This window comes from Heterodontus francisci, chromosome 46 (assembly GCF_036365525.1).
Source record: "Heterodontus francisci isolate sHetFra1 chromosome 46, sHetFra1.hap1, whole genome shotgun sequence".
In the NCBI taxonomy this organism is placed as follows: domain Eukaryota; kingdom Metazoa; phylum Chordata; class Chondrichthyes; order Heterodontiformes; family Heterodontidae; genus Heterodontus; species Heterodontus francisci.
Genome location: NC_090416.1, coordinates 9,786,994 through 9,846,236, shown reverse-complemented (window position 1 = coordinate 9,846,236; position 59,243 = coordinate 9,786,994). Strand labels below are relative to the sequence as shown.

Genomic DNA, 59,243 nt, shown 5'->3' with positions numbered 1-59,243 from the left:
TGGCCTCGCCCTCCCTCGTTGACTCGTGTCAGGGTGTGGTGCACTGGGTAGCCCTTTCGCCATTGAGTCAGAAGGCCGGGATTCCAGTCCCCAATCCAGAGACTCGAGCCCATAATCCAGGCCGTCACTCCCCAGTCCCAGCACTGAGGGAGTGCTGCACTGTCGGAGGTGCCGTCTTTCAGAATGAGACCTACCTGCTGAGTCGAACTGCATTTTCCACAACTGTATTTCTGTCCAGTTGGGCAGAGAGAGAGAGAGAGGGGGTGTGGTGACTCAGCGGGGACCTCCCTCCATTCCCCGTCAGTACCAGGAGCATTGCTAACTCACTTCTGATGAGCTGTTTTGGAAGAATGGGAACCCCCCTTGTGCCGCATGATGGGTAGCTTACTAGAGGTGAATTTGAGGCTGAATGCTGGGAAAATTCATCTGTAGGATGAGGGCTACCTGATAAATCCCATGCAGCTCTGTCGCCTCAAAAAGAAACGACCCTTAACCCCCTCCAACCTCCCTTTTCTCTCCAAAGTCCTTGAACATGTTGTCACCTCCCAAATCCGTTCCCATCTTTCCCGGAACTCCGTGCTTGAATCTCTCCAATCGGGATTCTGCCCCTGTCCCAGTACTGAAACAGCTCTTATCAAAGTCACATGACATCCTGTGTGACCGTGACCCTGGTAAACTTTCCCTCCGCGTCCTCCTCGACCTGTCTGCACCCTTTGACACGGTTGACCACACCATCCTCCTCCGACACCTCTCCACTGTCGTCCAGCTGGGTGGGACTGCTCTCCCTCACTTCCATTCTGATCCATCTAATCATAGACAGAGAATCACTTGCAATGGCTTCACTTCCTGCTCCTGCTCCGTTCCCTCTGGTGTCCCCCCAAGCATCTATCCTTGGCCCCCTCCCTCCTCCGATTTCCCATCTACACGCTGCCCCTCGGCGACATCGTCCGAAAACACAGTGTTAGTTTTCACATGTACACTGACGACACCCAGCTCTACCTCACCACCACCTCTCTCCACTCCTCCGCTGTCTCTAAATTATCAGACTGTTTATCCCACGTCCAGGACTGGATGAGCAGAAATTCCCTCCCATGAAATCAGCTCATCTGTTGCTGAAACACTCATTCATGCTTTTGTTACCTCTGTTCCAACACACTCTAGACGGCCGGCCATCTTGGGCTCATACAAAACTCTGCAGCCTGTGTCCTAACTCACACCAAGGCCCATTCACCCATCACTCCTGCACTCACTGACCTACATAGGCTCCCGGTCAATTAATGTTTCATATTCTCATTCTATGTTCAAATCCCTCTGTGGCCTCAACCCCTCCCTATCTCTGTCGCCTCCTCCGGCCCCTACGACCCTCTGAGATCTCTGCGCCCCTCCAATTCCGGCCTCTTGCCCATTCCCCCGATTCCCATCGCTCCACCATTGGCGGCCGTGTCTTCAGCTGCCCGGGAGCTCTGGGATTCCCTCCCTAAACCTCTCCGCCTCTCTCCCTCTCTCCTCCTTTAAGACGCTCCTTAAAACCGACCTCTTTGACCGAGCTTTTGGTCGCCCGTCCCCTAATATCTCCTTACGGGGTCGAGTTTTGCTTGATAACATTCCAGTGAAGCGCCTCAGGGTGTATTACTATGTTAAATGTGTAGTTGCTTTTCAAGGATGGATAAACTAGCATGAAAGAACTTGCTTTCTTTGTGCTTTCTCGGTTGATTGGCCTGCATTAGTTACCTGCGTGTGGGGTGTTTTAAGCATGACTGGTGTGTTTTTTCTACGTGCAGGCAATTGCAGATTGCAAGATGTGCTCCCTGAAATCACACGTAGAGGCTATAAATTCCGTCTTCGTGAAATATGCCTCACAGAAAGGCAATAAAGATACACTGGATGAGGACGAGCTAAAAGACTTGTTTCAAAAAGAACTGACCGACTTTTCTGTGAGTAGAACTTGAGTGGGCTAACTTTGCACGGAAGCAAGAGGGGCTTGTGGAGGGGGGCGGGGGTCGATGGTCAGGACTGCCGGGGTAGAAGGCAGAACGGAGCATTGAGGTCCCGCAGTTCCGATAGAAAGGACTGCGAGACCGCGGCAGCTCCCAGGTGGGCGGGGCCCCCCAGCAACAAAGTCTGATTCCCATTGTCTGCAAAATAATCTTGTTTGTCGGCCCGATAATGCTGCGGGGTGAGGCGGGCGGCTGAAAGGAATAAGGGAAATCGTTTGAGGTGGGAGTGATGCCAGGGAGTTGAACTGGTCGATCGGGAGAGGGTGGCTGAAGACTGCAGCTCATTCTGTCTTTGTCTTTTCCAATTTCTTTCAAAGATTGATGAATATGCAAAACTTGCCAAGGATATCATCCAGATAGATTCCAATGATGAAATAGACCGATTGGAATTCTTCACCATTCTCGAGTGTCTTGTTCTGCACCGATACCCAAAGCAACAGTGCGCTCGGCGCTAACCTGAGCCCAGATGGGAAATGCGTTTGGCCTGCCCTCCGAACTGCCCAAGCGTGGGCACAAGAGGAGTGGCATCAGCCCGACTCAGACCCCCCCCACCTTTCCTCTTTGTGCTTGTCATGAATAAATAAAGCTTTTAAATACGTCGAGCCGGACCTGTGTTGTCTTTTGTTGTTGTTCCCATTGGGCTGGGGAGGGGAGAGAAATTTGAAGCAACACAAGTAACTCCTGGGCTCCAACGGGCCCCGAACCGTTCATTTTCAGGGCCTCTCGGTCATGGCGCCATGAAACTATGTTGTTAAAACCACCCCCCCCCCCCTCCCCCTCCCAACCATCTGGTTCCTTTAGGGAAGGGGAATCTGCCGTCCTTACCTGCTCTGGCAAAAGGGTCAATTTTTCCAAGCCTCCACTCTCTCTGGGGAAGACAACTCCACAGACAAACACCTCCCACAGAGAAAACATTTCTCCTCAGTCTTAAAAAGGGAGACCCCTAATTTTTAAACTGTGTCCCCGCGTTCTCGTCTCCCCCACACGAGGAAACATCCTCCCGGTATCCACTCTATCAAGTCCCCTCAGGATCTTATAAGTTTCAATCCAATCACCTCTCATTCTTCGAAACTCCCATCTGCTCCGTGCTGGTGTTTCTGCTCCACACGAGCCTCCTCCAACCCCCCCTCTCCATCTCACCCTATCCCCATATCCTTCCATTCCTTTCTCCCTCATGTCTTTATCCAGCTTCCCCCTTAAATGTATCTCTGCTATCCCCCTCAACCGCTCCCTGTGGTAGCGAGTTCCACATTCTCACCACGCTCTGCATTAATTCCTCACTGGTAGGCAATCTATCGATCTTTAGTCTTGATTATACTCAATGACTGAGCCTCCACTGCTCTCTGGGATAGAGAATTCCCAAAGATTCACCACCTTCGGAAGAAATTTCTCCTCGTCGCAGTCCAAGATGGCCGACCCCCTTAATCCTGAGGCCTGTCCCATCCAGGGCTCGAGCTGCGACGAGGGATGGGGTGGCAAGGCTGTCTGGCCTTTCTGCTCCCTACCTTGGGTGAGCCGGAACGGGAGGCCGCACCCGTGATCCGAGCAGATTCTCCAGAGGGGCCTCCCCGCTGCCCGCCTCGAGGGGTCTGACGGCTCCGCCCTACGCAATCGCTGAATTGAGTTCCGCGTCTCTGAAGAGTCTCCACGCGGGCCCCAAACACCCCCACCCACCCCGCCCTGCCTCGGCACGCGCGGTCTCAGGTCCCCAGTTTGGGCCCCACATCGCGATTGGTCAGCGGTGGGGGCGCTGCTGTTGCCCCAGTTGACATTGAGATGGCTTACTCCGTCCCAGAATCCAACTTGAGGCGTTCCGAGTGCATCCGGCCGAATCTCAAACGGAGGGGGCTGGGGGACTGAGAGGTGGAGGGGAGGTGAAAAGACCTGCAGAGACACAAGCTCTCTCTTCAAGTAGGAAGGGAAGACTGGATGATTAAGGAATGTTGGCCAATTACCATCATGGTGGTCAGCCATTTGGGCGTGAAACTCATGTTGCCCGCATGTTTGGCATAGCGTTCATAAGGTGCCTGTGCCCTTTCAGATCGAGGTGGGTCAGAGGCCAAACTTGTCCACCCAGCTCAGCAGAGGTTCCCCGGGGAGTGTGTCAGTATTAACAGGGGGGTCGGCGGGAGTGTGTCAGTATTTACATGGGGTCCCCAGAGCGTGTCAGTGTTTACAAGGATTCTCCAGGGATTGTGTCAGTATTAAGAGGCGGTCCCCGGGAAGTGTGTCAGTATTTATAGGGCACGGCCAGGGAGAGTGTCAGTATTTACAGGGGGGGCCAGGGAGTGTGTCGTTATTTACAGGGGGTCCCCGGGAGTGTGTCAGTATTTACAGGGGTTTCTGGGGAGTGTGTCAGTATTTACATGGGGTCCCCAGAGCGTGTCAGTGTTTACAAGGATTCTCCAGGGATTGTGTCAGTATTAAGAGGCGGTCCCCGGGAAGTGTGTCAGTATTTATAGGGCACGGCCAGGGAGAGTGTCAGTATTTACAGGGGGTCCCCGGGAGTGTGTCAGTATTTACAGGGGTTTCCGGGGAGTGTGTCAGTATTTACAAGGGCTCCCCGGGAAGTGTGTCAGTATTTATAGGGGTCCCCAGGAGTGGGTCAGTATTTACAGGGGGTCCCAGGAGAGTGTGTCAGTATTTACAGGGGGTCCCCGGAAGTGTGTCAGTATTTACAGGGGTTTCCGGGGAGTGTGTCAGTATTTCTAGGTGGTCCCCGGGAGTGTGTCAGTATTAACAGGGGGGTCCCCGGGGAGTGTGTTGGTATTTACAGGGGGTCCCCGGGAGTGTGTCAGTATTTACAGGGGTTTCCCGGGGAGTGTGTCAGTATTTACAAGGGCTCCCCAGGAAGTGTGTCAGTATTTATAGGGGGTCCCCAGGAGTGGGTCAGTATTTACAGGGGGTCCCAGGAGAGTTTCAGTATTTACAGGGAGTTCCCGGGGATTGTATCAGTATTTGCAGAGGGGTCCCCGGGGAGTGAGTCAATATTTACAGGGGAATCCCGGGGAGAGTGTCAGTAGTTACAGGGGGTCCCCGGGGAGTGTGTCAGTATTTATTGGTGGTTCCCGGGAGTGTGTCAGTATTTACAGGAGGTCCCCAGGAGTGGGTCAGTATTTACAGGGGGTCCCAGGAGAGTTTCAGTATTTACAGGGAGTTCCCGGGGATTGTATCAGTATTTGCAGAGGGGTCCCCGGGGAGTGAGTCAATATTTACAGGGGAATCCCGGGGAGAGTGTCAGTAGTTACAGGGGGTCCCCGGGGAGTGTGTCAGTATTTATTGGTGGTTCCCGGGAGTGTGTCAGTATTTACAGGGGGTCCCCAGGAATGAGTCAGTATTTACAGGGGGACCCCTGGAGTGTGTCAATATTTACAATGGGTCCCCTGGGAGTGTGTCAGTATTTACAGGGGGTCCCCAGGAGTGTGTCAGTAATAACAGGGGGTCCCAGGAGTGGGTCAGTATTGATAGGGGGTCCCCGGGAGTGTGTCAGTATTTACAGGAGGTCCCCAGGAGTAAGTCAGTATTTACAGGGGGTCCCCAGGAGTGGGTCAGTAATAACAGGGGGTCCCAGGAGTGGGTCAGTATTGATAGGGGGTCCCCGGGAGTGTGTCAGTATTTACAGGAGGTCCCCAGGAGTGAGTCAGTATTTACAGGGGGTCCCAGGAGTGTGTCAGTATTTACAGGGGGTCCCAGGAGTGTGTCAGTATTTACAATGGGTCCCCGGAGAGTGTGTCAGTATTTACAGGGGGTCCCCGGAGAGTGTGTCAGTATTTACAGGAGGTCCCCAGGAGTGAGTCAGTATTTACAGGGGGTCCACGGGGAGTGTGTCAGTATTTACAGGGGGTCCCCGGAGAGTGTGTCAGTATTTACAATGGGTCCCCTGGGAGTGTGTCAGTATTTACAGGGGGTCCACGGGGAGTGTGTCAGTATTTACAGGGGGTCCACGGGGTGTGTGTCAGTATTTACAATGGGTCCCCGGAGAGTGTGTCAGTATTTACAATGGGTCCCCTGGGAGTGTGTCAGTATTTACAGGAGGTCCCCAGGAGTGAGTCAGTATTTACAATGGGTCCCCGGGGAGGGTGTCAGTATTTACAGGGGGTCCCTGGGGAGTGTGTCAGTATTTACAGGAGGGTCCTCGGGAGTGTGTCAGTATTTACAGGGGGTCCACGGGGAGTGTGTCAGTATTTACAGGGGGTCCCCGGAGAGTGTGTCAGTATTTACAATGGGTCCCCGGAGAGTGTGTCAGTATTTACAGGGGGTCCCGGGGAATGTGTCAGTATTTACAGGGGGTCCCGGGGAATGTGTCAGTATTTACAGGGGGTCCCCTGGGAGTGTGTCAGTATTTACAATGGGTCCCCTGGGAGTGTGTCAGTATTTACAGGGGGTCCCTGGGAGTGTGTCAGTATTTACAATGGGTCCCCTGGGAGTGTGTCAGTATTTACAGGGGGTCCCTGGGAGTGTGTCAGTATTTACAATGGGTCCCCTGGGAGTGTGTCAGTATTTACAGGGGGTCCCCGGAGAGTGTGTCAGTATTTACAGGGGGTCTCCGGGGAGTGTGTCAGTATTTACAAGGGGGTCCCCGGGGAGTGTGTCAGTATTTACAATGGGTCCCCTGGGAGTGTGTCAGTATTTACAGGGGGGGTCCCTGGGGAGTGGGTCAGTATTTACAGGGGGGTCCCCTGGGAGTGTGTCAGTATTTACAGGGGGTCCCCTGGGAGTGTGTCAGTATTTACAGGGGGTCCCCGGGGAGTGTGTCAGTATTTACAGGGGGTGTCTCCGGGGAGTGTGTCAGTATTTACAGGGGGGGTCCCTGGGGAGTGTGTCAGTATTTACAGGGGGTCCCCTGGGAGTGTGTCAGTATTTACAGGGGGTCCCCGGAGAGTGTGTCAGTATTTACAGGGGGTCCCCGGGGAGTGTGTCAGTATTTACAGGGGGTCCCCTGGGAGTGTGTCAGTATTTACAGGGGGTCCCCGGGAGTGTGTCAGTATTTACAGGGGGTCCCCGGGAGTGTGTCAGTATTTACAATGGGTCCCCTGGGGTGTGTGTCAGTATTTACAGGGAGGTCCCCGAGGAGTGTGTCAGTATTTACAGGGGGTCCCCGGGAGTGTGTCAGTATTTACAGGGGTTTCCGGGGAGTGTGTCAGTATTTACAGGGGGTCCCCGGGAGTGTGTCAGTATTTACAATGGGTCCCCTGGGGTGTGTGTCAGTATTTACAGGGAGGTCCCCGAGGAGTGTGTCAGTATTTACAGGGAGGTCCCCGGGGTGTGTGTCAGTATTTACAGGGAGGTCCCCGAGGAGTGTGTCAGTATTTACAGGGGGTTCCCGGGAGTGTGTCAGTATTTACAATGGGTCCCCTGGGGTGTGTGTCAGTATTTACAGGGAGGTCCCCGAGGAGTGTGTCAGTATTTACAGGGAGGTCCCCGGGGAGTGTGTCAGTATTTACAGGGGGGGTCCCTGGGAGTGTGTCAGTATTTACAATGGGTCCCCTGGGAGTGTGTCAGTATTTACAGGGGGTTTCCCGGGGAGTGTGTCAGTATTTACAGTGGGTCCCCTGGGAGTGTGTCAGTATTTACAGGGGGTCCACGGGGAGTGTGTCAGTATTTACAGGGGGTCCCTGGGAGTGTGTCAGTATTTACAGGGGGTCCCCGGAGAGTGTGTCAGTATTTACAGGGGGTCCCCGGAGAGTGTGTCAGTATTTACAGGGGGGGTCCCTGGGAATGTGTCAGTATTTACAGGGGGTCCCCGGAGAGTGTGTCAGTATTTACAGGGGGGGTCCCTGGGAATGTGTCAGTATTTACAGGGGGTCCCTGGGAATGTGTCAGTATTTACAGGGGGTCCCCGGAGAGTGTGTCAGTATTTACAGGGGGGGTCCCTGGGAATGTGTCAGTATTTACAGGGGGTCCCTGGGAATGTGTCAGTATTTACAATGGGTCCCCTGGGAGTGTGTCAGTATTTACAGGGGGTCTCCGGGGAGTGTGTCAGTATTTACAGGGGGTCCCCTGGGAGTGTGTCAGTATTTACAGGGGGTCCCCTGGGAGTGTGTCAGTATTTACAGGGGGTCCCGGGGAGTGTGTCAGTATTTACAGGGGGTCCCGGGGAGTGTGTCAGTATTTACAATGGGTCCCCGGGGAGTGTGTCAGTATTTACAGGGGGTCCCCTGGGAGTGTGTCAGTATTTACAGGGGGTCCCCGGGGAGTGTGTCAGTATTTACAGGGGGTCCCCGGGGAGTGTTTCAGTATTTACAGGGGGTCCCCGGGGAGTGTGTCAGTATTTACAGGGGGTCCCCGGGGAGTGTTTCAGTATTTACAGGGGTCCCCGGGGAGTGTGTCAGTATTTACAGGGGGTCCCCGGGGAGTGTGTCAGTATTTACAGGGGTCCCTGGGGAGTGTGTCAGTATTTACAGGGGGTCCCCTGGGAGTGTGTCAGTATTTACAGGGGTCCCCGGGGAGTGTGTCAGTATTTACAGGGGGTCCCCGGGGAGTGTTTCAGTATTTACAGGGGGTCCCCGGGGAGTGTGTCAGTATTTACAGGGGGTCCCCTGGGAGTGTGACAGTATTTACAGGGCTCCCCGGGGAGTGTGTCAGTATTTACAATGGGTCCCCGGGTAGTGTGTCAGTATTTACAGGGGGTCCCGGAGAGTGTGTCAGTATTTACAGGGGGTCCCCTGGGAGTGTGTCAGTATTTACAGGGTGTCCCCGGGGAGTGTGTCAGTATTTACAATGGGTCCCCGGGTAGTGTGTCAGTATTTACAGGGGGTCCCGGAGAGTGTGTCAGTATTTACAATGGGTCCCCGGGTAGTGTGTCAGTATTTACAGGGGGTCCCCGGGGAGTGTGTCAGTATTTACAATGGGTCCCCTGGGAGTGTGTCAGTATTTACAATGGGTCCCCGGGGAGTGTGTCAGTATTTACAGGGGGTCCCGGAGAGTGTGTCAGTATTTACAGGGGGTCCCCGGGGAGTGTGTCAGTATTTACAGGGGCTCCCCGGGGAGTGTGTCAGTATTTACAGGGGGTCCCCGGAGAGTGTGTCAGTATTTACAGGGGCTCCCCGGGGAGTGTGTCAGTATTTACAGGGGGTCCCCGGAGAGTGTGTCAGTATTTACAATGGGTCCCCTGGGAGTGTGTCAGTATTTACAGGGGGTCCCCGGAGAGTGTGTCAGTATTTACAGGGGCTCCCCGGGGAGTGTGTCAGTATTTACAGGGGGTCCCCGGAGAGTGTGTCAGTATTTACAATGGGTCCCCTGGGAGTGTGTCAGTATTTACAGGGGGTCCCCGGGGAGTGTGTCAGTATTTACAATGGGTCCCCTGGGAGTGTGTCAGTATTTACAATGGGTCCCCGGGGAGTGTGTCAGTATTTACAGGGGGTCCCGGAGAGTGTGTCAGTATTTACAGGGGGTCCCCTGGGAGTGTGTCAGTATTTACAGGGGCTCCCCGGGGAGTGTGTCAGTATTTACAGGGGGTCCCCGGAGAGTGTGTCAGTATTTACAGGGGCTCCCCGGGGAGTGTGTCAGTATTTACAGGGGGTCCCCGGAGAGTGTGTCAGTATTTACAGGGGGTCCCCGGAGAGTGTGTCAGTATTTACAGGGGTCCCCGGGGAGTGTGTCAGTATTTACAGGGGGTCCCCTGGGATTGTGTCAGTATTTACAGGGGCTCCCCGGGGAGTGTGTCAGTATTTACAGGGGGTCCCCGGAGAGTGTGTCAGTATTTACAATGGGTCCCCTGGGAGTGTGTCAGTATTTACAGGGGCTCCCCGGGGAGTGTGTCAGTATTTACAGGGGGTCCCCGGAGAGTGTGTCAGTATTTACAATGGGTCCCCTGGGAGTGTGTCAGTATTTACAGGGGGTCCCCGGAGAGTGTGTCAGTATTGATAGGGGGTCCCCGGGAGTGTGTCAGTATTTACAGGAGGTCCCCAGGAGTGAGTCAGTATTTACAGGAGGTCCCCAGGAGTAAGTCAGTATTTACAGAGGGTCCCCAGGAGTGGGTCAGTATTTACAGGGGTTCCCAGGAGTGGGTCAGTATTTACAGGGGTTCCCAGGAGTGTGTCGGTATTTACAGGAGGTCCCCAGGAGTGAGTCAGTATTTACAGAGGGTCCCCAGGAGTGGGTCAGTATTTACAGGGGTTCCCAGGAGTGTGTCGGTATTTACAGGGGGTCCCAGGAGTGGGTCAGTATTTACAGGGGTTCCCAGGAGTGTGTCGGTATTTACAGGAGGTCCCCAGGAGTGAGTCAGTATTTACAGAGGGTCCCCAGGAGTGGGTCAGTATTTACAGGAGGTCCCCAGGAGTAAGTCAGTATTTACAGAGGGTCCCCAGGAGTGGGTCAGTATTTACAGGGGTTCCCAGGAGTGGGTCAGTATTTACAGGGGTTCCCAGGAGTGTGTCGGTATTTACAGGAGGTCCCCAGGAGTGAGTCAGTATTTACAGAGGGTCCCCAGGAGTGGGTCAGTATTTACAGGGGTTCCCAGGAGTGTGTCGGTATTTACAGGGGTCCCCAGGAGTGGGTCAGTATTTACAGGAGTTCCCAGGAGTGTGTCGGTATTTACAGGGGGTCCCAGGAGTGGGTCAGTATTTACAGGGGGTCCCCAGGAGTGGGTCAGTATTTACAGGAGTTCCCAGGAGTGTGTCAGTATTTACAGGGGGTCCCCTGTAGTGTGTCAGTATTTACAGGGGCTCCCCGGGGAATGCGTCAGTATTTACAGGGGGTCTCAGGGGAGTGTGTCAGTATTTACAATGGGTCCCCTGGGAGTGTGTCAGTATTTACAGGGGGGGTCCCCGGGGAGTGTGTCAGTATTTACAGGGGGTCCCCGGAGAGTGTGTCAGTATTTACAATGGGTCCCCGGGGAGTGTGTCAGTATTTACAGGGGGTCCCCGGAGAGTGTGTCAGTATTTACAGGGGGTCCCTGGGAATGTGTCAGTATTTACAATGGGTCCCCTGGGAGTGTGTCAGTATTTACAGGGGGTCCCCGGGGAGTGTGTCAGTATTTACAATGGGTCCCCTGGGAGTGTGTCAGTATTTACAGGGGGTCCCCGGAGAGTGTGTCAGTATTTACAGGGGGTCCACGGGGTGTGTGTCAGTATTTACAATGAGTCCCCTGGGAGTGTGTCAGTATTTACAGGGGGTCCACAGGAGTGTGTCAGTATTTACAGGGGGTCCCGTGGAGTGTGTCAGTATTTACAGGGGGTCCACGGGGTGTGTGTCAGTATTTACAATGAGTCCCCTGGGAGTGTGTCAGTATTTACAGGGGGTCCACAGGAGTGTGTCAGTATTTGCAGGGGGTCCCAGGAGAGTTTCAGTATTTACAGGGAGTTCCCGGGGATTGTATCAGTATTTGCAGAGGGGTCCCCGGGGAGTGAGTCAATATTTACAGGGGAATCCCGGGGAGAGTGTCAGTAGTTACAGGGGGTCCCCGGGGAGTGTGTCAGTATTTATTGGTGGTCCCCAGGAGTGGGTCAGTATTTACAGGAGGTCCCCAGGAGTAAGTCAGTATTTACAGGGGGTCCCCAGGAGTGGGTCAGTAATAACAGGGGGTCCCAGGAGTGTGTCAGTATTGATAGGGGGTCCCCGGGAGAGTGTCAGTATTTACAGGAGGTCCCCAGGAGTGAGTCAGTATTTACAGGGGGTCCCCAGGAGTGGGTCAGTATTTACAGGGGTTCCCAGGAGTGTGTCGGTATTTACAGGGGGTCCCAGGAGTGGGTCAGTATTTACAGGGGTTCCCAGGAGTGTGTCGGTATTTACAGGGGGTCCCAGGAGTGGGTCAGTATTTACAGGGGTTCCCAGGAGTGTGTCGGTATTTACAGGGGTCCCCAGGAGTGGGTCAGTATTTACAGGAGTTCCCAGGAGTGTGTCGGTATTTACAGGGGGTCCCAGGAGTGGGTCAGTATTTACAGGGGGTCCCCAGGAGTGGGTCAGTATTTACAGGAGTTCCCAGGAGTGTGTCAGTATTTACAGGGGGTCCCCTGGGAGTGTGTCAGTATTTACAATGGGTCCCCTGTAGTGTGTCAGTATTTACAGGGGCTCCCCGGGGAATGCGTCAGTATTTACAGGGGGTCTCAGGGGAGTGTGTTAGTATTTACAGGGCATCCCCGGGGAGTGTGTCAGTATTTACAGGGGGTCTCAGGGGAGTGTGTCAGTATTTACAGGGCATCCCCGGGGAGTGTGTCAGTATTTACAGGGGGTCTCAGGGGAGTGTGTTAGTATTTACAGGGCATCCCCGGGGAGTGTGTCAGTATTTACAGGGGCTCCCCGGGGAATGCGTCAGTATTTACAGGGGGTCTCAGGGGAGTGTGTTAGTATTTACAGGGGCTCCCCGGGGAATGCGTCAGTATTTACAGGGGGTCTCAGGGGAGTGTGTTAGTATTTACAGGGCATCCCCGGGGAGTGTGTCAGTATTTACAGGGGGTCCCCGGAGAGTGTGTCAGTATTTACAGGGGGTCCCCGGGGAGTGTGTCAGTATTTACAGGGGGTCCCCGGAGAGTGTGTCAGTATTTACAGGGGGTCCCGTGGAGTGTGTCAGTATTTACAGGGGGTCCCCGGAGAGTGTGTCAGTATTTACAGGGGGTCCCCGGAGAGTGTGTCAGTATTTACAGGGGGTCCCGTGGAGTGTGTCAGTATTTACAGGGGGTCCCCGGAGAGTGTGTCAGTATTTACAGGGGGTCCCGTGGAGTGTGTCAGTATTTACAGGGGGTCCACGGGGTGTGTGTCAGTATTTACAATGAGTCCCCTGGGAGTGTGTCAGTATTTACAGGGGGTCCACGGGGTGTGTGTCAGTATTTACAGGGGGTCCACGGGGTGTGTGTCAGTATTTACAATGAGTCCCCTGGGAGTGTGTCAGTATTTACAGGGGGTCCACAGGAGTGTGTCAGTATTTACAGGGGGTCCCCGGGGAGTGTGTCAGTATTTACAGGGGGTCCACGGGGTGTGTGTCAGTATTTACAATGAGTCCCCTGGGAGTGTGTCAGTATTTACAGGGGGTCCACGGGGTGTGTGTCAGTATTTACAATGGGTCCCCTGGGAGTGTGTCAGTATTTACAGGGGGTCCACAGGAGTGTGTCAGTATTTACAGGGGGTCCCCGGAGAGTGTGTCAGTATTTACAATGGGTCCCCTGGGAGTGTGTCAGTATTTACAGGGGGTCCACAGGAGTGTGTCAGTATTTACAGGGGGTCCACGGGGTGTGTGTCAGTATTTACAATGAGTCCCCTGGGAGTGTGTCAGTATTTACAGGGGGTCCACAGGAGTGTGTCAGTATTTACAGGGGGTCCCCGGGGAGTGTGTCAGTATTTACAGGGGGTCCACGGGGTGTGTGTCAGTATTTACAATGAGTCCCCTGGGAGTGTGTCAGTATTTACAGGGGGTCCACAGGAGTGTGTCAGTATTTGCAGGGGGTCCCAGGAGAGTTTCAGTATTTACAGGGAGTTCCCGGGGATTGTATCAGTATTTGCAGAGGGGTGCCCGGGGAGTGAGTCAATATTTACAGGGGAATCCCGGGGAGAGTGTCAGTAGTTACAGGGGGTCCCCGGGGAGTGTGTCAGTATTTATTGGTGGTCCCCGGGAGTGTGTCAGTATTTACAGGGGGTCCCCAGGAATGAGTCAGTATTTACAGGGGGACCCCTGGAGTGTGTCAATATTTATAGGGGATCCCGGGGAGTGTGACTCAATTTACAGGGGGTCCCCGGGTAGTGTGTCAGTAGTTACAGGGGGTCCCCGGGGAGTGTGTAAGTATTTATTGGGGGCCCCCGGGTGTGTGTCAGTATTTACAGGGTGTATCAGGGGAGTGTGTCAGTATTTACAGGAGGTCCCCAGGAGTATGTTAGTATTTACAAAGGGTCCTCGGGGAGTGTGTCAGCATTTGTAGGGGGTCCCCAGGAGTGTGTCAGTATTTACAGGGGGTCCCCGGGGAGTGTGTCAGTATTTACAGGGGGTCCCCGGGGAGTGTGTCAGTATTTACAGGGGGTCCCCGGGGAGTGTGTCAGTATTTGCAGGGGTCCCCGGGAGTGTGTCAGTATTTGCAGAGGTCCCCGGGAGTGTGTCAGTATTTATAGGGGGTCCCGGGGAGTGTGTCAGTATTTACAGGAGGTCCCCAGGAGTGGGTCAGTATTTACAGGGGGTCCCAGGAGTGTGTCAGTATTTACAGGGGGTCCCCAGGAGTGTGTCAGTAATAACAGGGGGTCCCAGGAGTGGGTCAGTATTGATAGGGGGTCCCCGGGAGTGTGTCAGTATTTACAGGAGGTCCCCAGGAGTAAGTCAGTATTTACAGGGGGTCCCCTAGAGTGGGTCAGTAATAACAGGGGGTCCCAGGAGTGGGTCAGTATTGATAGGGGGTCCCCGGGAGTGTGTCAGTATTTACAGGAGGTCCCCAGGAGTGAGTCAGTATTTACAGGGGGTCCCAGGAGTGGGTCAGTATTTACAGGGGGTCCCCAGGAGTGCTCCAGTACTTGCAGGGGGTCCCCTGGGAATGTATCAGTATTTACAATGGGTCCCCTGTAGTGTGTCAATATTTACAGGGGGTCCCCGGAGAGTGTGTCAGTATTTACAGGGGGTCCCGGGGAATGTGTCAGTATTTACAGGGGGTCCCCGGAGAGTGTGTCAGTATTTACAATGGGTCCCCTGGGAGTGTGACAGTATTTACAATGAGTCCCCTGGGAGTGTGTCAGTATTTACAGGGGGTCCACAGGAGTGTGTCAGTATTTGCAGGGCTCCCCGGGGAGTGTGTCAGTATTTACAGGGGGTCCCCGGAGAGTGCGTCAGTATTTACAATGGGTCCCCTGGGAGTGTGTCAGTATTTACAGGGGGTCCACAGGAGAGTTTCAGTATTTACAGGGAGTTCCCGGGGATTGTATCAGTATTTGCAGAGGGGTCCCCGGGGAGTGAGTCAGTATTTACAGGGGAATCCCGGGGAGACTGTCAGTAGTTACAGGGGGTCCCCGGGGAGTGTGTCAGTATTTATTGGTGGTCCCCAGGAGTGGGTCAGTATTTACAGGAGGTCCCCAGGAGTAAGTCAGTATTTACAGGGGGTCCCCAGGAGTGGGTCAGTAATAACAGGGGGTCCCAGGAGTGGGTCAGTAATAACAGGGGGTCCCAGGAGTGTGTCAGTATTGATAGGGGGTCCCCGGGAGTGTGTCAGTATTTACAGGAGGTCCCCAGGAGTGAGTCAGTATTTACAGGGGGTCCCCAGGAGTGGGTCAGTATTTACAGGGGTTCCCAGGAGTGTGTCGGTATTTACAGGGGGTCCCAGGAGTGTGTCAGTATTTACAGGGGTTCCCAGGAGTGTGTCGGTATTTACAGGAGGTCCCCAGGAGTAAGTCAGTATTTACAGGGGGTCCCCAGGAGTGGGTCAGTAATAACAGGGGGTCCCAGGAGTGTGTCAGTATTGATAGGGGGTCCCCGGGAGTGTGTCGGTATTTACAGGGGGACCCCAGGAGTGGGTCAGTATTTACAGGGGTTCCCAGGAGTGTGTCGGTATTTACAGGGGGTCCCAGGAGTGGGTCAGTATTTACAGGGGGACCCCAGGAGTGGGTCAGTATTTACAGGGGTTCCCAGGAGTGTGTCGGTATTTACAGGGGGTCCCAGGAGTGCTCCAGTATTTGCAGGGGGTCCCCTGGGAGTGTGTCAGTATTTACAATGGGTCCCCTGTAGTGTGTCAGTATTTACAGGGGCTCCCCGGGGAATGCGTCAGTATTTACAGGGGGTCTCAGGGGAGTGTGTTAGTATTTACAGGACATCCCCGGGGAGTGTGTCAGTATTTACAGGGGGTCCCCGGAGAGTGTGTCAGTATTTACAGGGGGTCCCGGGGAATGTGTCAGTATTTACAGGGGGACCCCGGAGAGTGTGTCAGTATTTACAGGGGGTCCCGGGGAGCGTGTCAGTATTTACAGGGAATCCCTGGGAGTGTGTCAGTATTTACAATGGGTCCCCTGGGAGTGTGTCAGTATTTACAGGGGGTCCCCAGGAGTGTGTCAGTAATAACAGGGGGTCCCAGGAGTGGGTCAGTATTGATAGGGGGTCCCCGGGAGTGTGTCAGTATTTACAGGAGGTCCCCAGGAGTAAGTCAGTATTTACAGGGGGTTCCCAGGAGTGGGTCAGTAATAACAGGGGGTCCCAGGAGTGGGTCAGTATTGATAGGGGGTCCCCGGGAGTGTGTCAGTATTTACAGGAGGTCCCCAGGAGTGAGTCAGTATTTACAGGGGGTCCCAGGAGTGGGTCAGTATTTACAGGGGGTCCCCAGGAGTGCTCCAGTATTTGCAGGGGGTCCCCTGGGAGTGTATCAGTATTTACAATGGGTCCCCTGTAGTGTGTCAGTATTTACAGGGGGTCCCCGGAGAGTGTGTCAGTATTTACAGGGGGTCCCGGGGAATGTGTCAGTATTTACAGGGGGTCCCCGGAGAGTGTGTCAGTATTTACAGGGGCTCCCGGGGAGCGTGTCAGTATTTACAATGGGTCCCCGGGGAGTGTGTCAGTATTTACAGGGGGTCCCGTGGAGTGTGTCAGTATTTACAGGGGGTCCACGGGGTGTGTGTCAGTATTTACAGGGGGTCCCCGGAGAGTGTGTCAGTATTTACAGGGGGTCCCCGGAGAGTGTGTCAGTATTTACAGGGGGTCCCCTGGGAGTGTGTCAGTATTTACAATGGGTCCCCGGGGAGTGTGTCAGTCTTCACTGGGGGTCTCCGGGGAATGTGTCAGTATTTACAGGAGGTCCCCGCGGAATGTGTCAGTATGTACAGGGGTCTCAGGGGAGTGTGTCAGTATTTACAGGGGGTCCCCGAGGTGTGGGTCAGGATTTACAATGGGTCCCATGAAAGTGTGTCAGTAATTACAGGGGGTCCCCGGGAAATGTGTCAGTAATTACAGGGGGTTTCCCGGGGAGTGTGTCAGTATTTACAATGTGTCCCCTGGGAGTGTGTCAGTATTTACAGTGGGTCCCCGGGGAGTGTGTCAGTATTTACAGGGGGTCCCCTGGGAGGGTGTCAGTATTTACAGGGGGTCCCCGGGGAGGGTGTCAGTATTTACAGGGGGTCCCCAGGGAGGGTGTCAGTATTTACAGGGGGTCCCCTGGGAATGTGTTAGTATTTACAATGGGTCCCCTGGGAGTGTGTCAGTAATTACAGGGGGTTTCCCGGAGGGTGTGTCAGTATTTACAGGGGGTCCCCTGGGAATGTGTCAGTATTTACAGGGGGTCCCCTGGGAGTGTGTCAGTATGTACAGGGGGTCCCCGGGGAGGGTGTCAGTATTTGCAGGGGGTCCCCTGGGAGCGTGTCAGTATTTACCGGGTGTCCGCTGGGAATGTGTCAGTATTTACAGGGGGTCCCCTGGTAGTGTGTCAGTATTTACAGGGGGTTTCCCGGGGAGTGTGTCAGTATTTACAGGGGGTCTCAGGGGAGTGTGTCAGAATTTGCAGGGTGTCCCTGGGGAATGTGTCAGTATTTACAAGGGGTCCCCGGGGAATGTGTCTGTATTTCCAGGGGATCCCCGGGAGTTTGTCAGTATTTACAGGGGTGCCCGGGGAGTGTGTCAGTATTTACAGAGGGTCCCCGAGGTGTGGGTCAGTATTTACAGGGGGTTTCCCGGGGAGTGTGTCAGTATTTACAGGGGGTCTCAGGGGAGTGTGTCAGAATTTGCAGGGTGTCCCTGGGGAATGTGTCAGTATTTACAAGGGGTCCCCGGGGAATGTGTCTGTATTTCCAGGGGATCCCCGGGAGTTTGTCAGTATTTACAGGGGTGCCCGGGGAGTGTGTCAGTATTTACAGGGGGTCCCCGGGGAGGGTGTCAGTATTTACAGGGGGTCCCCGGGGAATGTGTCAGTATTTACAGGGGGTTACCCGGGGAGTGTGTCAGTATTTACAGGGGGTCCCCTGGGAGTGTGTCCGTATTTACAATGGGTCCCCTGGGAGTGTGTCAGTATTTACAGGGGGTCTCCGGGGAGTGTGTCAGTATTTACAGGGGGTTACCCGGGGAGTGTGTCAGTATTTACAGGGGGGTCCCCGGGGAGTGTGTCAGTATTTACAGGGGGGTCCCCGGGGAATGTGTCAGTAATTACAGGGGGTTTCCCGGGGAGTGTGTCAGTATTTACAGGGTGTCCCCTGGGAGTGTGTCCGTATTTACAATGGGTCCCCTGGGAGTGTGTCAGTATTTACAGGGGGTCTCCGGGGAGTGTGTCAGTATTTACAGGGGGGTCCCCTGGGAGTGTGTCAGTATTTACAGGGGGTTTCCCGGGGAGTGTGTCAGTATTTACAGGGCTCCCCGTGGTGTGTGTCAGTATTTACAGGGGGTCCCCGGGGAGTGTGTCAGTATTTACAGGGGGTCCCTGGGGAGTGTGTCAGTATTTACAGGGGGTCTCCGGGGAGTGTGTCAGTATTTACAGGGGGGTCCCCTGGGAGTGTGTCAGTATTTACAGGGGGTCTCCGGGGAGTGTGTCAGTATTTACAGGGGGTTTCCCGGGGATAGTGTAAGTATTTACAGGGGGTCCCCTGGGAGTGTGTCAGTATTTACAGGGGGTTTCCCGGGGAGTGTGTCAGTATTTACAGGGAGGTCCCTGGGGAGTGTGTCAGTATTTACAATGGGTCCCCTGGGAGTGTGTCAGTATTTACAGGGGGTCTCCGGGGAGTGTGTCAGTATTTACAGGGGGGTCCCCTGGGAGTGTGTCAGTATTTACAGGGGGTTTCCCGGGGAGTGTGTCAGTGTTTCCAGGGCTCCCCGTGGTGTGTGTCAGTATTAACAATGGGTCCCCTGGGAATGTGTCAGTATTTATAGGGGGTTTCCCGGGGTGTGTGTCAGTATTTACAAATGGTCCCCTGGGAATGTGTCAGTATTTACATGGGGTCCCCGGGGAATGTGTCAGAAATTACAGGGGGTCCCCGGGGTCTGGGTCAGTATTTACAATGTGTCCCCTGGGAGTGTGTCAGTATTTACAGGGCGTCCCCGGAGAGTGCCAGTATTTACAGGGGATCCCCGGGGAGTGTGTCAGTATTTACAGGGGATCCCCGGGGAGTGTGTCAGTATTTACAGGGGGTTTCCCGGGGAGTGTGACAGTATTTACAGGCGGTTTCCCGGGGATGGTGTCAGTATTTACAGGGGGTTTCCCGGGGAGTGTGTCAGTACTTACAAAGGCTCCCTGGGAGTGTGTCAATATTTACAGGGGGTCCACGGGGAGTGTGTCAGTATTTACAGGGGGTCCACGGGGAGTGTGTCAGTATTCACTGGGGGTCTCCGGGGAATGTGTCAGTATTGACAGGGGTCTCAGGGGAGTCTGTCAGTATTTGCAGGGTGTCCCCGGGGAATGTGTCAGTATTTATAAGTGTTCCCCGGGGAGTGTGTCTGTATTTCCAGGGGATGCCCGGGAGTTTGTCAGTATTTACAGGGGTGCCCGGGGAGTGTGTCAGTATTTACAGGGGTGCCCGGGGAGTGTGTCAGTATTTACAGGGGGTCCCCTGGGAGTGTGTCAGTATTTACAGGGTGTCCCCTGGGAGTGTGTCAGTATTTGCAATAGGTCCCCTGGGAGTGTGTCAGTATTTAAAGGGGGTCCCCGGGGAGGGTGTCAGTATTTACAGGGGGTCTCCTGGGAGTGTGTCAGTATTTACAGGGTGTCCCCTGGGAATGTGTCAGTATTTACAATGGGTTTCCCGGAGGGTGTGTCAGTATTTACAGGGGGTCCCCGGGGAATGTGTCAGTGTGTCAGTATTTACAGGGGATCCCTGGGGAGTGTGTCAGTCTTTCCAATGGGTCCCCTTGTAGTGTGTCAGTATTTACAGGGGGTTTCCCGGGGAGTGTGTCAGTATTTACAGGGGATCCCTGGGGAGTGTGTCAGTCTTTCCAATGGGTCCCCTGGTAGTCTGTCAGTATTTGCACGGTGTCCCCGGGGAATGTGTCAGTATATACAAGGCTTCCCCGGGGAGTGTGTCTGGATTTCCAGGGGATCCCCGGGAGTTTGTCAGTATTTACAGGGGTGCCCGGGGAGTGTGTCAGTATTTACAGGGTGTTTTCCGGGGGGTGTGTCTGTATTTACAGGTGGTTTCCCGGGGAGTGTGTCAGTATTTACAGGGCTCCCCGTGGTGTGTGTCAGTATTAACAATGGGTCCCCTGGGAATGTGTCAGTATTTATAGGGGGTTTCCCGGGGTGTGTGTCAGTATCTACAAATGGTCCCCTGGGAATGTGTCAGTATTTACATGGGGTCCCCGGGGAATGTGTCAGAAATTACAGGGGGTCCCCGGGGTCTGGGTCAGTATTTACAATGGGTCCCCTGGGAGTGTGTCAGTATTTACAGGGGGTCCCCAGAGAGTGTGTCAGTATTTACAGGGGGTCCCCAGAGAGTGTGTCAGTATTTACAGGGGGTCCCCGGGGAGTGTGTCAGTATTTACAGGGGGTTTCCCGGGGATAGTGTCAGTATTTACAGGGGGTTTCCCGGGGTGTGTGACTGTATTTACAGGGGGTTTCCCGGGGAGTGTGTCAGTACTTACAAAGGCTCCCTGGGAGTGTGTCAATATTTACAGGGGGTATCCCGGGGAGTGTGTCAGTATTTACAGGGCGTCCCCAGAGAGTGTCAGTATTTACAGGGGGTCCACGGGGAGTGTGTCAGTATTTACAGGGCGTCCCCGGAGAGTGTCAGTATTTACAGGGGGTCCACGGGGAGTGTGTCAGTATTCACTGGGGGTCTCCGGGGAATGTGTCAGTATTGACAGGTGTCTCAGGGGAGTGTGTCAGTATTTGCAGGGTGTCCCCGGGGAATGTGTCAGTATTTACAAGGGGTCCCCGGGGAGTGTGTCAGTATTTCCAGGGGATCCCCGGGAGTTTGTCAGTATTTACAGGGGTGCCCGGGGAGTGTGTCAGTATTTACAGGGGTGCCCGGGGAGTGTGTCAGTATTTACAGGGGGTCCCCTGGTAGTGTGTCAGTATTTACAGGGGGTCCCCGAGGTGTGGGTCAGGATTTACAATAGGTCCCATGAAAGTGTGTCAGTAATTACAGGGGGTTTCCCGGGGAGTGTGTCAGTATTTACAGGGAGTCCCCTGGGAGTGTGTCAGTATTTACAGGGTGTCCCCGGGGAGTGTGTCAGTATTTACAGGGGGTCCCCTGGTAGTGTGTCAGTATTTACAGGGTGTCCCCTGGGAGTGGGTCGGTATTTACAGTGGGTCCCCTGAGAGTGTGTCAGTCTTTATAGGGGGTCCCCGGGGAGTGTGTCAGTATTTACAGGGGGTCCCCGCGGAGTGTGTCAGTATTTACAGGGGGTCCCCTGGTAGTGTGTCAGTATTTACAGGGTGTCCCCTGGGAGTGTGTCAGTATTTACAGGGTGTCCCCTGGGAGTGGGTCGGTATTTACAGTGGGTCCCCTGAGAGTGTGTCAGTATTTACAGGGGGTTTCCCGGGGATAGTGTCAGTATTTACAGGGGGTCCCCGGAGAGTGTGTCAGTATTTACAATGGGTCCCCTGGGAGTGTGACAGTATTTACAATGGGTCTCCGGGGAGTGTGTAAGTATTTACAGGGGGTCCCCTGGGAGTGTGTCAGTATTTAAAATTGGTCCCCGGGGAGTGTGTCAGTATTTACAGGGGGTCTCCGGGGAGTGTGTCAGTATTTACAGGGGGTCTCCGGGGAGTGTGTCAGTAGTTACAGGGGGTTTCCCGGGGAGTGTGTCAGTATTTACAGGGCTCCCCGTGGTGTGTGTCAGTATTAACAATGGGTCCCCTGGGAATGTGTCAGTATTTAAAGGGGGTTTCCCGGGGTGTGTGTCAGTATTTACAAATGGTCCCCTGGGACTGTGTCAGTATTTACATGGGGTCCCCGGGGAATGTGTCAGAAATTACAGGGGGTCCCCGGGGTCTGGGTCAGTATTTACAATGTGTCCCCTGGGAGTGTGTCAGTATTTACAGGGCGTCCCCGGAGAGTGCCAGTATTTACAGGGGATCCCTGGGGAGTGTGTCAGTCTTTACAATGGGTTCCTTTGGTAGTGTGTCAGTATTTTCAGGGGGTTTCCCGGGGATAGTGTCAGTATTTACAGGGGGTTTCCCGGGGAGTGTGTCAGTATTTACAGGGGGTCCCCGGGGAGTGTCAGTATTTACAGGGGGTCCACGGGGAGTGTGTCAGTATTCACTGGGGGTCTCCGGGGAATGTGTCAGTATTGACAGGGGTCTCAGGGGAGTGTGTCAGTATTTGCAGGGTGTCCCCGGGGAATGTGTCAGTATTTACAAGGGGTCCCCGGGGAGTGTGTCTGTATTTCCAGGGGATCCCCGGGAGTTTGTCAGTATTTACAGGGGGTCCCCGAGGTGTGGGTCAGTATTTACAGGGGGTCCCCGGGGAATGTGTCAGAAATTACAGGGGGTCCCCGGGGAGTGTGTCAGTATTTACAATGGGTCCCCTGGGAGTGTGTCAGTATTTACAGGGGGTCCCCGGGGAGTGTGTCAGTATTTACAGGGGGTCCCCGGGGAATGTGTCAGTATTTACAATGGGTCTGCTGGGAGTGTGTCAGTATTTACAGGGGGTCCCCGGGGAATGTGTCAGTATTTAAAATGGGTCCCCGGGGAGTGTGTCAGTATTTACAATGGGTCCCCGGGGAGTGTGTCAGTATTTACAGGGGGTCCCCTGGGAATGTGTCAGTATTTACAGGGGGTTTCCCGGGGTGTGTGTCAGTATTTACAAATGGTCCCCTGGGAATGTGTCAGTATTTACATGGGGTCCCCGGGGAATGTGTCAGAAATTACAGGGGGTCCCCGGGGAGTGTGTCAGTATTTACAGGGAGTCCCCGGAGAGTGTGTCAGTATTTACAGGGGGTCCCCGGGGAATGTGTCAGTATTTACAATGGGTCTTTTGGGAGTGTGTCAGTATTTACAGGGGGTTTCCCGGGGAGTGTGTCAGTATTTACATGGCTCCCCGTGGTGTGTGTCAGTATTTACAGGGCTCCCCGTGGTGTGTGTCAGTATTAACAATGGGTCCCCTGGGAATGTGTCAGTATTTACATGGGGTCCCCGGGGAATGTGTCAGAAATTACAGGGGGTCCCCGGGGAGTGTGTCAGTATTTACAGGGCGTCCCCGGAGAGTGCCAGTATTTACAGGGGATCCCTGGGGAGTGTGTCAGTCTTTACAATGGGTCCCCTGGTAGTGTGTCAGTATTTACAGGGGGTTTCCCGGGGATAGTGTCAGTATTTACAGGGGGTTTCCCGGGGAGTGTGTCAGTATTTACAGGGGGTCCCCGGGGAGTGTCAGTATTTACAGGGGGTTTCCCGGGGATAGTGTCAGTATTTACAGGGGGTTTCCCGGGGAGTGTGTCAGTATTTACAGGGGGTTTCCCGGGGAGTGTGTCAGTATTTACAGGGGGTTTCCCGGGGAGGGTGTCAGTATTTACAGGGGGTCCCCGGGGAGTGTCAGTATTCACTGGGGGTCCACGGGGAATGTGTCAGTATTTACAATGGGTCCCCTGGGAGTGTGTCAGTATTTACAGGGGGTCCCCGGGGAGGGTGTCAGTATTTACAGCGGGTCCCCTGGGAGTGTGTCAGTATTTACAGGGGGTCCCCGGGGAATGTGTCAGTGTGTCAGTATTTACAGGGGGTCCCCGCGGAGTGTGTCTGTATTCACGGGGGGTTCCAAGGAATGTGTCAGTATTTACAGGGGGTCCCTGCGGAGTGTGTCAGTATTCACTGGGGGTCTCCGGGGAATGTGTCAGTATTTACAGGAGGTCCCCGCAGAATGTGTCAGTATTTACAGGGGTCTCAGGGGAATGTGTCAGTGTGTCAGTATTTACAGGGGGTCCCCGCGGAGTGTGTCTGTATTCACGGGAGGTTCCAAGGAATGTGTCAGTATTTGCAGGGGGTCCCCGGGGAGTGTGGCAGTATTTACAAGGGATCCCCTGGGAGTGTGTCAGTATTTACAGGGGGTCCCCGGGGAGTGTGTCAGTATTTACAGGGAGTCCCCTGGGAGTGTGTCAGTATTTACAGGGGGTCCCCTGGTAGTGTGTCAGTATTTACAGGGTGTCCCCTGGGAGTGGGTCGGTATTTACAGTGGGTCCCCTGAGAGTGTGTCAGTCTTTATAGGGGGTCCCCGGGGAGTGTGTCAGTATTTACAATGGGTCCCCTGGGAGTGTGTCAGTATTTACAGGGGGTTTCCCGGGGAGTGTGTCAGTGTTTCCAGGGCTCCCCGTGGTGTGTGTCAGTATTAACAATGAGTCCCCTGGGAATGTGTCAGTATTTATAGGGGGTTTCCCGGGGTGTGTGTCAGTATTTACAAATGGTCCCCTGGGAATGTGTCAGTATTTACATGGGGTCCCCGGGGAATGTGTCAGAAATTACAGGGGGTCCCCGGGGAGTGTGTCAGTATTTACAATGGGTCCCCTGGTAGTGTGTCAGTATTTACAGGGCGTCCCCGGAGAGTGTCAGTATTTACAGGGGGTCCACGGGGAGTGTGTCAGTATTCACTGGGGGTCTCCGGGGAATGTGTCAGTATTGACAGGGGTCTCAGGGGAGTGTGTCAGTATTTGCAGGGTGTCCCCGGGGAATGTGTCAGTATTTACAAGGGGTCCCTGGGGAGTGTGTCTGTATTTCTAGGGGATCCCCGGGAGTTTGTCAGTATTTACAGGGGTGCCCGGGGAGTGTGTCAGTATTTACAGGGGGTCCCCTGGGAGTGTGTCAGTATTTACAGGGGGTCCCCGAGGTGTGGGTCAGTATTTACAGGGGGTCCCCGGGGAATGTGTCAGTAATTACAGGGGGTCTCCGGGGAGTGTGTCAGTATTTACAGGGGGTTTCCCGGGGAGTGTGTCAGTATTTACAGGGGGTCTCCGGGGAGTGTGTCAGTATTTACAATGGGTCCCCTGGGAGTGTGTCAGTATTAACAGGGTGTCCCCTGGGAGTGTGTCAGTATTTACAGGGGGTCTCCGGGGAGTGTGTCAGTATTTACAGGGGGTTTCCCGGGGAGTGTGTCAGTATTTACAGGGGGTCTCCGGGGAGTGTGTCAGTATTTACAGGGGGTCTCCGGGGTGTGTGTCAGTATTTACAGGGGGTCTCCGGGGTGTGTGTCAGTCTTTACAATGGGTCCCCTGGTAGTGTGTCAGTATTTACAGGGGGTTTCCCGGGGATAGTGTCAGTATTTACAGGGGGTTTCCCGGGGAATGTGTCAGTATTTACAATGGGTCCCCGGGGAGTGTGTCAGTATTTACAGGGGGTCCCCTGGGAGTGTGTCAGTATTTACAGGGGGTTTCCCGGGGATAGTGTCAGTATTTACAGGGGGTTTCCCGGGGAATGTGTCAGTATTTACAGGGGGTCCCCGGGGAATGTGTCAGTATTTACAATGGGTCCCCGGGGAGTGTGTCAGTATTTACAGGGGGTCCCCTGGGAGTGTGTCAGTATTTACAGGGGGTCCCCAGGGAGTGTGTCAGTATTTAAAATTGGTCCCCGGGGAATGTGTCAGTATTTACAATGGGTCTTTTGGGAGTGTGTAAGTATTTACAGGGGGTCCCCTGGGAATGTGTCAGTATTTACAGGGGGTTTCCCGGGGAGTGTGTCAGTATTTACAGGGCTCCCCGTGGTGTGTGTCAGTATTTACAGGGCTCCCCGTGGTGTGTGTCAGTATTAACAATGGGTCCCCTGGGAATGTGTCAGTATTTATAGGGGGTTTCACGGGGTGTGTGTCAGTATTTACAAATGGTCCCCTGGGAGTGTGTCAGTATTTACAGGGCGTCCCCGGAGAGTGCCAGTATTTACAGGGGATCCCTGGGGAGTGTGTCAGTATTTACAGGGGGTCCCCGGGGAATGTGTCAGTCTTTACAATGGGTCCTCTGGTAGTGTGTCAGTATTTTCAGGGGGTTTCCCGGGGATAGTGTCAGTATTTACAGGGGGTTTCCCGGGGAGTGTGTCAGTATTTACAGGGGGTCCCCGGGGAGTGTCAGTATTTACAGGGGGTCCACGGGGAGTGTGTCAGTATTCACTGGGGGTCTCCGGGGAATGTGTCAGTATTGACAGGGGTCTGAGGGGAGTGTGTCAGTATTTGCAGGGTGTCCCCGGGGAATGTGTCAGTATTTACAGGGGGTCCCCTGGGAGTGTGTCAGTATTTACAGGGGGTCCCCTGGGTGTGTCAGTATTTACAGGGGGTCCCCGGGGAGTGTGTCAGTATTTACAGGGGGTCCCCTGGGAGTGTGTCAGTATTTACAGGGGGTCCCCTGGGTGTGTCAGTATTTGCAGGGTGTCCCCGGAGAGTGTGTCAGTATTTACAGGGTGTCCCCGGGGAATGTGTCAGTATTTACAGGGGGTCCCCTGGGAGTGTGTCAGTATTTACAGGGGGTCCCCTGGGTGTGTCAGTATTTGCAGGGTGTCCCCGGGGAGTGTGTCAGTATTTACAGGGGGTCCCCTGGGTGTGTCAGTATTCACTGGGGGTCTCCGGGGAATGTGTCAGTATTGACAGGGGTCTCAGGGGAGTGTGTCAGTATTTGCAGGGGATCCCCGGGAGTTTGTCAGTATTTACAGGGGGTCCCCGAGGTGTGGGTCAGTATTTACAGGGGGTCTCCGGGGAATGTGTCAGTAATTACAGGGGGTTTCCCGGGGAGTGTGTCAGTATTTACAGGGTGTCCCCTGGGAGTGTTTCAGTATTTACAGGGTGTCCCCTGGGAGTGTGTCCGTATTTACAGGGGTCCCCTGGGAGTGTGTCAGTATTTACAGGGGGTCCCCTGGGAGTGTTTCAGTATTTACAGGGTGTCCCCTGGGAGTGTGTCAGTATTTACAGGGGGTCCCCTGGGAGTGTTTCAGTATTTACAGGGTGTCCCCTGGGAGTGTGTCCGTATTTACAGGGGTCCCCGGGGAGTGTGTCAGTATTTACAGGGGGTCCCCGGGGATTGTGTCAGTATTTACAGGGAGGTCCCCTGGGAGTGTGTCAGTATTTACAGGGGTCCCCTGGGAGTGTGTCAGTATTTACAGGGGGTCCCCTGGGAGTGTGTCAGTATTTACAGGGTGTCCCCTGGGAGTGTGTCAGTATTTACAGGGGTCCCCTGGGAGTGTGTCCGTATTTACAGGGGTCCCCTGGGAGTGTGTCAGTATTTACAGGGGGTCCCCGGAGAGTGTTTCAGTATTTACAGGGGGTCCCCTGGGAGTGTGTCAGTATTTACAGGGGGTCCCCTGGGAGTGTGTCAGTATTTACAGGGGGTCCCCGGAGAGTGTTTCAGTATTTACAGGGGGTCCCCGGGAGTGTGTCAGTATTTACAGGGGGTCCCCTGGGAGTGTGTCCGTATTTACAATGGGTCCCCTGGGAGTGTGTCAGTATTTTCAGGGGGTCCCCTGGGAGTGTGTCAGTATTTACAAGGGGGTCCCTGGGGAGTGTGTCAGTATTTACAGGGGTTCCCGGGGAGTGTGTCAGTATTTACAGGGGGTCCCTGGGGAGTGTGTCAGTATTTACAATGGGTCCCCTGGGAGTGTGTCAGTATTTACAGGGGTTCCCGGGGAGTGTGTCAGTATTTACAGGGGGTCCCCTGGGAGTGTGTCAGTATTTACAGGGGGTCCCCTGGGAGTGTTTCAGTATTTACAGGGGGTCCCCTGGGAGTGTTTCAGTATTTACAGGGGGTCCCCGGGGAGTGTGTCAGTATTTACAGGGGGTTTCCCAGGGAGTGTGTCAGTATTTACAATGGGTCCCCTGGAGGTGTGTCAGTATTTACAGGGGCTCCCTGGGGAGTGTGTCAGTATTTACAGGGGCACCCCGGGGAGTGTGACATTATTTACAGGGGTTTCCCCGGGAGTGTGTCAGTATTTACAGGGCTCCCCGGGGGTGTGGGTCAGTATTTACAATGGTTCACAAAAACAAGAAATGCTGGATTTACTCAGCAGGTCTGGCAGCATCTGTGGAAAGAGAAGCAGAGTTAACGTTTCGGGTCAGTGACCCTTCTTCGGAACTGACAAATATTAGAAAAGTCACCGATTATAAACAAGTGAGGTGGGGGTTGGGCAAGAGATAACAAAGGAGAAGGTGCAGATTGGACCAGGCCACATAGCTGACCAAAAGGTCACGGAGCAAAGGCAAACAATATGTTAATGGTGTGTTGAAAGACAAAGCATTAGTACAGATTAGGTGTGAATATACTGAATATTGAATATCAGCAAGTGCAAACCTGAAGAAAAACAACCTGAAAAAAACAGTGGGTAAGCAAACTGAACAAACTAAGATGAAATGAAATAAATGCAAAAAAAGATTGTAAAAAATGTAGAAAGGAATGCAAAAAAAAAGGAAGAAAAAATAACTAAAAATGACTAAAAATGAAAGTAAAGTGGGGGGCTGTCATGCTCTGAAATTATTGAACTCAATGTTCAGTCCGGCAGGCTGTAGTGTGCCTAATCGGTAGATGAGATGCTGTTCCTCGAGCTTGCGTTGATGTTCACTGGAACACTGCAGCAATCCCAGGACAGAGATGTGAGCATGAGAGCAGGGGGGAGTGTTGAAATGGCAAGCAACCGGAAGCTCAGGGTCCTGCTTGCGGACTGAGCGGAGATGTTCCGCAAAGCGGTCACCCAGTCTGCGCTTGGTCTCCCCAATGTAGAGGAGACCACACTGTGAGCAGCGAATACAGTATACTACATTGAAAGAAGTACAAGTAAATCGCTGCTTCACCTGAAAGGAGTGTTTGGGGCCTGGGATAGTGAGGAGAGAGGAGGTAAATGGGCAGGTATTACACCTCCTGCGATTGCAAGGGAAGGTGCCCTGGGACGGGGACGAGGTGGTGGGGGTAATGGAGGAGTGGACCAGGGTGTCACGGAGGGAACGATCCCTTCGGAATGCTGACAGGGGAAGGGAGGGGAAGATGCGACTGGTAGTGGCATCACGCTGGAGGTGGCGAAAATGGCGGAGGATGATCCTTTGGATATGGAGGCTGGTGGGATGAAAAGTGAGGACAAGGGGAACCCTGTCACGGTTCTGGGAGGGAGGGGAAGGGGTGAGGGTAGAGGTGCGGGGAATGGGTCGGACACGGTTGAGGGCCCTGTCAACCACAGTGGGGGGAAATCCTCGGTTGAGGAAAAAGGTCATATCAGAAGCACCGTCATGGAAGGTAGCATCATCAGAGCAGATGCGTCGGAGACGGAGAAACTGGGAGAATGGAATGGAGTCCTTACAGGAGGTAGGGTGTGAAGAAGTGTAGTCGAGGTAGCTGTGGGAGTCAGTGGGCTTATAATGGATATTAGTAGACAGCCTATCCCCAGAGATGGAGACAGAGAAGTCGAGGAAGGGAAGGGAAGTGTCAGAGATGGACCATGTAAAGGTGAGAGAAGGGTGGAAATTGGAAGCAAAGTTGATAACGTTTTCTAGTTCGGGGCGGGAGCAGGAAACGGCACCGATACAGTCATCAATGTACCGGAAAAAGAGTTGGGGGAGGGGGCCTGAGTAGGACTGGAACAAAGAATGCTCGACATATCCCACAAAAAGACAGGCATAACTAGGACCCATGCGGGTACCCATAGCGACACCTTTTACTTGAAGGAAGTGCGTGGAGTTGAAGGAGAAGTTGTTCAATGTGAGAACAAGTTCAGCCAGGTGGAGGAGGGTGGTGGTGGATGGGGACTGGTTGGGCCTCTGTTCCAGGAAGAAGCGGAGAGCCCTCAAACCGTCCGGGTGGGGGATGGAGGTGTAGAGAGATTGGACGTCCATAGTGAAGAGGAGGCGGTTGGGACCAGGAAACTGGAAATTGTCAAAATGACGTAGGGCGTCAGAAGAGTCACGGATGTAGGTGGGAAGAGACTGGACCAGCGGAGAAAAGATAGAGTCTAGATAGGAAGAAATAAGTTCAGTTGGGCAGGAGCAGGCTGACACAATGGGTCTGCCGGGACAGTCCCGTTTGTGGATTTTGGGAAGGAGGTAGAAGCGGGCTGTCCGGGGTTTGCTTACCCACTGATTTTTTCAGGTTGTTTTTCTTCAGGTTTGCACTTGCTGATGTTCAATATTCAGTATATTCACACCTAATCTGTACGAATGCTTTGTCTTTCAACACACCATTAACATATTGTTTGCCTTTGCTCCGTGACCTTTTGGTCAGCTATGTGGCCTGGTCCAATCTGAACCTTCTCCTTTGTTATCTCTTGCCCAACCCCCACCTCACTTGTTTATAATCGGTGACTTTTCTAATATTTGTCAGTTCCGAAGAAGGGTCACTGACCCGAAACGTTAACTCTGCTTCTCTTTCCACAGATGCTGCCAGACCTGCTGAGTGAATCCAGCATTTCTTCTTTTTGTTTCAGATTTCCAGCATCCGCAGTATTTTGCTTTTATTTACATGGGGTCCCCGGGGAATGTGTCAGTAATTACATGGGGTCCCCGGAATGTGGTCAGTATTTACAACGGGTCCCCTGGGAGTGTGTCAGTATTTACAGGACGTCCCCGGAGAGTGTCAGTATTTACAGGGGGTCTCCGGGGAGTGTGTCAGTATTTACAGGGGGGTCCCCGGGGAGTGTGTCAGTATTTACTGGGGGTCCCCGGGGAGTGTGTCAGTATTTACAAGGGTGTACCCGGAGAGTGTGTCAGTATTTACGGGGGGTCCCAGGGGAGTGTGTCAGTATTTACAATGGGTCCCCTGGGAGTGTGTCAGTATTTACAGGGGTGCACGGGAGTGTGTCAGTATTTACAGGGGGGGGGTCCCCGAGGACTGTGTCAGTATTTACAGGGGGGTCCCCGAGGAATGGGTCAGTATTTACAGGGGGGGTCCCGGGGAGTGTGTCAGAATTTAAAGGGGGGGTCCCGGGGAGTGTGTCAGTATTTACAATGGGTCCCCTGCGAGTGTGTCAGTATTTACAGGGGGGGTCCCCGAGGAGTGTGTCAGTTGTTTACAGAGGCTCCCTGGGAGTGGGTCAGTATTTACAGGGGGGGTTCACAGGAGTGTGTCAGTTTTTACAGGGGGTCCCCGAGGAGTGGGTCAGTATTTACAGGGGGGGTCCCCGAGGAGTGTGTCAGTATTTACAGAGGCTCCCTGGGAGTGGGTCAGTATTTACAGGGGGGGGGGGGTCCCCGAGGAGTGTGTCAGTATTTACAGAGGGTCCCGGGGAGCGTGTCATTATTTACAGGGGGGGTTCATAGGAGTGTGCCAGTATTTACAGGGGGTCCCGGGGAGTGTGTCATTATTTACAGGGGGGGGGGTTCACAGGAGTGTGCCAGTATTTACAGGGGGTTTCCAGGTGTGTGCTTGTTTTTATAGGAAGCCCATCACTGGTGGCTGTGTGTAGTCTGTACGCCATCTTTGCCCCTCTGGAGGTTGAGTCTTGACAGGTGCAAGCATATCCTTGAGGACCAGAGACTGCATGCAAGAGATAAGCGACTTGAAAGGAAGAAATGTTACTGTCACGTTTCGGCGTTTTTATGCTCGCTGTTGTGTATGTTCCCACCAGTCCACTCGTAAGCAGACTCGGTGTCCCTTATGATCTGGAGTGCGCCTTATATGGCCCAAAATTTAGGTCAACAGCAACACAACCGTAGGAACCCTTAATTCATACACTGGCTATTTGAAAGGATCAGGGTCACTACCCCTTAACTCTTTCTCGTCCGTAAACAGACGAGATCAACAGTGTCAATGATTTGACGTACCAACTTTAAATTAATAAGTGGTTTTATTTACACAAGATGAATGAACAAAGAGTACACTATTTAATACAGTGAGATGCGTCGCTCCTAAATGGTCTCTAAAACAAAAGATCACTTTGTGTCAACTTAAAACACAACTAGCTCCCCCGATGAAATTGATGCATGCATTTCAACCACGGAAAACATTTTAGCTCTGCTCACTTTTAAGAAAGAACTTCTGATGTTAATTTCTTCTACCTAATTTAGAATGTGGGTGGGGGGGGGGAAGGGGGTGGGCGGCGCTGGCGATTTATTGCCCATCCTTATTTGCCCTTGAGAAGGTGGTGGTGAGCTGCCTTCTTGAACCGCTGCAGTCCTTGTGAGGTAGGTAGACCCACAGTGCTGTTAGGGAGGGAGTTGCAGGATTTTGACCCAGCGACAGTGAAGGAACGGCCGAACTAGTTGCAAGTCAGGATGGTGTGTGGCTTGGAGGGGAACTTGCAGGTGGTGGTGTTCCCATGCGTCTGCTGCCCTTGTCCTTCTAGTTGGTAGAGGTCGCGGGTTTGGAAGATGCTGCCTGAGTAGCCTTGGTGCGTTACTGCAGTGCATCTTGTAGATGGTACACACTGCTGCCACTGTGCGTCGGTGGTGGAGGGAGTGAATATTAGTCGATGGGGTGCCAATCAAGCGGGCTGCTTTGTCCTGGATGGTGTCGAGCTTCTTGAGTGTTGTTGGAGCTGCACCCATCCAGACAAGTGGAGAGTATTCCATCACACTCCTGACTTGTGCCTTGTAGATGGTGGACAGGCTTTGGGGAGTCAGGAGGTGAGTTACTCACCGCAGAATTCCCAGCCTCTGATCTGCTCTTGTAACCACAGTATTTATATGGCTACTCCAGTTCAGTTTCTGGTCAATGGTAACCCCCAGGATGTTGATAGTGGGGGATTCAGCGATCATAATGCCATTGAATGTCAAGGGGAGATGGTTAGATTCTCTTTATTTTTGGAGATGGTTGTTGCCTGGCACTTGTGAGGCGCAAATGTTACTTGCCACTTATCAGCCCAAGCCTGGATATTGTCCAGGTCTTGCTGCATTTCTACACGGACTGCTTCAGTATCTGAGGAGTTACGAATGGTGCTGAACATTGTGCAATCATCAGCAAACATCCCCACTTCTGACCTTATTATCGAAGGAAGGTTGTTGATGAAGCAGCTGAAGATGGTTGGGCCGAGGACACTACCCTGAGGAACTCCAGCAGTGATGTCCTGGAGCTGAGAGGATTGACCTCCAACAACCACAACACCTCAGGTTATTGCTGAGCAAGTGCCGCTTGACAGCATTGTCGACGACACCTTCCATCAGTTTGAGAGTGGACTGATGGGGCGGTAATTGGCCGGGTCGGATTTGTCCTGCTTTTTGTCTACAGGACATCCCTGGGCAATTTTACACATTACTGGGTAGATGCCAGTGTTGTAGCTGCACTGAAACAGCTTGGCTCGGGGTGCAGCAAGTTCTGGAGCACAGGTCTTCAGTACTATTGCCGGAATATTGTCAGGACCCATAGCCTTTGCAATATCCAGTGCCTTCAGTCGTTTCTTGATATCACGTGGAGTGAATCGGATTGGCTGAAGTCTGGCATCTGTGATGCTGGGGACTTCAGGAGGAGGCCGAGATGGATCATCAACTCGGCACTTCTGGCTGAAGATTGTTGCAAATGCTTCAGCCTTATCTTTCGCACTGATGTGCTGGGCTCCCCCATCATTGAGGATGGGGATATTTGTGGAGCCACCTCCTCCAGTTAGTTGTTTAATTGTCCACCACCATCCACAACTGGATGTGGCAGGACTGCAGAGCTTAGATCTGATCCATTTGTTATGGGATCGCTTAGCTCTGTCTATCGCATGCTGCTTACGCAGTTTGGCAAACAGATAGTCCTGTGTTGTAGCTTCACCATGTTGACACCTCATTTTGAGGTCTGCCTGGTGCTGCTCCTGGCATGCCCTCCTGCACTCTTCATTGAACCAGGGTTCATCCCCTGGCTTGATGGTATTGGTAGAATGGGGGAATAAGCCAGGCCATGAAGTTACAGATTGGGGTTGAGTACAATTCAGCTGCTGCATATGGCCCACAGCGTCTCATGGATGCCCAGTTTTGAGCTGCTAGATCTGTTCGAAATCTATCCCATTTAGCATGGTGGTAGTGCCACACAACACGATGGAGGGTATCCTCAATGTGAAGATGGGACATTGTCTCCACAAGGACTGTGCGGTGGTCACTCCGACCAATACTGTCATGGACAGACGCATCTGTGTAAGGTAGTTTGGTGAGGACGAGGTCAAGTCGGTTTTTCCCTCTTGTTGGTTCCCTCACCTCCTACCGCAGACCCAGTCGAGCAGCTATGTCCTTTAGGACTCGGCCAGCTGTGATGCTACCTAGTATCACCTCTTGGGTGATGGATATTGAAGTCCGCCACCCAGAGCACGGCTGCTGACTTCCTCCGTGATCTACGTCCAGTCTTGCTTGGTCAGGCGGGATATCCTCTTCCTGCCGTCCATTGGGAAGAGGACCTCCCGCCTTTCCCTTCCAGCCTGGAGGAGAATCCACAGGAAGGCATCGCTGAACCGTGGGGCCACCTGGCGTCTTCCGCTTGACGTGGTCCCTCTTGGCTCCCGGTCAACTCCTGGCCTTGTGACAAATTGATCAGCATCACAGGGGACGCCGGCGGGGGGGGGGGCGCGGGGGAGGAGGGCGATCAGCAGCTCAACCTGGGGTCTGCAGAGACTTTCTCAGGGGGTTCGCCAAATAGCCAGGCGGTGCACCAATGAGCAGCAGCTGGAGGTGGGAACAGAATGCGGTCACCAGTGCAGAATGGGCTGGCCAGCTCACTCACCTCAGAGGAGATTGTGCATGGAGGGGCACTGAGGGCGGCAGTGGTGCGGTAGTAATTTCACTGGACTAGCAATCCAGAGACTCAGGCTCACGCTCTGGGGACACGGGTTCAAATCTCACCACCGGCAGCTAGTGGAATTGAAATTCAATTAATAAATCCGGAATTAGTCTCGCCAATGGTGACCATGAAACCATCTAAATGACAACGGCAAACCCAGCCCTGTCGACCCTGCAAAGTCCTCCTCACTAACGTTTGGGGGCTTGTGCCAAAGTTGAAAGAGCCGTCCCACAGACTAGTCAAACAACAGCCTGACATAGTCATACTCACGGAATCATGCCTTCCAGGCAACGTCCCAGACACGGCCATCACCATCCTGTCTGTCCTGTCGCTGGCGGCACAGTGGTACACAGTCAGGAATTGCCCTGGGAGTCCTCATCATTGACGCCAGACCCCATGAAGTCTCATGGCATCAGGTCAAGGAAACCTCCTGCTGATTATCACCTACTGCCCCATCTCAGCTGATGAATCAGTACTCCTCCATGTTGAACACCACTTGGAGGAAGCACTGAGAGTGGCGAGGGCGCAGAATGTTTTTTGTTCATTCATTCATGGGATTTTCGGGCATCGCTGGCACCACCATTTAGTGCCCATCTCTAATTGCCCTTGGGAAGGTGGTGGTGTGCTGCCTTCTTGAACCGCTGCAGTCCATGTGGGGTCGGTACGCCCACAGTGCTGTTCGGGAGGGAGTTCCAGGATTTTGACCCAGCGACAGTGAAGGAACGGCCGATATAGTTGCAAGTCAGGATGGTGTGTGACTCGGAGGGGAACTGGGTTCAGGGCCGCAAGTGGGTCACGCTAGGGAAAGGGCGAAGACTGGAGGTGGACCTCCAAGAGCTGACCCCCGGCAGAGGAGGAAACTCTGGGACTAGTGGGCTCCCAGGAAGGCCTTTCCATAGCAGAAGGAGGGACTGGAGTGTCCACCTGAGAGAGCGAGGAGGCATTGTGCTCACGTGCCCACAACAGGCGTGGTCGGCATGGATAAAGCCATGCAGCGGAACGCCATAATGTTTGCGTTTCCTCATGCGGGTCATGGTACCTCGGGAGGTTCAAGTGAGCCTTGAAAGGGAGGAGGAGAGGCCGCCCTCCACATCTCAGCGCGCTCTGGGTGTGGACAGCGGCTCCTCAGCCCCGACCGCCAGTGACCCCAGCTCCGGCAGCTGTGAGGGCTAAAGAGGCTCCTGCATCTGCGTAGCAACCCCTGGGTAGCACGTGAATAAGACGCACTTAGGGTTTCACTGGTCTGGGCGCGCAACTTGGTCTGTGTGTGTGTGTGTGGTGAGCCCGAGCGCAAGGCGCGGGAGTGCGATAGGAAAGAGGCAACAAGTGTAATACAAGCGAGATATTTATTGAATTCACCTGGGGCGGGCATCATGACAGCTGTGGGTAGGTATGAGATTGCCCCGAGCCTCTATCACTGGAATCTCATCTTCAGCCCAATGGTCGCCCGGGTGGAGCCCTGGCAAGTGTTGCACCGCTCCTCGACCGCAGTGCGAGGGTTCCTCACATGCGTCAGTAACCATGTCTTAGATGGGTAGCCCATGTCTCCGAGCATCCACCCCCGAAGGCCAGCGGGAAATCTGTGGTGAGTACGCAGGCGTCATGGCTGCTTCCCGGGAAGCGGGCACACCCCCGCTGGAAACACCTCCGGTGGTGGAGACCAGTTGATTGAATGGAAGCCCTTCCTGTTGTTGAAGGCGACTGGCTGGTCCGTGGGAGTCTTGATGGCCACATGCGTGCAGTCAGTAACACCATGCCCTTCAGGGAGTCCAGCGATGGCCCCCAAAGCCAATGGCTCTCTCTGCTTGAGTGTCAGGGTCAGCCCAGTCACGCACATAGTCGCCGGCCCTCTGAAACAAGGAATTGGTCACCTCCTTGATGCAGCAGTGGGCACACATATTCCCCAGTAGATCCCTGGAACGATCCGGAGGCGTAAATGTTGAGTGCCATGGTGATCTTCAGGCCCACGGGCGCTGGATGTCCACTGAAGCCTATGGGTCGCAGCGCATCCCGCAGCAGGGTACTTCAGTCGGTGACGGCCTCCCTGGAGAGCTGCCGTCTTTGCTGACACTGACATTTGGAGGCAGCCGAGGCAAGTCCGGCACACTCTCCGCGGCGGATCGGCCCTGCTTGGCATGGGCGGCTGTTGTGGCTCCCTTAGTCGATCTTCACCAGCTTGCCCAGCCTCCGCCTGGCCCTGACCCCCACCGAGCCTCTGCTGCACAGGGCAGAGTGAGATACACGCTAGCTAGTCACACCTCCTCCACACCCCCCACCCCCCCCCCCCCACCCCGCTCCGTTCCTGTCCCTTGCCTTCAGAACTTTCCCTTGCCACTCCCCTCTGAACATGGGCAAATGCTCCTCAGTGCCCACCCTTGCAGACAGCTCACCGCCCGAGATGAAGCCCACTCTTGCCTCGAGGGCTGCCCCTAGTCCTTGTACCATCAGTTAATGGGAACAGTTTTTCTTTGTCTAACTTGTCTAAACCTGTCATAATCTTGTACACCTCCATCAAATCTCCCCTCAATCTCCTTTGCTCCTGGGAGAACCACCCCAGCTTCTCCAACCTAACCTTGTAACTAAAATCCCCCATCCCTGGAACCATTCTGGTAAATCTCCTCTGCACCCTCTCAAGGACCCTCACATCCTTCCTGAAGCGTGGTGACCAGAACTGGACACAATACTCTAGTTGCGGCCTAACCAGAGCTTTATAAAGGTTCAGCTTCCCTGCTTTTGTGCTCAACGCCTCTATTTCATACAGTCATAGAGAGATACAGCACTGAAACAGACCCTCTGAGTCTGTGCCGACCAACAACCACCCATTTATACTAATCCTACATTAATCCCATATTCCCTACCACATCCCCACTATTCTCCTACCACCTGCCTACACTAGGGGCAATTTACAATGGCCAATTTCCCTATCAACCTGCAAGTCATTGGCTGTGGGAGGAAACCGGAGCACCTGGCGGAAACCCACGCGGTCACAGGGAGAACTTGCAAACTCCGCACAGGCAGTACCCAGAATCGACCCCGGGTCGCTGGAGCTGTGAGGCTGCGGTGCTAACCACTGCGCCACTGTGCCGTCCATTTATGAAGTTCTCGGTAAGGAACAGACCAGACTTTTTTGTAATCCTCTTAAGAGTCCTTCCCGAACTGCCAGAAGGCACAAGTGAGAACCCACTAGACCATACTACATTCAGTTTCTTGTAATTTAGTTGATTAAGGAAGATTGGCAAGTTTTAAGGCCCACTCCTGTCCCTCCATCTAAATACAAACTCTGAACTACCATTTCCCCTTTAAGCTATTTTGTTCTTGGGATCTGGGCATTCCGGGCCGCAGTCAGTGTCCATCCCTAGTTGCCCTGAGAAGGTCTGACTGGGAAGAGTTTCGATGCAGTAAATAAGGAGAAACTGTTTCCAGTGGCAGGAGGGTCGGTAACCAGAGGGACGCAGATTGAAGATAATTGGTAAAAGAACCAGAGGGGGGAGAGGAGGAGAATTTTTTTTTAACGCAGCGAGTTGTTGTGATCTGGAACGCGCTGCCTGAAAGGGCGGTGGAAGCAGATTCAATAGTAACTTTCAAAAGGGCAATTGGATAAATACTTGGAAGGGGAAAAATGTGCAGGGATGTGACTTCGTGACTTACAGGATTGAAGTCTGAAGCAGCTCGAGATAGTCCGGGGAATTGGGCATCTCCCTACAAGGCTGGGCGGGCGCGGTAGGGAGAGTCTCTGCCCCTGAGGAATCCGCTCGGGTCGTACGTGTGGCAAGAGGTCAGGAGGTCGTGGGCTCAGGGCTCGAGAGGCTCGTGCTCCTAATCCAGGCCCACACACTGCCAGCGTCCGCCCAGAGGGAGTGCTGCACTGTCGGAGGCGCCGTCTTTCGGACGAGAAGTAAAAGGTCCTGCGGCCGCAGCTGGAAGAGGAGGAGGGAAAGTTCTCCCCGGTGCCCGGGGATAAACCGAAAGGCGCTACAGAAATGCAAGTTCTTTCGATCGCTACGGAATTCAATCCCTTCGCTCACGATCGCATGGCCATTCTCTCTGCAATGATCCTGTCGATCGCTCCAGCTCAGAACTGCTCCTTCATCCCGACAAATGAAGCAAATCTTCAAACCATGCTACTTTTTGAGACGGGGGGGGGGAGGGGGTCCCAAACCACTGTAGCTCGGAGTGGAGATGTCATCTCTGAGATATCAGGGAAGCAGCCATCTCTCCAATCATCACAGTGCTCAAACCCCCAAGCGGCTGCCTTTTCGGTTGATGCTGGGGGAGGGGGGGAGGGGGGTTGGACGGAGGTGGTTCATCTCCAGACTCTTTGATCACAAGAGCCAGCGCAAAAGGAGCCAAACCCCCCCCCACCCCCTGCCCTCGTTTGGCCACACTTTGGGTCTGTAGGGTCCAGTTACACCCGCATGAGGCGTAGAGCAGCGCTCTGGGGGGTGGGTTGGGTGGGGAAGGGAGAGGGACCTCCCCCCGCACCCACACCCCCCCCCCCACTCCCGTCATCCCATAGTCAAGACCTTTAACCCCCGAAGGTGGCGTCACCGAATCGCCAGGTCAATTACCTCATCCTCGGACCTACGCCTCTCTCCGGCGTGCGTGCGCTGGTGCTTGCGGAGGTTGGAGGGGTCAACGAATCCCCTCCCGCAGTCCAGACAAGTCAAGGGTTTCTCCCCCGAGTGGACGAGGAGGTGCAGTTTCAGACGGTAGTTCCGGTTGAAGCTCTTCCCGCACTCGGAGCAGCTGAAGGTCCTCGGCACCCCCGGAGAAGCCGGCCCAAACTTGGAACCCCGCGGGCCGGGCAAAGCCGTTCCACCCGGGAACGTTTCCGCAGCGGGATGGACTGAGTCCGGCCGATGCACGTTGGGCGGCCGGGTCATTGGCATCTCCTAGAACGGCGAGAGAGAGAAAACCTGTTACTGACTGCTACAGATTAGAGCGGGACTCTCACTGACCAGAAAGACAGAGACTGCACTCTGAACACGTCCACAACTCTGTGGGGGAATAATGACTGGTCTACCGAGTTGTCCAATCAAAGTTGATACTGCAGCTAACTCTCCCTGCCCATATGCCAAGTCGAAGCTCGTGGCATCTATATTGTCCCATCAACTAAGGCCCCTGCCAGGACATGCTGAAAGAAAATGATCAGATCAGGGAGGCAATTCAATAATTCCATCCACCCATCATCCCGCTCCCTGCCCCCCCCCCCCCCAAGCCCCGACGGTGTGCTCACTGACCTACACTGGCTCCCAGTCTGACAACGCCTCCATATTAAAAATTCCCTTCCTTGTTTACTAATCCCTCCATGGTCCTCGCAACCCCCCCTCCCTATCTGTCACCTCCTCCAGCCCCTACGACCCTCCGAGATCTCTGCCCTCCTCCAATTCTGACCTCTTGCCCATCCCCCCCCCCCCCCCCCCTCCGCCCGATTCCCATTGCTCCACCATCGGCGGCCATGCCTTCAGCTGCCTGGGGCCCTTAGCTCTGGAATTCCCTCCCTAAACCTCTCCGCCCCTCTCTCTCGCTCTCCTCCTTAAAACTGACCTCTTTGACCGAGCTTTTGGTCGCCAGCCCCCTAATATCTCATGTGGCTCGGGGTCAAACATTAATCTGATTATCGCTCCTGAGCAGAGCCTTGTGGCGTTTTACTACTTTTCAGTCACTATATAAATGCAAGACGTTGCCCTGGAGCGTGAGCATCTCCAGGCATATATCAATTACACTAGGCTTCTTTATTGAATGAATGATTGGTACAAAGATAGTGCAGTAACTGTGCAAGGGTGCAGGAAGCCAAGGGTTAGTTTGGCCTTTTCCGGCTTCAGGTTTGCTGTGGTTCGGTTCAGACAGCGAATGTGCTTGGTTGGTTCAACCACACGACCCCTACCTTGTCCTTTGGCCAGCTTAAAATGCCTCTTTTGGGCGGAAGTGTTTCACGTGGAACACCCGAGGCCACGAATGCTCCATGTGGCTCGTCAGAGGGGAGACGCTAGCGGTCTCGGCTGTGTGGTGCATGCTGGGTAAAATGGCCACCACTGTTGCTCTGCTTGGACTGAGAGCTCGGAACCTCCATCTCACCCAATTTTTTTTTTTTTTCCTGGGAGCGGCGAAGGTTGCAGCAGCACCTAATACGCTAGCTTCTCGGCCATTGCGCTGCACACATCTTACCTGTCTCTGAGGTCTTGGTGTCGCTGTTTCTCTCAGTCTCTCTGCTTAACTTTTCTCTCTGCGCCTTTCTTCATTCCTTTCGAGTGGGTGTTGCTGTGGGCAGAGGTGCTACCAATGGCAGTATTTTGTGCGCAGTGGGGGGGGGGGGGGGGGGCGGGGTTTTCAGGAAAAACGTGCGCATTAGTGATTCGCGTCCCCCGCTCCAGCCCCCCCACTCACTTGTGGTTCCTACCCCCAAACCACCTACCCCCATTGCATTGCTCACCCCTTCACCTCCTGACTATCCCATTTGCTGCCTCCAACCCCACACTCCCATTGCTGTACCTACCTCTATCCACCTCCCCCACCCAACACCCCCCCCCCAGCACTTGAATGACCCACCATATCCTCCACCCATTCTCACTTCGCTTTTAACCCTCTCCTCTTCCCCCACTCCTTCCAAGGGCAGCCGACAGATCATTTGAATGTTCTCTCTCATCCCATCTGTTTCCTTAGCTTTCTCTCAAATTTCATTTGTTTAAGAAAAAAGAAATCAAATTAGAATGAGTACAGGCTCCCTGTCTTTCTTCCTCTCCTCTATATCAGTTGTTAGAAATTAGCAATGCTGTCTCAAGTGAAAGCCATGGCGATATTAATCTTTTCTAACCATCAACAAAGCACAAGCGAGATAATAAGTTGGCTTTAAAAATCACTTGTTTTCTTTTTGAAGTCATTCTCTTCCTCAACTTAATACTTTCTGAAATTTTATGCAACACAAAAGTTACAATAGATGTGCAATTGGCACAATGTCATTTTTTTCCCCTTTCAGTCACACTATCTTTTATAAAAATATCTTTCATAAAAATAAATATAAGCTTTACATGAATTATGTTTTTTTTGGAATTTGTCTCAAGCTTTTCTTCCGAACAATTGCGAAGAACAACTGAGCAGAAACTGCAAGAAGCCAAGGAAAAATATTCCAGCAATTCAACCATATAAGCACAGACACAGCCTGGGAAATTGGATACACCCCATATGCTCATAATTGCACAACCCAAGTTCAGATCACAGCATCACAGGCCTGCACTATATTATGGAGTTCAAGCTCGGGCTTTTCGGAGAGGCTAGGCTAAGAAAAACTTAATGAAGGCACAGTAAGACACACAAAACGACAAGTCCACGAACACATTTAATCATGTTATTCCGAAATATGTACTTCTAATTATTTGTTTAAACCCCTGACTTTGGACATTAGAAATTTCAGTTACTGAGAAAAAAAATGGCCTTTTTGTTTTCCCTTTCAGAAAGCATTTCGACTGGTTTGTTCGGGGGGAAGCCATTCACTACAACTGTGGGTGTTATGTGCCAGATAAGAGATGTCACACCTTTTACAGTGAAAGTCCTACTCTACCTGCAGGGAAATCACAGAGATGTGCAAGAACTATAGAGCGGTGACATTGAGGGACTTCAAGAACCCAAACATCGATTGGGATAGTGTTAGAGTGAAGGGCAAGAAGGGGGAGAAAGTTCTGAAATATGTTCAGGAGAACGTCTTTGAGAAGTTTGTTCTCAGCCCAACTAGAAAGGAGGCACTGCTGGATCTGGTGCTGGGAAATGAGGTGGGACAAGTGGACCAGGTGTCTGTAGGGGAGCACTTGGGGAAGAGTGATCATCGTATCATAAGGTTGAGATTAGTAATGCAGAAAAGCAAGGAATATAAGGTAGAACGTCCAGATTAGAAGAGGGTTAATTTCAAAGCAATGAGAAGGGATTTAGCCAGCGTGAAATAGAACCAAAGACTGATAGGAAAAACTGTAACGGGTGATTTTTAAGGAGCAGGCTAGGAACATTCCAACAAAGGAGAAAGGTAAGGGAACCAAAAAAGTGGGCTCCTTGGGTGATGAGGAAGATAAAGACATGGTGAAACAAAAAAATGCAAGGCAGGTGAATTCTTCAAGTGAGAACCAGGCTAAATACAATCAGTTGAGAGGGGAGGTGAAGAGGAAAATAAAACTGGCAAAGAGAAAGCGTGAGAATAAAATGGCAATCTACATAAAAGCGAACCCAAAAATGTTGTACCAACATGTAAATAGTAAGTGGGTAGTAAGAGGTGGAGTGGGGCCGATGAGGGACAAAGAGGGTAATATGCTTAAAGGCACAGGGCAAGCCTAGAATACTTAATGACTACTCTGTATTAAGGGTAACCAGGGAAAGGGTTGGCCCACTCAAGGACAGAGAAGGGAATCTATGTGTGGAGCCAGAGGAAATGGGCGAGGTGCTAAATGAGTACTTTGCATCAGTATTCACCAAAGAGAAGGACTTGGTGGATGATGAGCCTAGGGAAGGGAGTGTAGATAGTCTCAGTCATCTCATTATCAAAAAGGAGGAGGTGTTGGGTGTCTTGCAAAGCATTAAGGTAGATAAGTCCCCAGGGCCTGATGGGATCTACCCTAGAATACTGAGGGAGGCAAGGGAAGAAATTGCTGGGGCCTTGATAGAAATCTTTGCATCCTCATTGGCTACAGGTAAGGTCCCAGAGGACTGGAGAATAGCCAATGTTGTTCCTTTGTTTAAGAAGGGTAGCAAGGATAATCCAGGAAATTATAGGCCGGTGAGCCTTACGTCAGCGGTAGGGAAACTATTAGAGAGGATTATTCGGGACAGGATTTACTCCCATTTGGAAACAAATGAACTTATTAGCGAGAGACAGCATGGTTTTGTGAAGGGGAGGTTGTGTCTTACTAATTCGATTGAGTTTTTTGAGGAAGTGACGAAGATGATTGATGAAGGAAGGGCAGTGGATGTTATCTATATGGACTTCAGTAAAGCCTTTGACAAGGTCCCTCATGGCAGACTGGTACAAAAGGTGAAGTCACACAGGATCAGAGGTGAGCTGGCAAGATGGATACAGAACTGGCTCAGTCATAGAAGACAGAGGGTAACAGTGGAAGGGTGTTTTTCTGAATGGAGGGATGTGACTAGTGGTGTTCCGCAGGGATCAGTGCTGGGACCTTTGCTGTTTGTAGTATATATAAATGATTTGGAGGAAAATGTAGCTGGTCTGATTAGTAAGTTTGCGGACGACACAAAGGTTGGTGGAGTTGCGGATAATGATGAGGATTGTCAGAGGATACAGCAGGATATAGATCAGTTGGAGACTTGGGCGGAGAAATGGCAGATGGAGTTTAATCCAGACAAATGTGAGGTAATGCATTTTGGAAGGTCTAATGCAGGTGGGAGGTATACAGTAAATGGCAGAACCCTTAGGAGTATTGACAGGCAGAGAGATCTGGGCGTACAGGTCCACAGGTCACTGAAAGTGGCAACGCAGGTGGATAAGGTAGTCAAGAAGGCATACGGCATGCTTGCCTTCATCAGTCAGGGCATAGAGTATAAAAATTGGCAAGTCATGTTGCAGCTGTACAGAACCTTAGTTAGGCCACACTTGGAATATTGCGTGCAATTCTGGTTGCCACACTACCAGAAGGACGTGGAGGCTTTGGAGAGGGTACAGAAGCGGTTTACCAGGATGTTGCCTGGTCTGGAGAGCATTAGCTATGAGGAGAGGTTGGATAAACTCGGATTGTTTTCACTGGAACGACGGAGGTGGAGGGGTGACATGATAGAAGTTTACAAAGTTATGAGCGGCATGGACAGAGTGGATAGTCAGAAGCTTTTTCCCAGGGTGGAAGATTCAGTTACTAGGGGACATGGGTTTAAGGTGCGAGGGGCAAAGTTTAGAGGGGATGTGCGAGGCAAGTTTTTTACACAGAGGGTGGTGAGTGCCTGGAACTTGCTGCCAGGGGAGGTGGTGGAAGCAGATACGATAGCGACGTCTAAGAGACATCTTGACAAATACATGAATAGGATGGGAATAGAGGGATACGGACCCCGGAAGTGCAGAAGGTTAGTGTTTAGGCAGGCATCAAGATCGGCGCAGGCTTGGAGGGCCGAATGGCCTGTTCCTGTGCTGTACTGTTCTTTGTATTGGTGTTTAGTAAGGAAGAGGATGCTGACAAAATATCAGTAGAACTGGAGAGAGTAGAGGCATTGGATAGGGTAAAAATTGAGAGGGAGGAGGTACTGGAAAGGCTGGCTATGTTTAGGGTAGATAATTCACCAGGTCCGGATGGTTTGTATCCCAGGTTGGTAAAGGAAGTGGGGATGGAGATAGCGGAAGGGCTTGTCATTATCTTCCAATCTTCCTTGGATACGGGGGCGGTGCCAGAGGATGTAAGCACAGTCCTAGCAACTGCAGGCCAGTTAGTTTAAGATCAATGGTGGGCAAGGTTTAAGAAACAATAATCAGAGAAAATATCAACAGGCACTTGGAGAGGTTTGAGTTAATTAAGGAGAGTCAGCACAGATTTGTAAAAGGCAGATCGTGCTTGACTAATTGAACTTTTTGATGAAGTAACAGAGAAGGTTGATGAAGAGAAAGTGGTGGATGTTGTTTATATGGATTTTAAGAAATTTCAAAATTTGCCGATGATACCCAACTTGGAGGAGTGACAAACAGTGAGGATGATACGAACCACCTGCAACAGGATATAGATAGGCGAGCAGAATGGGCAGACAAGTGGCAGATGGAGTTTAATACAGAGAAGTGGGAGGTGATGCATTTTGACAGAAGGGATAGGGTGAGGCAATGTAGACTTAATGGCACAGTTCTAAAGAGTGTGCAGGGACAGAGGGACCTGGGGGTTCATGTGCATCGATCTTTGAAGGTGACAGGACATATTGAGAGAGTGGTTAGTAAAGTATATGGGATCTTGGGCTTCATAAATAGAGGCATTGAGTACAAAAGCAGAGAAGTTATGCTGAACCTTTATAAAGCTCTGGTGAGGCCCCAACTAGAGTATTGTGTCCAGTTCTGGTCACCACACTTTAGGAAGGATGTGAGGGTCCTTGAGAGGGTGCAGAGGAGATTGACCAGAATGGTTCCAGGGATGGGGGATTTTAGTTACAAGGTTAGGTTGGAGAAGCTGGGGTTGTTCTCCCTGGAGCAAAGGAGATTGAGGGGAGATTTGATGGAGGTGTACAAGATTATGACAGGTTTAGATAAGGTAGACAAGGAAAAACCGTTCCCATTAACTGATGGTACAAGGACTAGGGGACACAGATTGATGGGGGAACGTGAGAAAGAATTGTTCTACACAGTGAGTGATAACGACCTGGAACTCGCTGCCCACGAGGGTGGTGGAAGCGGAGACGATGAATGACTTCAAAAGGAAATTGGACGGGCAAGTGAGGGAAATAGATTTGCAGGGTTATGGGGATGCAGCGGGGGAATGGGACTGGCTGGATTGCTCTACAGAGAGCCAGCATGGACTCTGATGGGCCGAATGGCCGCCATCTGTGCCGTAAATGACTCTATACTGCCACCTATAGGGGCCACGCGCAATTGCAAAAAAAAAATGCCACATCTTTACGAGTTGTGTCAAACAAGAGATATTTTCCGGGATTGACAAACCCTTTGGGAGGCTCGCCAACCCCCCCCCTACGGTGCCGAGTTACCAGCTGCTGTTGGCAGACGTCTTCCTTCCCTGTAACTGTTTCTGCTCTCGCCCCCTCCCCCGAGGTCTCGAATCGAGCTGTTGTCTCATTGCAGAGAGGCATCTATCCGCTGAGGAAGCTCAATGCCTTCATCTGCTGGAATCGTCACTCTATGGCGTGCGACCATGCCAATGCACATTTTAAGCCCCGCTCGGGTGGCACCGCCCTGCGGTTCTCCCCACCCATCTCCAGATTACCCTTCAGGCCGACGCCCGCAACAGGGGAGGCTGCTCCCAGCTGGACCACAGTGCTGCTGGGGGGAGCACTTCAGTATTTCGAAGCAGCCACGGTGAAGGAACGGCCGATATATTTCCAAGTCGGGATGGGGTGACACTTGGAGGTGGGGGTAGGGGGAGGGAGGAGGTGTACCCACTGCGCTTGCTGCCCATGTCCTGCTGGGTGGCAGGGGCTTGTGGGTTTGGAGAGGTGCTGGTGCTCCCCCAACTCCCCCTCCCCCACTCCCACCCACAATCGAACCCCAAACCCTGGCATCAAACAGCCGCCAGAGCCTCACTTACCCCGTCGTCACTCCTGCCGGGGTCTCCCAGGTGGATCCTCTTGTGCTTGCGCAGGCTGGACGGGTTGCTGAAGCCCTTGCCGCAGGCGGGACACTGGAAGGGCTTCTCGCCCATGTGCGTGCCCTTGTGGTTGCGGAGGCTGGACGGGTCGATGAAGCCCTTGCCGCAGACGGGGCACTTGAAGGGCTTCTCGCCGGTGTGGGTGCGCTCGTGCTTGCGGAGGTTGCATTGTTTGTTGAAGTCCATGCCACACACCGAGCAGCGGAAGGGCTTCTCGCCGGTGTGGGTGCGCTGGTGGGCCACCAGGGTGGATGACTGGCTGAACTCCTTGGCGCAGACGGGGCACTTGAAGGGCTTCTCGCCGGTGTGGGTGCGCTCGTGCTTGCGCAGGTTGGACGAGTTGCTGAAGCCCTTGCCGCAGTCCGCGCAGGTCAGCGGCCGCTCGCCGGTATGGACCCTCAGGTGCAACTTCAGCCGCGAGTTCTGGTCGAAGCCCTTCCCGCACTCAGGGCAGCTGAAGCGTTTCGGGCCCTCCGGATGCTCCGGCCACTGTGGACGGTCCAGCTTCGCTCCGTCCTGGGACACCTGGCTAGATTGAAGGGCCGAGTCTGGATCCTGAGAGTTCTCCGCTCGATTCATCAGCCTCTCCTACAAGAGAGAGGTGTAAGGGTTACAGCCTGTTAAAGGGGGGGGCTCTCACTGCCTTTAACAGGTTTCAGTCGGGCACTCTCACTTGCCCTGTTAACAGGTTATAGTTGGACACTCTCACTCTGCCTGTTAACAGGTTACAGTCGGACACTTACACTCTGACTGTTAACAGGTTACAGTCAGACACTCACACTCTGCCTGTTAACAGGTTACAGTCGGACACTCACACTCTGCCTGTTAACAGGTTACAGTTGGACACTCACACTCTGCCTGCTAACAGGTTACAGTCGGACACTCTCACTCGGCCTGTTAACAGGTTATAGTTAGACACTCTCACTCGCCCTGTTAACAAGTTACAGTCGGACATTCTCACTCTGCCTGTTAACACGTTACAGTTGGACACTCTCACTCTGCCTGTTAACAGGTTACAGTCGGACACTCTCACTTTGCCTGTTAGGTTTGAGTCGGACACTCTCACTCTGCCTGTTAACAGGTTATAGTTAGACACTCTCACTCGCCCTGTTAACGGGTTATAGTTAGACACTCTCACTCTGCCTGTTAACAGGTTACAGTCGGACACTCTCACTTTGCCTGTTAGGTTTGAGTCGGACACTCTCACTCTGCCTGTTAACAGGTTACAGTTGGACACTCTCACTCTGCCTGTTAACAGGTTACAGTCGGACTCTATTAAGATGGCGATTCCTTTCTGAGATACTTCCCCCGAGATACTGCCCATCCAGTAAAACAACATAGGAACAGGAGCAGGCCATTCATCCCTTTGAGCCTGTTCTGCCATTCAATGCAATCATGGCTGATCTGTGACCTAATTCATCCTTTCCCCCACAACCCTTTCCCCCATAGCCCTTAATACCTTTGGTGAACAAAAATCTATCAATCTCAGATTTAATATTAACAATTGATCCAGCATCAGTTGCTGTTTGTGGAAGAGAGTTCCAAACTTCTCCCACCCTTTGTGTGTGGAAGTGTTTCCTAAATTCACTCCTGAAAGGTCTGGCTCTAATTTTTAGACTTTGCCCCCTAGTCCAAGACTCCCCAACGAGCAGAAATAGTTCTCTCCATCGACACATAGAAAATAGGAGCAGGAGTAGGCCATTCGGCCCTTCGAGCCTGCTCCGCCATTCACTATGATCATGGCTGATCATCCAACTCAGTAACCTGTTCCCGCTTTCTCCCCATACCCTTTGATCCCTTTAAACCCAAGAGCTAAAGAATATAGCTATAGACACTATCGGTTCCCCTTAATAGTTCGAAAACTTCAAACAAATCACCCCTTAACCTTCTAAATTCCAGGGAATACAGCCCTAGTTTGTGGAATCTCTCCTTGTAATTAAACCCTTGGAGTCCGGGTATCATTCTGGTGAATCGACACTGCATTCCCTCCAAGGCCGAGATATCCTTCCGAAGGTGTGGTGCCCAGAACTGCCCACAGTAACTCCAGGTGTGGTCTAACCAGGGCTTTGTATAGCTGACGCAGGACTTCTCCCCTCTTGTGCTCTACTCCTCGAGATATAAAGGCCAGCGTCCCATTCGCCTCTTTTGATTATTTTCTGTATCAGTTCAGTAAACAGTCTCAACACTATTCTGCTTCTCTGCTCCTCCACCCAATAATCTTCTCCAGGTTGACTGTAACCCCATTCTGATTGGAGGCGCTGAGTGTTCTCACAGGGAGGGATAGCAATCCGGAGCGCCAGATGCGAGGTACGCAGTCTCGTCCGATGGGAGGGATGAGACACGTTGGGTTTTGGAAGCATTGAGGAGCAAAGCGGACATGAAAAATACAACAGTTCTGTAAAATACAACACTTCCCTCCCCACCCCCGCTCTCCTGAACCCCCTAACGTGCGGTCATTAACTATTCAGGTTAAGGTCCTTACATAAACTCTTGATGCCAATTGCACCCCTTCTAGGTTTGTACTTGGCAGCAAGCAGGTAATTCCAAGAAATGCTCGTAGAGTCACAGCACTGGGGCACGAATGGGCCTCTGTACAAACTCTCGACCTTGGAAGGTGCCAACTTAAATTGGCAAACTGTGGGAAGGGGTTTTCCACAGGGATCATGGGCTGGGATGACTGCTCCACATTTGCATCAATGGTTAGGACTTGGGAATTGGAATTACAATTTCAAAGTTGGCGGGGTATTGTTACCACAAAGGAAGAACTGCGACAGAATACACGATGACACATCACAGAGAGGGTGGGGGACATTCTGCGGGCGGAAGGGGAAAGAGTCTGGAGGTGTGGTCCATGTCGGACACAATGTCGGGAGCTGAGGTCCTGAAGTCAAAGAGTTTGAGAAGCTTTTTGTTTTTATTTGTTCATGGGATGTGGGCGTCACTGACTAGGTCAGCATTTGTTGCCCATCCCCTAATTGCCCCTTGAGAAGGTGGTGGTGAGCTGCCTTCTTGAACCGCTGCAGTCCATGTGGGGTAGGTACACCCACAGTGCTGTTAGGGAGGGAGTTCCAGGATTTTGACCCAGCAACAGTGAAGGAACGGCCGATATAGTTCCAAGTCAGGACGGTGTGTGACTTGGAGGGGAACTTGCAGGTGGTGGTGTTCCCATGTGTCTGCTGCCCTTGTCCGTCTAGGTGGTAGAGGTCGCGGGTTTGGAAGGTGCTCTCGAAGCAGCCTTGGTGAGTCCCTTGCAGGGGGAGGTGGTGGTGTAATGGTAATGTCACTGGACTAGTAATCCAGAGGCCTGGGTTAATGCTCTGGGGACATGGGTTTGAATCCCACCACGGCAGATGGTGAAATGTGAACTCAGTTAATAAACCTGGAATTAAAAGCTAGTCTAGTGGTGACCATGAAACCATGGGCGATTGTTGTAAAAATCCCATTTGGTACACTAATGTCCTTTCGGGAAGGAAATCTGCTGTCCTTACCTGGTCTGGCCTACATGTGACTCCAGATTCACAGCAACGCAGCTGACTCTTAAATGCCTTAGCAAGCCGCTCAGTTGTATCAAGCTGGGGGGTGTGGGGTTAAAAAACAGGGCCACTAAAGGTAGCAATCTCTGGATTACTCCCAGTGCCACGTGCTAGTGAGAGTGGCAATCGGAGGATATGGCAGCTTTCATGGGTGGCTACAGAGGCACGGTGCAGGAGAGTATTAGATTCCTGTGAGATTGGGACCACTTCTGCAGCAGGAGCGATCTCCTCATGATGGACTGGTTGGACCTGAACAGAGCTGGGACAATATCCTCGTGGGCAGGTTAACTAGCGCTGTGGGGGTAAGGTTTAAAGCAACTCGGCAGGAAGCCGGGTACCAAAATGTCGGATTAAAAGATAGAAACAAGGGTGCACAGAGGACTGGGAGAGACAGGAGTTAGAAATGAGAAGGAATTAGGCGGGATCATAGAAAATACAAAGAGGTCGACGTCAGACTTGGAAGTGTGTGAATGCACAAAGTGTGATTTTGTGAGGTTGGTGAGCTGCAGACGTAAATAGCCATCAGGTGCAGAGGCGTAATTGAGGCCTGGCTCAAAAAAAAAGGGGTAAGGATTGGATGCTTAACATCCCTGGGTACAAGGCATTCAGGAAAGATAGGGAAGGAAAAGAAGGATGAAGGGGGCACAGTTTTGATTAAGATATTACAGTGCTAGAAAGAGATGCGATTGAAGGGTCAAAGTCAGAATCTATTTGTTTGGAGTTAAGAAGTACAAGAGCTACTCCGCTACTTGACATATTGTACAGACCACCAACTAGCGGGAAGGAGACACAAGAGCGGATTTGCAAAGAAATTACCATAATGGGAGACTTTTAACTACCCCAATATGGACGGGGGCAGTGACTACGTTAAGGGCAGAGAAGGGGAGGAACATCTGAAGTGCGTTCAGGAGAATTGTCTTGATTCAATATGTTTCTCGCCAATGAGAAAGAAGGCACTGCTGGATCTGGTTCTGGGGAATGAAGAGGAGCCGGGTAGCATCTCGGAAATAGTGATCACAGTATCGTAAGTTTAGATTAGTTATGGAGAAGTCGTAGCACAAACGCACTTAACTGGAGAAGAGCTAAATTTGGGGTGAACTGAGGAGGCAACTGTCCCAGTTAAATTGGGTCAAAGACTGGCAGGCAGAAATGCAATGGAGCAATGGGCCTTTAAAGAGATGATTCAGGTACACCGTAGGAACATTCACACAAGGGTAAAAGGGGAGGCAATCAAAGCCACAGCTCACTGGACGGAGTAAGAGAAAGCAAAAAAGGGAATGGATGACAGATATCCTAAAGCTACAGTAAATGAGAAGCTGTTGGGATACGAGATAAGAGAACAGTCGATAAAGAGACACTAGAAAGGCTGGCAGTACTTTAAGTGGAGATGTCACCTGGTCATCCTAGGGTGCTGAAGGAAGTAAGTGTGGAAATTGTGGAGGTGCTGGCCATAATCTTTCAGTCCTCTTTAGATACAGGGGTGGTGCCAGAGGACTGGAGGATTGCAAATGTTACACTCTTCTTCAAAAAAAAGAGAGCAGGATAAACGAGGCAATTACAGGTCAGCCAGTTTCATTTTTTAAAAATTCTTTCAAGGGATGTGGGTGTTGCTGGCCAGGCCAGCATTTGTCGCCCATCCCTAATTGCCCCTTGAGAAGGTGGTGGTGAGCTGCCTTCTTGAACCGCTGCAGTCCATGTGAGGTAGGTACACCCACAGTGCTGTTAGGAAGGGAGTTCCAGGATTTTGACCCAGCGACAGTGAAGGAACGGCGATATAGTTCCAAGTCAGGATGGTGTGTGACTTGGAGGGGAACTTGCAGGTGGTGGTGTTCCCATGCATCTGCTGCCCTTGTCCTTCTAGGTGGTAGAGGTCACGGGTCTGGAAGGTGCTGTCTGAGGAGCCTTGGTGAGTTGCTGCAGTGCATCTTGTAGATGGTACACACTGCTGCCACTGTACGTCGGTGTTGGAGGGAGTGAATGTTTGTAGATGGGGTGCCAATCAAGTGGGCTGCTTTGTCCTGGATAATGTCGAGCTTCTTCAGTGTTGTTTGAGTTGCACCCATCCAGGCAAGTGGAGAGTATTCCATCACACTCCTGACTTGTGCCTTGTAGATGGTGGACAGGCTTTGGGGAGTCAGGAGGTGAGTTACTCACCACAGAATTCCCAGCCTCTGACCTGCTCTTGTAGCCACAGCATTTATATGTCCACTCCAGTTAAGTTACTGGTCCATTTTGACCCCAGGGTGATAGTGGGGGATACAGCAATGGTAATGCCGTTGAACATCAAGGGGAGATGGTTAGATTCTCTCTTGTTGGAGATGGTCATTGCCTGGCACTTGTGTGGTGTGAATGTTACTTGCCACTTATCAGCCCAAGCCTGAATATTGTCCAGGTCTTGCTGCATCTGGACACGGGCTGCTTCAGTATCTGAGGAGTCGCCAATGGTGCTGAACATTGTGCAATCATCAGCGAACATCCCCACTTCTGACCTTATGATTGAAGGAAGGTCATTGATGAAGCAGCTGAAGATGGTTGGGCCTATGACACTACCCTGAGGAACTCCTGCAGTGATGTCCTGGGACTGAGATGATTGACCTCCAACAACCACAACCATCTTCCTTTGTGCTAGGTGTGACTCCAACCAGTGGATTCCCATTGAGCTCAGTTTTGCTAGGGCTCCTTGATGCCATACTCGGTCAATTGCTGGCTTGATGTCAAGGGCAGTCACTCTCACCTCACCTCTTGGCGAAACCCAAACTGAGCATCACTGAGCAGGTTATTGCTGAGCAAGTGCTGCTTGATAGCACTCCTGACGACACTTTCCATCACTTTACTGATGATTGAGAGTAGACTGATGGGGCGGTAATTGGCCGAGTTGGACTTGTCCTGCTTTTTGTGTACAGGACATACCTGGGCAATTTTCCACATTGCAGGGTAGATGCCAGTGTTGTAGCTGTACTGGAACAGCTTGGCTAGGGGCACGGCAAGTTCTGGAGCACAGGTCTTCAGTACTATTGCTGGAATGTTGTCAGGGCCCATAGCCTTTGCAGTATCCAGTGCCTTCAGTCGTTTCTTAATATCAGTAGGAGTGAATCAAATTGGCTGAAGTCTGGCATCTGTGATGCTGGGGACCTCAGGAGTGTTGGATGATTGTAAGTTTACAGAGGGCGGAAAGTAATTACATGGAATATACAGGCCATTCGGCCCAACCAGTTCACGCTCCACACGAGCCTCCTCCCGCCCTACTTCATCTCACCCTATCAACATATACGACTATTCCTTTCTCCCTGACGTGTTTATCCAGCTTCCCCTTAAATGTATCTCTGCTATTCCCCTCAACCACTCCCTGTGGTAGCGAGTTCCACATTCTCACCACTCTCCGGGGAAAGGAGTTTCTCATGAATTCCCGATTAGATTGGCTGACTGTCTTATACTGATGGCCTGCTCGTTCTGGTCTCACCCACAAGTGGAAACATTCTCTCTCTATCCACTTTATCAAAACGTTTCGTAATTTAATTTTAAAGACCTCTTTTCGGTCACCCCTCAGCCTTCTCATTCTAGTGAAGACAGCGACCCAGCCTATTCAGCCTTTATAACCTCAAATTTCTGGTATCATCCTTGTAAATCTTTTTGCACTCTCTCTCGAGAGCCTCTATACCCTTTTTATAATATGGCGACCAGAACTGTAGCTCCAAGTGTGGTCTGACCGAGGATTGAAATGAGTTCAGCATAACATTTCCAATTACAATTCTTGAGCAATGAAACCCAGCGAACGGTTTGCCTATTGTATGACCTTGTTAACCTGTGTTGTTACTTTCAGCGATTTGTGTATTTGTACTCCCAGATCTCTTTGCTCTTCTACCCCATTTAGATTCTCATTTTCAAACTACTCGCTGACCTCCTTATTTTGCTGACCAAAATGTAATGCTTCACACTTGTCTACGTTGAGCTTCACTTGCCCACTGTACGCCCATTCTGCAAGTTTCCTCCTGTCATTCTTTGCAGTCCCCTCAGTGTTGAGGTCCACAAATTTAGAAATTGGGTTTTTGATTTCAAAGCAGTGAACAGCACTGATCCTTGTGGGACAACCCTTCCCAACTTCGACCACTCTGAACAACGACCCGTACTCCCACCCTCAGCTTTCCGTCTTGAAGCCAGCTAGCTATGCAATCTGCCACTTGTCCCCTGACTCCGCATTCTCTGCCCTTATTCATTAGTCTATTATGTAGTACTTTATCAAAGGCCGATTGGAAGTCTAAATATATTACATTTACTACAGTACCCATATCTACTCTCCCTGTTACCTCTCCAAAGGATTCAAAGAGGTTGGTGAAGCAAGACTTTCCCTTATGAAATCCACGTTGACTATTCAGCATTATACTTTTGGCTTCTAGATGTTTTTCTACATTCTTCTTCAGTAGGAATTCCACTATTTTTTCCGCTACCGATGTTAAGATGACTGGTCTATTGTTCCCTGGACTTGCTGTAGCTCCCTTCTGAAAAATGGCTCTACGTTAGTTATCCGCCAGTCTAGAAGCATTTGAAACCTACTCGGGCCCACTGTCCGAAAGTGACAGCCCGACTCACCTGGTTCTCTCTCCGCCGCTTCTCGGCCAAGTGGTAGAGTTTGTGAATGCCCAACGCCGACCGCTGCTTGAACTCTCTACCGCACACGCCGCACTGAAGGGGCCAGTCCTCCTTGTGCCGGCGCTGGTGCTTCACCAGCGAGGAGGAATGGCTGAACTCCTTGCCGCAGTCGGGGCACTTGTAGGGCTTGGCTCCGGTGTGTGTCACCTCGTGCCGGCGGAGGGTGCCCGACCGGCTGAACCCGCGGCCGCAGGTGGGGCATTGGAAGGGCTTCTCCCCCGAATGGGTGTGCTGGTGCTGCGCCAGGTGGGAGGAGCAGCTGAACCTCTTGGAGCAGGTGGCGCACTGGTAGGGCTTCTCCCCGCTGTGGTTGCGCTGGTGCGTCAGCAGGGTGGAGGAGAGGCTGAATTCCTTGCCGCAGGTGGCGCACTGGTGGGGCTTCTCCCCGCTGTGGCTGCGCTGGTGCCGGGCGAGCTGCGAGGAGTAGCTGAACCGCATCCCGCACACAGGGCACTGGAAGAGCTGCTCCGCCCCGTGGGCCGACACGTGCAGCTTCAGCTGGCAGTACTTGTCGAAGCTCATGCCGCACTCGGAGCAGATGAAGCAGTTCTCGCCCTCGGCCAGGCGCTTGGCATTCTGAGCCAGACTCGCCTCCTGCAATATCTCCGCTGGCGGAAGAGATCGGAGTGCCTCCTTTCCCTGCTCCATTGTGGTCCTCAGTCCACCCTGCAACACAGAGATCACAGTTACTGCCTTATAAAGGCTACACTGGGAATCTCACTCTCACTGCCTGTTAGAGGTTACAATGGGACTATCACGCTCACTGCCTGTACATATTACAGTGGGACTCTCACTGCTTGCTAGTTTTTACAGTGGGACTCTCACTCTCACTGCCTGCTGCAGGTTACAGTGGGAATCTCACTTGCACTGCCTGTTGCAGGTTACAGTGTGAACCTCACTCTCACTGCCTGTTACAGGTTATAGTGTGAATCTCACTCTCACTGCCTGTTACAGGTTACAATGGGAATCTCACTCCCTCTGCCTGCTGCAGGTTACAGTGTGAATCTCACTCTCACTGCCTGTTCAGGTTATAGTGTGAATCTCACTCTCACTGCCTGTTCAGGTTACAGTGGGAATCTCACTTGCACTGCCTGTTGCAGGTTACAGTGTGAATCTCACTCTCACTGCCTGTTACAGGTTACAATGGGAATCTCACTCCCTCTGCCTGCTGCAGGTTACAGTGTGAATCTCACTCTCACTGCCTGTTCAGGTTACAGTGTGAATCTCACTCTCACTGCCTGTTACAGGTTACAATGGGAATCTCACTCCCTCTGCCTGCTGCAGGTTACAGTGTGAATCTCACTCTCACTGCCTGTTCAGGTTACAGTGGGAATCTCACTGCCTGTTACAGGTTACAATGGGAATCTTACTTGCACTGCCTGTTGCAGGTTACAATGGGAATCTCACTATCACTGCCTGCTGTAGGTTACAGTGTGAATCTCACTCTCACTGCCTGTTACAGGTTACAATGGGAATCTCTCTCTCTGCCTGCTGCAGGTTACAGTGTGAATCTCACTCTCACTGCTTGTTCAGGTGACAGTGTGAATCTCACTCTCATTGCCTGTTGCAGGTTACAGAAGGAATCTCACTCTCACTGCCTGCTGCAGGTTGCAGTGTGAATCCCATTCTCATTGCCTGTTGCAGGTTACAGTAGGAATCTCACTCTCACTGCCTGCTGCAGGTTACAGTGTGAATCTCACTCTCACTGCCTGTTGCAGGTGACAGTGAGAATCTCACTCTCATTGCCTGTTGCAGGTTACAGTGGGAATCTCACTCTCATTGCCCGTGCAGGTTACAGTAGGAATCTCACTCTCATTGCATGTTACAGGTTACAGTGTGAATCTCACTCTCACTGCCTGCTGCTGATTACAGTAGGAATCTCACTCTCACTGCCTGCTGCAGGTTACAGTGGGAATCTCACTCTCTCTGCCTGTTGCAGGTTACAGTGTGAATCTCACTCTCATTGTCTGTTGCAGATTACAGTGGGAATCTAACTCTCACTGCCTTTTGCAGGTTACAGTAGGAATCTTACTCTCATTGCCTGTTACAGGTTACAGTGTGAATCTCACTCTCACTGCCTGCTGTTGATTATAATAGGAATCTCACTCTCATTGCCTGTTACAGGTTACAGTAGGAATCTCACTCTCATTGCCTGCAGCAGGTTACAGTAGGAATCTCACTCTCATTGCCTGTTACAGGTTACAGTGTCAATCTCACTCTCACTGCCTGCTGATTACAATAGGAATCTCACTGTCATTGCCTGTTACAGGTTACAGTAGGAATCTCACTCTCATTGCCTGTTACAGGTTGGTGTGAATCGCACTCTCATTGCCTGTTGCAGGTTACAGTGGGAATCTAACTCTCACTGCCTGTTGCAGGTTGCAGTGTGAATCTCACTCTCATTGCCTGTTGCAGGTTACAGTAGGAATCTCACTCTCATTGCCTGTTACAGGTTAGTGTGAATCTCACTCTCACTGCCTGCTGTTGATTATAATAGGAATCTCACTCTCATTGCCTGTTACAGGTTACAGTAGGAATCTCACTCTCATTGCCTGCAGCAGGTTACAGTAGGAATCTGACTCTCATTGCCTGTTGCAGGTTGCAGTGTGAATCTCACTCTCATTGTCTGTTACAGGTTAGTGTGAATCTCACTCTCATTGACTGTTGCAGGTTACAGTAGAAATCTCACTCGCACTGTCTGCTACTGATTTTACAGTGTGAATCTCACTCTCATTGCCTGTTGCAGGTTAGTGTGAATCTCAGTCTCATTGCCCGTTGCAGGTTACAGTAGGAATCTCACGCTCATTGCCTGTTGCAGGTTAGTGTGAATCTCACTCTCATTGCCTGTTACAGTTTAGTGTGAATCTCACTCTCATTGCCTGTTACAGTTTAGTGTGAATCTCAGTCTCATTGCCCGTTACAGTTTAGTGTGAATCTCACTCTCATTGCCCTTTACAGTTTAGTGTGAATCTCACTCTCATTGCCTGTTACAGTTTAGTGTGAATGTAGCTCTCATTGCCTGTTGCAGGTTACAGCGTGAATCTCACTCTCATTGCCCATTACAGTTTAGTGTGAATCTCACTCTCATTGCCCGTAACAGTTTAGTGTGAATCTCACTCTCATTGCCTGTTAGTTTAGTGTGAATGTAGCTCTCATTGCCTGTTGCAGGTTACAGTATGAATCTCATTCTCATTGCCTATTGCAGGTTACAGTGTAAATCTCATTCTCATTGCCTGCTATTGATTTTACAGTGGTACTCTCACTGTTTGTGGCTGATTACAGTGGGAATCTCACTCTCATTGCCTGTTGCAGGTTAGTGTGAATCTCAGTCTCATTGCCTGTTACAGTTTAGTGTGAATCTCACTCTCATTGCCCGTTACAGTTTAGTGTGAATCTCACTCTCATTGCCTGTTAGTTTAGTGTGAATGTAGCTCTCATTGCCTGTTGCAGGTTACAGTATGAATCTCATTCTCATTGCCTATTGCAGGTTACAGTGTAAATCTCACTCTCATTGCCTGTTGGAGACCATTCAGCCCCTCCACCATTCAATGCTAACCCTCGGTTCCCTTTCTCTCGGAGATGACAGACTGAGAGTGAAGCCTGTTCATTGCCTTGGCGAGGGGGTTGAAGGGGCCGCCGCGGGGGAAACTGAGGCCTAGGAGAGAGTAAGCCGCCTCGGGCTCCATTAGCAGTTCCACTGCAGGTGTGGGCCCCTTCCCCCGGAGCTGGGTTTACGCAAGCCCGGGGAGTTTGAGGCCTCCCCCACTTTCCCTTCTCTCTGCCCCACTTGCCCCTCTCCCTCCCCGAGTTTCTGGAAGCTTCTCCGCCTCCCGCCACATTCTGGAACTTTCCGGCCCGGAGTTTTTTTTTTCTCCCTTTGTGGAAAACAGCCGCAAAAACCTACCCAGCTCCGCCGGAAGCGCTCGCTGACTGACAGCCGCCCCGGCCAATCCGCATTGGAGGCCGGTCGCCGCCCACACGCCCTCTGCCAATCACGCGTCCCGACCAATCACCGCCTTTGCCCCCCCCCTCTCCGTCCACGCCCACGGCCTGCCGATCACCTGCCTCAGCCAATCAGCGGGACAACCCGACTCTTCCGTCCCCACGCGCCAGCCATTCACCCGTCCCGACCAATCACCGCCTCCGTCCTGTCCTCGTCCACGCCCCATCGCCTGCCAATCATCCAGCCCGGCCAATCAGCGGCCTCACCCTGACCCGCTCTCTCTCTCCCGCTCTCTCTCCCCACCCTGCCAATCACCTGCCCCATCCAATCAGCAGCACCCTCTGGCTCCCGCCCATTCTCCCGCCTGCCAATCACCCGCCCCGACCCTTTAGCGCTGAGCCTGGGCGGAGCCTG

General features: G+C 52.3%; 2 protein-coding genes across 3 annotated transcripts in view; one reads left to right on the top strand and one right to left on the bottom strand.

The window, feature by feature from the left end:
- The window catches only part of LOC137356799 (protein S100-A6-like), a 2,888-nt gene extending 295 nt beyond the window's left edge, over nucleotides 1-2,593 (top strand). Inside the window, exons 2-3 of one of the 2 annotated variants that reach the window (XM_068022578.1) lie at nucleotides 1,782-1,934; nucleotides 2,315-2,593. In XM_068022578.1, coding sequence (XP_067878679.1) covers nucleotides 1,800-1,934; nucleotides 2,315-2,452 — 273 coding nt within the window. In that variant the 5' untranslated portion in view covers nucleotides 1,782-1,799 and the 3' untranslated portion in view covers nucleotides 2,453-2,593. Of the gene's footprint in view, nucleotides 1-1,627; nucleotides 1,935-2,314 lie in introns of those variants that run through there. The other variant, XM_068022577.1, reaches the window with a different exon arrangement.
- A 31,644-nt stretch (nucleotides 2,594-34,237) lies between these two features.
- Nucleotides 34,238-58,857, bottom strand: LOC137356790 (zinc finger protein 93-like). Its single transcript, XM_068022559.1, has 5 exons — nucleotides 58,791-58,857; nucleotides 54,827-55,552; nucleotides 46,647-47,294; nucleotides 38,994-39,317; nucleotides 34,238-36,643 (listed from the first exon to the last, which is right to left on the bottom strand). The coding sequence occupies exons 2-5, from the start codon at nucleotides 55,532-55,534 to the stop codon at nucleotides 36,293-36,295; spliced, it is 2,031 nt and encodes a 676-aa protein (XP_067878660.1). The 5' UTR covers nucleotides 55,535-55,552; nucleotides 58,791-58,857; the 3' UTR covers nucleotides 34,238-36,292.
- Between the last annotated feature and the right edge of the window lie 386 nt (nucleotides 58,858-59,243).

Bases quoted from the DNA above. Each gene is read 5' to 3' on its own strand.
- LOC137356790 (XM_068022559.1), bottom strand. From the start codon at position 55,534: ATGGAGCAGGGAAAGGAGGCACTCCGATCTCTTCCGCCAGCGGAGATA. The intron at 39,318-46,646 runs GTAAGTGAGGCT...TCGCCGTTCTAG, and splicing joins CCGGCAGGAGTGACGACGGG to GAGATGCCAATGACCCGGCC. The intron at 36,644-38,993 runs GTAATTGACCTG...TGCCCTGTGCAG, and splicing joins GGCGTAGGTCCGAGGATGAG to CAGAGGCTCGGTGGGGGTCA.